Source organism: Oncorhynchus tshawytscha, linkage group LG09, assembly GCF_018296145.1.
Source record: "Oncorhynchus tshawytscha isolate Ot180627B linkage group LG09, Otsh_v2.0, whole genome shotgun sequence".
Lineage (NCBI taxonomy): Eukaryota > Metazoa > Chordata > Actinopteri > Salmoniformes > Salmonidae > Oncorhynchus > Oncorhynchus tshawytscha.
The window spans coordinates 77,818,133-77,869,302 of record NC_056437.1 but is presented as its reverse complement, the minus strand read 5'-3'; the positions used below and the strand labels follow the sequence as shown (position 1 = coordinate 77,869,302).

General features: G+C 42.6%; 4 protein-coding genes across 7 annotated transcripts; 3 read left to right on the top strand and 1 right to left on the bottom strand.

Moving 5' to 3' along the window:
* The first annotated feature begins 4,286 nt into the window (after window positions 1–4,286).
* On the top strand, window positions 4,287–7,325 carry aoc2 (amine oxidase copper containing 2). The gene is made up of 4 exons (XM_024433364.2): window positions 4,287–5,944; window positions 6,151–6,436; window positions 6,547–6,679; window positions 6,803–7,325. Exons 1-4 carry the CDS (start codon window positions 4,387–4,389, stop codon window positions 7,085–7,087), a joined length of 2,262 nt encoding a protein of 753 aa, XP_024289132.2. The 5' UTR covers window positions 4,287–4,386; the 3' UTR covers window positions 7,088–7,325.
* A 4,830-nt stretch (window positions 7,326–12,155) lies between these two features.
* On the top strand, window positions 12,156–15,340 carry LOC112259458 (glucose-6-phosphatase catalytic subunit 1-like). Its single transcript, XM_042327499.1, is given in 5 exon segments — window positions 12,156–12,523; window positions 12,739–12,848; window positions 13,695–13,800; window positions 13,926–14,041; window positions 14,802–15,340. Coding segments are annotated over 5 exon segments (735 nt in total). The 5' UTR covers window positions 12,156–12,305; the 3' UTR covers window positions 14,987–15,340.
* A 5,674-nt stretch (window positions 15,341–21,014) lies between these two features.
* Window positions 21,015–33,081, top strand: LOC112258788 (histone acetyltransferase KAT7). 4 transcript variants are annotated; one of them, XM_024433369.2, is made up of 14 exons: window positions 21,016–21,364; window positions 25,033–25,180; window positions 25,973–26,134; window positions 27,055–27,294; window positions 27,473–27,555; window positions 27,710–27,796; window positions 27,989–28,087; window positions 28,370–28,459; window positions 28,963–29,148; window positions 29,290–29,379; window positions 29,486–29,626; window positions 29,714–29,807; window positions 29,928–30,181; window positions 30,760–33,081. In XM_024433369.2, the coding sequence occupies exons 1-14, from the start codon at window positions 21,350–21,352 to the stop codon at window positions 30,856–30,858; spliced, it is 1,788 nt and encodes a 595-aa protein (XP_024289137.1). In that variant the 5' UTR covers window positions 21,016–21,349; the 3' UTR covers window positions 30,859–33,081. The 4 variants fall into 4 exon arrangements, with proteins under 4 accessions (XP_024289138.1, XP_024289139.1, XP_024289137.1 ...); XM_024433368.2 differs by having other exon boundaries at window positions 21,017–21,364; window positions 28,370–28,480; XM_024433370.2 differs by lacking the exon at window positions 25,973–26,134 and having other exon boundaries at window positions 21,015–21,364; window positions 28,370–28,480.
* A 13,242-nt stretch (window positions 33,082–46,323) lies between these two features.
* LOC112258790 (shiftless antiviral inhibitor of ribosomal frameshifting protein homolog) lies at window positions 46,324–50,690 on the bottom strand. The gene is made up of 9 exons (XM_024433374.2): window positions 50,293–50,690; window positions 49,680–49,815; window positions 48,978–49,027; window positions 48,754–48,813; window positions 48,380–48,421; window positions 48,080–48,235; window positions 47,755–47,858; window positions 47,503–47,663; window positions 46,324–47,263 (listed from the first exon to the last, which is right to left on the bottom strand). Exons 1-9 carry the CDS (start codon window positions 50,317–50,319, stop codon window positions 47,046–47,048), a joined length of 954 nt encoding a protein of 317 aa, XP_024289142.2. The 5' UTR covers window positions 50,320–50,690; the 3' UTR covers window positions 46,324–47,045.
* Window positions 50,691–51,170: the final 480 nt, after the last annotated feature.

The window sequence follows — 51,170 nt, the reverse complement described above, 5'->3', positions numbered from 1 at the left end:
CGGCTCAGCGCTCCTGGTCTCCAGTATACCTCCTTGGACCCGGATATCTGCGTACTATGTCACCAGTGAGTCTGCACAGCCCTGTGCGTCCTGTGCCAGCGTCCTGCATTTGCAGGGCGAAAATAAACATCCAGCCAGGACAGGTTGTGTCAGCTCTCCACTCCAGGCCTCCAGTGCGCCTCCACAGTCCAGTACGTCCTGTTCCTGCTCCCCGCACTCGCCCTGAGGTGCGTGTCCCCAGCCCAGTACCACCAGTGCCGGCACCACACACCAGGCCTATAGTGCGCCTCGGTAGTCCAGTACGCCCTGCACCTCATGGCGAGTGCGGGGAGGAGGAACGTGTCCCTAGCCCGGTACCACCAGTGCCGGCACCACGCACCAGGCCTACAGTGCACCTCGCCAGTCCAGAGCGTCCGGCGACAGTACCCAGTCCAGAGCGTCCGGCGACAGTTCCCAGTCCAGAGCGTCCGGCGACAGTTCCCAGTCCAGAGCGTCCGGCGACAGTTCCCAGTCCAGAGCGTCCGGCGACAGTTCCCAGTCCGGAACCTCCAACGACGGGCCACAGTCCGGAACCTCCCGCGACGGGCCATAGTCCGGAACATCCCGCGATGGTCCCCAGCCCTCAGTGTAAAGAAGGGGGGCGGCGTCCAGAACCTAAGCCGCCACCAAGGTTAGATGACCACCCAGACCCTCCCATATATGTTTAGGTTTGCGGCCGGGAGTCCGCACCTTTGGGGCGGGGGGTACTGTCACGCCCTGACCTTAGTATTCTTTGTTTTCTTTATTATTTTGGTTAGGTCAGGAGGTGACGAGGGTAATATATGTGTTTTTGTCCTGTCTAGGGTTTTTGTATGTTTATGGGGTTGTGTCTAGTCTAGGTGTTTTTATGTCTATGGTTGCCTAGATTGGTTCTCAATCAGAGGCAGCTGTTTATCGTTGTCTCTGATTGGGGACCATATTTAGGTAGCCATATTCCTTGGGTATTTGTCTGGTTAGTTGCATGTCAGCACTCGTTATATATAGCTTCACGTTCGATTTGTATAGTTTGTTTAAGTGTAATTCATTTTCATTAAAGAAGAATGTATTCATATCACGCTGCGCCTTGGTCTCCTCATTACAACGAACGTGACACCGATATACTCAAAGTGATCTACAATTCTTAGTTTTCTTGTATAAACAGACATTGAATTTGCTACAACTTATCGGAGTTCCTCCTGAGATGCAAATGGTTGTGTTTCCCTGGAATACAACATCTGAAAGTTGTCACAAGGGAGAGAGGACTCATAGGAGAAGGAAAATGAGTGGGCCACACAGCTCGTGCACTGGCCAGGAATAAATTAGTGAATTATAGAAACATATCTCAGTAAATCTAAGTCGAATGGCAGGAAGGTCAAAGGCTAGAAAATATATAGGTCAGGGATGGGCAACTTTTGATGGGGGTGGGAGCCAGAAAACAATTCTGAAATCGTCACGAGGGGCCGCAGAGGCTCGCAGTTCTCCATACCCACATCGATACCCACATCGATACCCACACATGCAGCCTAGCGTTTTGGGTGCCCTAAGCAAAACATCTTTTTAAAATGTTTATAATTATGAATTGTGTTGTTGTATTGGATCAATAGAATATGGGGAATAAAATGTATCCAAATATACCAGTTAATCCTGAAATTAAACCTAGATTCCTTAGTTGAAGCATAAAAAAGAAAGCCATCCATATCGTGGTCACCAACGCCCCACTACCGGACCAGCTAAACATCTTTTTCTCATGATTCGAGCACAATGACCCTAAGCTGCCAAGGAGAGCCCTGATGACAACGTGGGCTACACACCCAGTATCCACTGAGGACATATGTAACTCATTCAAATGGTTTAACCCTCACAAGGCTGCCGGCTCAGACGGCATTGCTAGCCCTGCCCTCAGAGCATGTGCAGACTAGCTGGCTGTTGTCTTCTCTGACATTTTCTCTCCCTAGGTCAGGCCGCTATACCCACCTACTTCAAGATATCCACTATCATCCCTGTGCCCAAGAAAGGGAAAGTAACTGAACTGAATGACTACCAACCAGTAGCACTCACTTCTGTTATCATGAAGTACTTAAAGAGGCTAGTCAAAGACCATATCACCTCCTCCCTACCTGACACACTCGACTCTCTCCAATTCGCCTACTGACCTGACAGTTCCACAGATGACGCAATCGCTATTGCACTGCACACTACCCATAGCCACCTGGACAAAAGGAATGCATATGTGAGGATGCTGTTAATCGACTACAGCTCGGCCTTCAATACCAAATATTACAAAGCTCACGGCCCTGGGTCTGAACTCCTCCCTTTGCAACTGGGTCCTTGGTCTCCTGACGGGACACCCCCAGGTGGTGAAGGTAGGCAACATTACCTCGTCGACACTGATTCTCAACACAGGGGCCCCACCAAGGGTTCGTCCTCAGTCCCCTTCTATATTCCCTGTATACACACGACTGCGTGGCCTCACACAGTTCCAACTCCATCATCAAGTTTGCTGACAACACACCAGTAGTAGGCCTGATTACCAACAACGACAAGAGAGTTTACAGCTAGGAGGAAGGCACTTTGACTGCGTGGTGCCAGGTAAACAACCTCTCCCTCAACGTTAGCCAAACAAAGGAGCTGATTGTGGACTTCAGGAGGAACAAGGCTGGACATGCCCCCATTCTCATCAACAGGGCCGTGGAGACAGTCAATAACTTAAAATTCCTTGGTGTACACATCTCAGAGAAGCTGAAATGGTCTAACCACACGGACAGATGAGGAAGGCACGATAGTGACCTTTCAACCTCAGGATGCTGAAGAAATTTGGCCTGTCCAGAAGGGCCCTCACAGTGTTCTACAGGTACATCATCGAGAGCATACTGTCGAGCTGCATCACAGCCTGTTACGGCAACTTCACCGCCACGGACCGCAAGGCGCTTCAGAGGGTGATCCGTGCAGTTGAATTCACTATTGGGTGCACACTGCCTGCCCTACAGGACACCTACCACACCAGGTGTCGCAGGAAGGCCAAGATGATCATCAGGAACCCTGTTCTCCCTGCTTCAATCACTCAGATGCAAACAGTTGTAAGGGATTTCTGCCCTATGTTCATACAAGAGACCACAGGAAACTTCTTTGATCGGAGGTTAGTTTGTTTAATAAGGATTGCAACCCAGAGTAAACATTTACAGTATTTTGCAAGTAACACACTCAGTTCTGGAGATGGTGTTTGCCCTTCTAATCCCCTACTATGGTTCACCCCGCCCAGGGTGATGTCCCTTAACTTTAATATCATATAAACTCATAATTATCAGTTGCTAATACAAAACTGTCTCTGCTAGCCATGTTTTGAGGGTATGCATTGTTCGTTTACATTTAGGCCTACATTGTTTACGAACATTGGTGTCAAACAAGCTTATATTTTGGCTTCTGATGGGGTAGGTCTACAGTTGAACTAGCTCATGAGACATTTATAACGTAGCCTATTACTCATGAATCAATGGGTAAGAGGCCATATCATTATTTTAATGCCTATATCCAAAATTGGATGTAGCAACTAAGAGTTATAGCTGTGTTTGTTGGTTAGAATAAGAGAGCTCCTTTTACGGCTTGCCTCAGAAAGAAAAAGTGAGGAGCGCTATACACTATAAACCTACTTCAAACTGAGTAATTTCAGAAAGGCTGCCAAGACTTGTGGCTTTCCACTTACATCAAATATTGGGAAGAGAATGTTGGCTGCGTTCCGAAACGGAAAACTATTCCCACCAGGGTCCAGGAAACACGGCGGGCCACAACAGACAAACCAGATTAAGGTGTTTTTCGACAGTGCAGTGAGACCCAGGCTAGTGAAAAACATCAAAACCATCAATTGTTTTGTCTGCGCGTAATGCCTTGTTTATAGAGGCTTCCCAACTAAAATAACCATTATAGTCTATTTCAACTTCAAGACGACGATGCTCTTGCACACCACATTTTGTGTAAAAATAGTTACACATTTAATTTTCTATCTAGGCCTACATGTACAAATAAAATATCTGTAAAAAATATATCAACATAACCAAGTCCATTGAAGAAGTATTTATTTGACAGGAACGCAATAGCCTTTCCACAGGGAGCATACAATATGTGCGTAAAATACACTTTACACAGGAGGAATGTTGGCCTTTATCCAAAAAGTATTGGATTAATTCCCGACAATTGCACAACTTTATTCAAAGTATACGAGAACTTTGAATTTCTTGAGGGTGCTGCACCGGGGAGGGACGGACGGGTGTGGCTCATCCCAAATTCACTTGCGCGCCTAATCTTATGTTATGCTCCTCGCAATCGCCTCCTCTATCCAGAACACCCCAGGATGTTTAGATTGTGGTTTGGAAAATGACTTCATTAGTTAAATGGATATTGATACTCTTTGGCCTGATCTCAGTAATAGCGAATATTGTCATCGTATGTCTTTACTCGGGTAGGCTGCCCAAATGCTCCTCGAAGCCGCATCATGTTTTCAAGGGAAGACACAATGAACGCAGCGCGATGTTTGCTGACCTGTCCGCCGAGGAATATCTCCAAGTCCGCGACTATATGAGTAATCAGAAAGACTTGAATATTTCTGTCAATGCGTTTACAAAGCCTTCAGGGAATTTTCTCTTCTTAATTGATCTTTTGCTGCCAATGAAAGCGGATGCACTTGGCTACCTAGATAACAATAAGCCCAAGCCGGTGAGAGAGGCGACTGCGGTGGTTTTCTATGGCACCCTTGGGTACATTAAAGAATATGTGGTGGGACCTCTCCCCAACCCGATTTACCACCGCGATGTCACGGTTAAGAGGTATAAAGAAGAGTTGCCCATCAATGCGCGTACGGTCACCATTGGTGAATATGCACTTATTTTCAAGTTTATTAATGAAGAGGTATTTACAAAACTTGGCAAAATTGTGAAAGAAAGTTTTGATGTCAGTAAAGAGAAAACCCTGAATGGTTTCGAAGGCATGCCTCGGGGTGTCAAATCGGGAGAGAGACAGACATGGATATCTTTCTTTCGTGATTTGAGTGGGATGTACATCCACCCTGTAGGTTTGGAAGTTTTAATCAACCACGAAAGCACCAACGCGTCTCTTTGGAGTGTGAAGAGATTACTTTATAACGGACAGTACTTTGACAGTGTGGAGGATCTTATAAAACAATATGATGCCGGGACAGTGACTAAAATTGTGTATAAACCTGTCCAGAACTATGCATCACTCAAACCTAGAAGTAAACCCACCGGTTTAAGCCCTCAGCAGTTCTACGCGCAGGGTAAACGCTTCAGTGTCAAGAATAATCATGTCATGTATCTCGAATGGAGTTTTGCGTTTGGTCTGAGTTCCCTCACCGGTATGAGAGTTTTTGACATTCGTTTCAAGGGGGAGAGGATAGTTTATGAGCTTAGTGTTCAAGAGGCAATGTCAGTTTATGGTTCCATCACACCCGGCATGATTCTGACTAAGTTTTTGGACTCTAGTATCGGAATAGGTCGCTTTGCGCACGAGCTCGTTCGAGGCGTGGATTGTCCGTACGCGGCAACCTACATCGACACTTTCCGATACATTGACGTCAGTGCACCTCATAGATTCAGGAATTCAATTTGCATTTTTGAGCACAATACAGGCCGTCCCCTCAGAAGACACTTCTCGGACTTTTTCAGCAATAGTTATGGAGGCATGGTAAACAGTGCCTTAGTTTTTAGGACCATTACGGCCATAGGTAACTATGACTACTTGTGGGACTTCATTTTTTACCAGAGCGGCTCTGTTGAGGCCAAAGTGCATGCCACTGGATACATATCGTCATCTTTCAATGTTGACGGCAATCTCAAATACGGACACCAGGTGGCAGAAAATACTATTGGGAACATCCACACTCATTTCATCAACTTCAAAGTTGACCTGGACGTGTTGGGTAAGTGTGAACAATACATTTGACCTAGTATGAACCGATGAAAGGTCAAGCACAGTTATAAATGTCTTGTGGCCACTGAAGACCTGGTTTTAACCCCAGTTGGTTACATTGGTGCTGGATGTGTCTGTGAGTTATCTTTAATTTCAATGATAGGATTATAACATGATCCAATAATTAGAATTTTGAATTGGGATTTTGTACCACAGGGGTTGAGAATGTATTCCAGACCAAGGACATGAAGTTTATGAATGTTTCTTTACCCTGGATGCCGGAGCACTATGCCATGGTTCCTCAGCTGGTGGAGGCCCAGCTAAAGACTGAGAAGGAGGCTGCTCTCCGCTACGACACCAAGACGCCACGCTACCTTCACATCGCCAGCAACCGCACCAACCGCTGGGGCCACCAACGCTCCTACCGCCTCCAGGTGGTCAGCTTCACCGGTGACAGCCTTCCAGAGACGGAGCCAGAGGAGAAGTCCATGTCTTGGGCTAGGTGAGTCTCCCTCCCCTCTCCTCCTAAGGAAGGGCCTACTTCCTAAAACACAGGTTACAGGTAGACCAAAGGCAAAGCAGTTTGACCAACTTTTAAAAATTTTATTACAGGTATAAAGTGGCCATCACTAAGCACAAAGACTCCGAGCAGACCAGCAGTAGCCTGTACAGTCAGAACAACATGTGGACACCAGCAGTGGACTTCAGCAAGTACATTGAGGATGACGAGAACATTGAGAACCAGGTGTGTTTTTGATCTTATGGCCATTGTCCTTACATATATTTTGCCACTCTTGAGATTTGCACATTTTCAGGTCATTGATAAATGAAGGTTTGGTAGTCACCAAATTAATGCTTTTTTGTCTAGGACCTGGTTGCCTGGGTAACCACCGGCTTCCTCCACATTCCCCATGCTGAGGACATCCCCAACACAGTTACCGTTGGAAATGGAGGTGGAGTGATCCTGAGACCACATAACTACTTTGATGAGGACCCGTCTATTCACTCTCCAGACGGGGTGTACATCAGCCCAGGGTCAGAGGGAAACTGTGAAAATAACAAGATGGCCTGCTTGACTGAAGACTCATGCACCCCAATCATTGAACCCTTCACCTACAATGGGTTTGAAGGGACCATGAAGTTTGAAGAGTGAAGAAAATAAAGACCTCAGTCCCAATCCTGAGTGTGCTCTGCGCTAAACACTAAAAGACTTATGAAAATGTGAATCTTGCCCAAGACAACATTTGAAATAATTAAGAAACAATATTGGATTTCTAATTTGGCATGGACTCTACAAGTTGTCAAAAGAGTTTCACAGGGATGCTGGCCCAAATTGACTCCAATGCTTCCAGTTGTGTCAAGTTGGCTGGATGTCTTTTGGGTGGTGGACCATTCTTGATACACACAGGAAACTGTTGAGAGTGGAAAAACCCAGCAGCGTTGCCATTCTTGACACACTCAAACCTGTGTGCCTGGCACCTACTATCATACCCTGTTCAAAGGCACTTAAATATTTTGTCTTGCCAATTCACCCTCTAAATGGTACACTCACTGTATATATTCAACTCAATACAGTATAGGTTTATATCTGCTCATTTGCATACTTTATCACTGCACTGAGGCTTTTTAATTCACTTTCGTCTGACCACTCTCTGTATGAGGAGGAAGCTGTAACTCTCCGTTGATTGTTTATGTTTTTACCTTACACATAAGAAATAATCTGTCTAGTTGTCTCTCCAAATAAAAATATTTGTTTAAAATGGGCTGGACCTCAGCTGTTTCCTGTTTTTTACAGTCTTTCTACTCCCCATGGTGTCTGCAGAGACCAGATCAAAGTGGGTGAATGAACTCCCCACCCCTCCTCACTTCATGGGAACGGAAGTTCTTGTTGTAATACCTTTTTTAAAAAAAACTTTATTTAACTAGGCAGGTCAGTTAAAAACAAATTTTTATTTACAATGACGGCCTACACCGGCCAAACCCGGACGACGCTGGGCCAACTGCGCCGCCCTATGGGACAATCACGGCCGGTTGTGATACAGCCTGAATAAGAATTAACTTCCATTTTTTTTTCACAGCACAATAGGGTCTGTTGCACAAGATTTTGGTATTTTTAAGGCCACTGCGAGTTAGTAATTTTCCCTCTTGGACAACCCACAGATTTTGTAACATATCTTGGCGCAGCCTCCAAATCCTTACAAAAGGTGACCTGAAAATGACCTCTCCCTGGCCATCGTAAATATTTGAAGGAATGTCCATGCAGCTAACAGGCCTCTTACGCACAACTTTGTCCACATTTTGGAAAAAATGGATTTCTGCTCTGCTGCTAAGTGCCTCTTAAAGCTGTGTAGGCTACTCATCATACATATATATATATATACACACACACATATGTCTGCTCCCACTTGTGTTGCAAAACGTCTATTTAATTTGACCTTCCACTTTCAATGAATTCCACTCAGACTGTGTAGACATTCAGTTACAGACCAGATGGTAAAGTGTTAGAACTGTGAGGGGAATGGATACATTGAATCAACACTGGAGTTAGTGGTGTCAGAGAAAACGTTCCTATGGAGATTACAACATCTAGGTCCACATGATTTCAGTCAGACACTAAGGAAACTTTGGTTTGTCCTCCATTCTAATTAATGCCTGCAGGCTAGCTTGGTTAAAACAAGAAAGATTAGCACAAAAAAAAAAACACTCAGGAGAAAGCAAAGAACTTAATTTGTCAAATTCCCCCCCCCCCTGCATCTGTGTTGATGTCAGGGACATTTGCCACTGGATTCAAACTCTTAGCTGCCTAGTGCTCGTCACCCCAATGTCCTCGCCCTGTGCTCTTCCTTCTCCACTAACCATATAACGGTCATGAGTCATGACCAGTAGACTGCTCCAGTTACTGGTAAGAACCCCCACACACTGACCTCAGAGGTAGACCAAAGACTGGTTGTCAGTCTCTTCAGAGGCACCTTCATTCTGAGAGTCACTTGGAGTTTAAAAGTCTACGCCAAGATTACTAGACTTAGCAGTAAGAAGACTTGAATAGAGGAATAGACACAGGATAGCCTATAGCCTACATAGAAAGATAACATATTTCTATAAAACATTAGATCAAATGCTGGCCAGATAAAATCACACATCTTTAGCAATTTACCTGAGTTCACTTGAGTTTGATTTTAATTTCATAATAAAAGACCCATGCACAACTATTAGGTAACTTCAACCATGGGAAATGTTTTTGTTTATGGCAACAAGAAAATCTAGCATAAAATACTTAATGTCAGGGTCTCTTGGTTCAGTGCATACTATGAGGAGTCTGAACTTTTTTTTTTAACCTTTATTTAACCAGGCAAGTCAGTTAAGAACAAATTCTTATTTTCAATGACGGCCTAGGAACAGTGGGTTAACTGCCTGTTCAGGGGCAGAACGACAGAACGACAGATTTGTACCTTGTCAGCTCGGGGATTCGAACTTGCAACCTTTCGGTTACTAGTCCAACACTCTAACCACTAGGCTACCCTGCCGCCCCAACTGAACTGAACTGACTTGGGAAAGTATGTTGGAAGTTTCTAGAATGAACCTTACTGTCATAACAAGACTGTTTATCATTTGGATTCTCTTGGCAGACTGCCTGGCGAGACATCGATAGCAACATGGGTGTCACACGCTATGGCTTCATCTGCCTATTCTCAAGGGCAATAGACGGAAAGTTGCCTATAAGTTGAGGTTCATGATAGTATAGTGCAACACTTCCTTTGAGCCTGTAGTCCTTAATTAGTCTAGTTTCTCTTTCAACAACAACTTCTAGAACAGATGTATAAATGCTGAACAGACCAGATGACTTTATAAACAAGACCTCAACTTTATGGCTAAATTGTATTGTATAAACACAGTGATGCTATTTTAATACGCTAATCTAGCTGATGCAACACATCAGATCATTGTTTATTCAATATTTCAATGTGCTTGTACCCATCCCTATTAAAATAAACCATCAATTTAATGAAATCTAGGCCTATGCATGGTGTGAGAACCCAGTATTTGACTACCCTTTGGAACTTCCTCAAAGGTAAGCCTCTCCAACTGATGAAAGAGGATGCTGACAGAGTCCAGAAACTCAGGGAGGAATCCTACCATGTGATCTGCAAGGATAACTTTCACAAAAATCTCCCATTGACATGAATGCATTATTTCCGCAAAAGTCTGAGCCTTGTGATTCCCTGGTGCTAAAAGTCTCCAGTAGACCATTATCCTCCTTTTATAACATGGTGAACAACAGCAACACCAGACAATGTAATGAACGCATGGTGTCCTGCACAGGTTTCCTCTCTAATGCATCATGCATCCTCACACTTGTGATGAATGTGTTGGGGATGTCTGTAATCATTAACTAATAGACCTGGTTAGGTCATAACTCACAGTCCCAAACAGCCACAGCTCAGAAGCCTGATCTCCATATACATGTTGTATAGCAGAGATCAACCACAGTTAATGGCCTCCTTGAGTTTCAATCTCACACCAGTAGCAGTCCCTTAGCTGGCTAGAAAATATCAATAGCTTTGTAATGGATTTACAAAGGTTACATGAATAAATCTCACTAAAATATATCCTATTCTACCATCAGGGAAGAGTTCAACAAAACACACTTAGATCATGCATCTCTCACCTGGTTTCCCCCCTCCCCACCCCACACACGCGTTCACTTGTCTCCCCCTCCCTGAACGTGTTTCTCAAGGGAAAGCCATCCGCTCCATTAGTGCAGTTGGAGGGGTGGGGGGACGGACATGAAATGGGAATTGTAGGATGTGTGTGTACGTGTGGTGGGCTGCACAGTGGGACCATGCTAGTGTTATTTTTAGCTCCCTGGGGAAGATTATGGTTTGTGGAGCAAACAATAGCAGCAGCAGGCAAGGAACAGGCCTAATGTCTGTCAGCCGGCCTTGGCCAGATAACATATCACCTTGGAAACTTGTGCTGGTTGGAGGGTAGTGGCTGGGAACTCTCAGCTAGAAGTAAACACAGACCCTCTCCTCCTCCCCTCCTCTTCCCTCCTTCACTCCCCTCCATGCCTCACTAAACGAGGCTACACTCTTTTCCATCACTAGCTCGACGTGCCTGTACAGTGTGGGTTTTTCCATGTTGTCCTCTTTTTCCCCCTCCTTTGGCTTTCAGCAACTCATGCTAAGTAGTATGTCCTGACAAAGATATCTTTCTTAACATGGTTAACCATACACACACTTAGAAAAAAAGAGCTATCTAGAACCTAAAAGGGTTCTTCGGCTGTCCCCATAGGATAACACTTTGAAGAACAATTCTTGGTTCCAGGTAGAAAACTTTTGGGTTCCAAGTTGGACCCTTTCCACAGAGGGTTCTACATGGAACCAAAAAGGGTTCTCCTATTGGGATAACCAAAGAACCCGTTTGGAACCCTTAGAGAGTACATGTAGTTTAAAGCAGTCATTGAATGAAATAAGAATGATGGACCAATGAGACATTGAGGGATATTGACCTCTTGAAAGGAGAAATCTGTCAGCGATTCATATTGAACCCATACGCTTGTTATTGTTCAACTCCACTAGCCCCATAAGAGGGCAATCAGGCGGCGGGGGAAAAACAACACTTCACATTTACTTCATCTGGCATCTACTCACTCTGAGCTCTCAACAGGGCAGGGAGCGATAACTGGATGCATGACATGTGACGGTGGTGATGAGTATGTGTGCATGCATATGTCTCTCAGTGGAGGCTGGTGGGAGGAGCAATAGCAGGACGGGCTCATTGTAATGGCTGGAATGGAATTAATGGAACGGCGTCAAGCATGTGGTTTCCATATGTTTGATGCGTTTGATACCGTTCCATTGATTCCGTTCCAGCCATTACAATGAGCCCATCCTCCTATAGCTCCTCCCACCAGCCGCCACTGGTGTGTGTGTACGTGCGTGCATGTGTGTGTGTGTGGGGGGGTCTTCCAGCAATACCACACCACCGGTAGTCCCCATGGTGATGCACTGACCAGCTGGCTGCAGTGCAGTCGGTCATGATGTAATGTTTGTCCAGTTCTTTTCCCTCCCCACTCTCTCCAGTTCAAAGATCAGGCGTGGTGGAGTGACCAGGTGTTCACACAGGGTATAAAAGGGATAGCAGCGGTGACAGGGGTGCACTGGACAGACAAGCAGCACACACTACAAGGGCTGCACAGAGACCTCTTGACTTTATACACACAGAACTATGGTACTGCCAGCGGGCATCTCAGCAGACACCTCTGCTCTTCTGACGTAGGATATCAGACACAGCAGCAGCTATAGACTAGTTATCGAAGACTGTTCTTAACGTTAGTGTGACTGTCAGGTACAGTGAACTAGAGAGCAGCCATGGACACCGTCCACGCCTATGGAGTTAGCGCCACACGATACCTCCAGACTCACTACAGGGACACTCAGAGCTGGTTCCTATTTGTTTCCATGGTAGCTGACCTGCGGAACACCCTCTTTGTTTTCTTCCCTGTGTGTTTCCACCTGCGGGAATCAGTGGGGGTCAAGCTGGTCTGGGTGGCTGTGGTGGGAGACTGGCTCAACCTTATCTTCAAATGGTAGGTGACTACCAATACTAATCACAGTGCTCAGATGCTAAGATAAAGAATAACAATATAATATATATTTCCAGGATGAAAATACTGCAGGTTCCAAATGTTTTAACTATGCTATGAGAACGATCTAACAGATGATCCCTCCAGTGCGTATGTTGCCAGACAGAGAAGGATTCAATATGTGATACATGATATATTACTCTCTCATGTCTACACAGAATCCTGTTTGGCGAGCGTCCCTATTGGTGGGTTCAAGAGACTCCTTACTATGGCAACTCATCAGCGCCACAAATTGGGCAGTTCCCTATGACCTGTGAGACTAGTCCAGGTGAGTCTGTTTGTCTGTTGCTGGTGGCAGAACCACTTTCCTTTCTGGAGAATCCATGCAGTATTTTCAACTCAAATGAATTAAATTCCATAATTTTTTATATTTTTTATTTAACCTTCATTTAACTAGGCAAGTCAGTTAAGAACAAATTCTTATTTACAATGATGGCCTACCAAAAGGCAAAAGACCACCTGTGGGGACGGGGATTAGAAATAAACATAAATTAAATACAAATATAGGACAAAACACACATCATGACAAGAGAGAAAACACAACACTACATACAGAGAGAACTAAGACAACAACATAGCATGAAAGCAACACATGGTAGCAACACAACATGGTAGCAGCACAAAACTGGGTACAAACATTATTGGGCACAGACAACAGCACAAAGGGCAAGAAGGTAGAGACAACAATACATCACACAAAGCAGCCACAACTGTCAGTAAGAGTGTCCATGATTGAGTCTTTGAATTAAGAGATTGAGATAAAACTGTCCAGTTTTAGTGTTTGTTGCAGCTCGTTCCAGTCGCTAGCTGCAGCGAACTGAAAAGACAAGCGACCCAAGGATATGTGTGCTTTAGGGATACTTTAACAGAATGTGACTGGCAGACTGGGTGTTGTATGTGGAGGATGAGGGCTGCAGTAGATATCTCAGATAGGGAGGACTGAGGCCTAAGAGGGTTTAATAAATAAGCATAAACCAGTGGGTTTTGTGACGGATATACAGAGATGACCAGTTTACAGAAGAGTATAGAGTACAGTTCAATTCAGTTCGATTCCATTTAGTTGGCATTTTTTTCCCAAGCAAAACTGTACTTGACAGCAGTTCTCCTCTCACAGGAAGTCCGTCGGGTCATGCCATGAGTGCTGCAGGGGTTTACTACGCTATGATCTCATCACTCCTCGCCATCCTCCTCAAGGAACACGGGGGTCACATCAAGAACTGGTAAGAGGACCAATTCTATGTTGTTTATCAGAGTTTATCTGCTAGACACAATTATCTAGATTGAATGATCCAACTCTGCAAAGTAGTTGACTGTGTGTCCTTCCCTGCGTGTGTGTGTGTGTCAGGTGTGTCCACGGGACCCTGTGGGCTGTCTTCTGGTGTGTGCAAGTGTGTGTCTGTCTCTCCAGGGTTTTCATCACTGCCCACTTCCCTCACCAGGTTGTCGCTGGGGTCGTCACAGGTCAGTGGAGAGCCCCAACTCTTATACTGAATTCTAAATCAAACCCTACACCCTACCCTGTCTACCTTTCTTTCAGTTCTGGATAAGCAATATGGTAATAGCCCTGCTTTGAACACTGATTGGCTTGGTGTAACTTCTGCCATAAATGTAGTTTATGCCATAGATGTTGTTTATGCATACACACATAATAACATACGCACTATACACACACACACACAGACATAGATTTTGTGTTGTAGATATGTGCTAGTAGAGTAGTGGCCTGGGAGCACACTGAGGGCACACACTCAATGCATTGTGAAATCTGTTGTGAAATGTATTGTGATGTTTTTAAAATTGTACAACTGCCTTCATTTTACTGGACCCCAGGAAGAGTATCTACAAATACAAACCTTTCAGATATACACTGAGTGTACAAAACATTAGGAACACCTGCTCTTTACATGACTTAGACTGACCAGGTGAATCCAGGTGAAAGCTATGATCCCTTACTGATGTCACTTGTTAAATGCACTTCAATCAGTGTAGATGAAGAGGAGGAGACAGGTTAAAGAAGGATTTTTAAGCCTTGATACAAATGAGACATGGATTGTGTGTGTGCCATTCAGAGGGTAAATGGGCAAGACAAAATATTTAGGTGTCTTTGAACAAGGTATGGTAGTAGGTGCCTGGCGCCTTTGTTAGGTGTTTTCCCATTTGAGAACATGCAAGTGAAAGCTGGGAAAGAACTTCTCTTTGACAAGCCTGTCTGTTTTCCTAGGCATCCTAGTGGCGGAGACCTTTGACCGGGTCCACTGGATCTACAGGGCTAGCCTGAGGCGCTACGTCTACACCACCCTCTCCCTGCTCTCCTTCGCTGTGGGCCTTTACCTGGTCCTCAGGGGCCTGGGGGTGGACCTGCTCTGGACCCTGGACAAGGCCCAGCGCTGGTGCCTGCAGCCCTAATGGGTCCACATAGACACTACACCCTTCGCCAGCCTCCTGCGCAACACCGGCACTCTGTTAGGCCTGGGCTTGGGCTTGCACTCGCCCCTCTACGGCGAGGCCCGGAGAGTAGGCGGTGGTGCCACATATAGGCTGGCATGCGTGGGCGCCACACTGCTGCTGCTCCACCTACTGGACTCATTCAGGCCACCAGCCCACACCAGGGCTCTGTTCTACCTGCTGTCCTTCTGTAAGAGTGCCACTGTGGGCATAGTGCCCTACTGCGTGGCCGAGGCAGCGGGACGGAACGGAAAGAAACACCAGGGCTCTGTTCTACCTGCTGTCCTTCTGTAAGAGTGCCACTGTGGGCATAGTGCCCTGGAAAGAAACACCAGGGATCTGTTCTACCTGCTGTCCTTCTGTAAGAGTGCCACTGTGGGCATAGTGCCCTACTGCGTGGCCGAGGCAGCGGGACGGAACGGAAAGAAACACCAGGGCTCTGTTCCACCTGCTGTCCTTCTGTAAGAGTGCCACTGTGGGCATAGTGCTCTACTGCGTGGCCGGGGCAGCGGGACGGAACGGAAAGAAACACCAGGGCTCTGTTCTACCTGCTGTCCTTCTGTAAGAGTGCCACTGTGGGCATAGTGCCCTACTGCGTGGCCGAGGCAGCGGGACGGAACGGAAAGAAACACCAGGGCCCTGTTCTACCTGCTGTCCTTCTGTAAGAGTGCCACTGTGGGCATAGTGCCCTACTGCGTGGCCGAGGCAGCGGGACAGAACGGAAAGAAACACCAGTTTTGAACTAATTCAAACTTATTGTAATTCTGTGAGAAATGCCCTGAAGGGACAGACAGAGGCGGACTGTCATAGGAGAGGCAGGAATGTTCACCCCAGTTGAAAGGACTTGAAGGTCGGTCAGTAGACCCTTGTTGCTCCATGAGGTGGATGTTTAATATGACTTTCCCCCCCCTCTTTTGTCACATGCACAGATGTAGTTGCAGTGTACAGTGAAATTCTTAAGCTCCGAGCTCCAGCAGTGCAGGTATGAATGAAACAATACAAAAATAAAAATTATTATTATTATTATTCAGTATACATGTCTACAACGTGACAATGATCAATATAAATGTTCATTGGGTGTGGGCAGGGTAATTGTCCGTTGGGGGGGGGAGAGATAAAATGTCCATAGAGGGATCAGCTGTCGTTTTTCAATGGAGAAGTGCTGGTAACCTTACACAGTGCAGTGGTCATGGACAGGGCTTGCCCTGAGAAATTAGACAGCAATATAAAGCCGTTATTAGCTCACTACTTGGTTCTCTTTTTAGATAATATGAGACAATTATTTTAAAATGAAATATATATTTTTTTTTATTGTGTACAATCCAGATGAATCATGTTCTATGAAACAACCCCTTTTCCTGTAAATGCCCTGTGATTTATAATACCCAATGGCACATTTTATCAAATAGCATAATTAATCATCACTTACTGTAGATAGACCACAGTTCATGTATTTGTTATCGCTCTCAGCCAGAAAAGCCTGTGGAGGATTCAGACTTTAGATTGTAAAATCAAGAAGCAGTCCCAATCGGTTTCTTGTCTTCATGAAATATTGTTATAGAGAGAGGTGGGTGAGCATATAATTACATATATACTGAACAGAAACGCAACATGTAAAGTGTTGGTCCCATGTTTCATGAGCTGAAACAAAAGATCCCAGAAATGTTCCATACAGACAAAAAGCAGATTTCGCTAAAATTTGACATACAAATTGGTTTACATCCCTGTTATTGAGCATTTCTCCTTTGCCAAGATAATCCATCCACCTGACAAGTGTGGCATATCAAGAAGCTGATTAAACAGCATGATCATTACACAGGTGTCACACAACACAATACCACAGTTGTCTCAAGTTTTGAGGGAGCGTGCAATTGAATGACTGCAGGAATGTCCACCAGAGCTGTTGCCAGAGAATTGAATGTTAATTTCTCTATCATAAGCTGCCTCCAACCTTGTTTTAGAGAATTTGGCAGTGTGTCGAACCGGCCTCACAACAGCAGACCTCATGTACTGCTGTCTGCCGCGTAACCGACTTCAGTGGGCAAATGCTCACCTTTGATGGCCACTAGCAAGCTGGAGAGGTGTGCTCTTCACGCATTAATCCCAGTTTCAACTGTACCGGGCAGATGGCATCGTGTGGGCGAGTGGTTTGCTGATGTCAATTTTGTGAACAGAGTGCCCCATGGTGGTGGTGGAGTTATGGTTTGGGCAGTTGTAAGCTACGGACAAGGAAAACAATTGCATTTTATCAATGGCAATTTGAATGCACATCCCGTGACGGGATCCTGAGGCACATTGTCGTGCCATTCATCCGCCGCCATCACCTCATGTTTCAGCGTGATAATGCACTGCCCCATGTCGCAAGGATCTGTACACAATTCCTAGAAGCTGATCATTTCCCAGTTCTTCCATGGCCCGCATACTCACCAGGCATGACACCCATTGAGCATGTTTGGGATGCTCTGGATCGACGTGTAAGACAGTCTGTTCCAGTTCCCGCCAACATCCAGGAACTTCGCACAGCCATTGAAGAAGAGGCCACAATCAATAGCCTGATCAACTCTATGCGAAGGAAATGTGTAGCACTGCATGAGGCAAATGGTAGTCACACCAGATACTGACTGGCTTTCTGATACATGTCCCTACTTTTAAAAAAAAGGTATCTGTGACCAACAGATGCATATCTGTATTCCCAGTCATGTGAAAGCCATAGATTAGGGCCTAATGAATTTAAATTGACTGATTTCCTTACATGAACTGTAACAGTAAAATCTTTGAAATTGTTGCATGTTGCATTTATATTTTTGTTCAGTATAGAACTGTATAGAACTCGGTGGGAGTGAGACTTAGTAGTAAAGACAGAATGTGTGGGGGAGGGGAGGTCCCCTTGATATACAGTGCCTTGCGAAAGTATTCGGCCCCCTTGAACTTTGAGAACTTTTGCCACATTTCAGGCTTCAAACATAAAGATATAAAACTGTATTTTATTGTGAAGAATCAACAACAAGTGGGACACAATCATGAAGTGGAACGACATTTATTGGATATTTCAAACTTTTTTAACAAATCAAAAACGGAAAAATTGGGCGTGCAAAATTATTCAGCCCCTTTACTTTCAGTGCAGCAAACTCTCTCCAGAAGTTCAGTGAGGATCTCTGAATGATCCAATGTTGACCTAATTTACTAATGATGATAAATACAATCCACCTGTGTGTAATCAAGTCTCCGTATAAATGCACCTGCACTGTGATAGTCTCAGAGGTCCGTTAAAAGCGCAGAGAGCATCATGAAGAACAAGGAACACACCAGGCAGGTCCGAGATACTGTTGTGAAGAAGTTTAAAGCCGGATTTGGATACAAAAAGATTTCCCAAGCTTTAAACATCCCAAGGAGCACTGTGCAAGCGATAATATTGAAATGGAAGGAGTATCAGACCACTGCAAATCTACCAAGACCTGGCCGTCCCTCTAAACTTTCAGCTCATACAAGGAGAAGACTGATCAGAGATGCAGCCAAGAGGCCCATGATCACTCTGGATGAACTGCAGAGATCTACAGCTGAGGTGGGAGACTCTGTCCATAGGACAACAATCAGTTGTATATTGCACAAATCTGGCCTTTATGGAAGAGTGGCAAGAAGAAAGCCATTTCTTAAAGATATCCATAAAAAGTGTCGTTTAAAGTTTGCCACAAGCCACCTGGGAGACACACCAAACATGTGGAAGAAGGTGCTCTGGTAAGATGAAACCAAAATTGAACTTTTTGGCAACAATGCAAAACGTTATGTTTGGCGTAAAAGCAACACAGCTCATCACCCTGAACACACCATCCCCACTGTCAAACATGGTGGTGGCAGCATCATGGTTTGGGCCTGCTTTTCTTCAGCAGGGACAGGGAAGATGGTTAAAATTGATGGGAAGATGGATGGAGCCAAATACAGGACCATTCTGGAAGAAAACCTGATGGAGTCTGCAAAAGACCTGAGACTGGGACGGAGATTTGTCTTCCAACAAGACAATGATCCAAAACATAAAGCAAAATCTACAATGGAATGGTTCAAAAATAAACATATCCAGGTGTTAGAATGGCCAAGTCAAAGTCCAGACCTGAATCCAATCGAGAATCTGTGGAAAGAACTGAAAACTGCTGTTCACAAATGCTCTCCATCCAACCTCACTGAGCTCGAGCTGTTTTGCAAGGAGGAATGGGAAAAAATGTCAGTCTCTCGATGTGCAAAACTGATAGAGACATACCCCAAGCGACTTACAGCTGTAATCGCAGCAAAAGGTGGCGCTACAAAGTATTAACTTAAGGGGGCTGAATAATTTTGCACGCCCAATTTTTCAGTTTTTGATTTGTTAAAAAAGTTTGAAATATCCAATAAATGTTGTTCCACTTCATGATTGTGTCCCACTTGTTGTTGATTCTTCACAAAAAAATACAGTTTTATATCTTTATGTTTGAAGCCTGAAATGTGGCAAAAGGTGGCAAAGTTCAAGGGGGCCGAATACTTTCGCAAGGCACTGTACACTCAATGAGCGCTCTACGATGAATGAACGGTCTATTTACATTCTCATCAAACGACTTGCTATGCATCTTGTGTACTGTATCTTACCTCAGGAAAAAAATACACAGTCTATTTTTATGTAAACTATATGAGTCAGTGTATCAATGTATTTCCCTGTACAGGATCCTGGGACTGAACACCTCCCTCTGCAACTAGATCCTGGACTTCCTGACGGGCCGCCGCCAGGTGGTGAGGGTAGGTAGCAACACATCTGCCATGCTGATCCTCAACACTGGAGCTCCCTGTTCACCCACGACTGCATGGCCAGGCATGACTCCAACACCATCATTAAGTTTGCAGACGACACAACAGTGGTAGGCCTGATCACCGACAACGACGAGACAGCCTATAGGAGGAGGTCAGAGACCTGGCCGGGTGGTGCCAGAATAACAACCTATCCCTCAACGTGATCAAGACTAAGGAGATGATTGTGGACTACAGGAAAAGGAGGACGAAGCACTCCCCCATTCTCATTGACAGGGCTGTAGTGGAGCTGGTTGAGAGCTTCAAGTTCCTTGGTGTCCACATCAACAACCAACTAGAATGGTCCAAACACACCAAGACAGTCATGAAGAGGAAACGACAAAGCCTATTCCCCCTCAGGAAACTAAAAGGATTTGCATCACTGCCTGGTACGGCAATTGCTCGGCCTCTGACCGCAAGGCAATACAGAAGGTAGTGCGTACGGCCCAGTACATTCCTTGTGCTAAACTGCTTGCCATCCAGGACCTCTACACCAGGCGGTGTCAGAGGAAGGCCCTAAAAATTGTCAAAGACCCCTGCCACCCAAGTCATGTTCTCTCTACTACCACATTGCAAGCAGTACAGGAGTGCCAAGTCTAGGACAAAAAGACTTCTCAACAGTTTTTACCCCCAAGCCATAAAACCCCCGAACAGGTAATCAAATGGCGACCCGGACTATTTGCATTGTTTGCCCCCCGCACCCATCTTTTTACGCTGCTACTCTCTGTTTATCATATATGCATAGTCACTTAAACGATATATTCATGTACATACTACCTCAATTTAGCTGACCAACCAGTGCTCCCGCACATTGGCTAACCGGGCTATCTACATTGTGTCCCACCCACCACCGCCAACCCCTCTTTTTTGCTACTGCTACTCTCTGTTCATCATATATGCATAGTCACTTTAACCATATCTACATGTACATACTACCTCAATCAGCCTGACTAACCAGTGTCTGTATGTAGCCTCGCTACTTTTATAGCCTCGCTACTGTATATAGCCTGTCTTTTTACTGTTGTTTTATTTATTTTCCTACCTATTATTCACTATGGGTTAGAGCCTGTAAGTAAGCATTTCACTGTAAGGTCTACACCTGTTGTATTTGGCACACGTGACAAATAAACTTTGATTTACACTCTCTGGGGCCCTTGGGATGTCCCTACCTCTAAACCCTAATCTTACATTTCAACTTCAATGTGGGGGGTAGGGAATCCCTACCAGTGTGGGGGGTAGGGATTCCGAATAGCAAGGAGCCTTTACGCAAGGGACCATCGTGTACAAGTTACAACACTGCCATCTAGTGGCCAATTGAATAACAATTGAACCGTTTCAAAACATTCCGAAACGTGTCGACTTGCTTGAACATACCACGGAAGTGTGAGACAAACGTTGAGCGGTATGTCCAGTCAACCAGTTTATTTAGTGAGCATTTTAATTTTAAAACGCTGTATTCATTTTTACTGCTAAGGGATAGCTAACGTCTTAAAACAGACGCCGTTAAAGTGAAATATGCCTCGGAGAAAGGTAAGAACTTGGTTGATTTAGATACTTAACGTTGGTGGTAAAATACAGGTGACTGACTCATGCTAGCTAACGTTATATGTAATGTTAATTTGTTTAGCTAATTAGCTATCATGTCACTATAACGTGACGAATAGGAGCTAATTGAACCCTAGTTTGCGTTCAAGCATAGCACAATAAGTTGTGTAACATTTAGAATAGCACAAATGCCATGGTAAGCTGATGCGATACTGGTCTAGCTAATGCTTGCTAGCTATCTGTGAGTGTTCATTCATGGCTATAGTGATGGGGCGCAATTGAACATTTCTTCACAGTCGTTTTAGCTAGCTAACGTAGTTATCTAGCTTACAGATGAACTAGCAGTGATGGAACCAAAAGCTTGGTGGAACAGGCCCGCAGGGTGTACGGAAAAGGTGTTATATAGCTTCAAACCTCTCTGGCTGTAGCTAGTTGAATCCTGCTGGTGGTGAGGCAAATACTTGTCTTCCTCAAAACAACGATTTCATTGGATTGATTCAGGAATAACAGTGTCAATTGGTTTAATATTCTCATGTCCCGCCTTTCCTCACTTGCAATTGGTTTAAAGACACATAGTGCCCTCAAGATTGTTGAGACATTTTCATCTCGAAATTATTTTCGCAACGCTAGTTGTTAACGTAACAGTATGGTAATGTTATTGATATACATATGTATGGTCCGTTTCATGTTCATGTTTGTTTTGGAACATTTTCCGAGCGGATTTCAATTCTGGCCGTTTGTAAATGTTTTGACATGGTGCATTGTGGGAAAAGTACTACGGAAGTGTTGCTTTTACACATGCTCCTCCTCCATATTAATAAAGGTGTAAACCATTGACCCCTGTAAACAATATTTTCGGGTGATTCTTGTATTTTATGTGCTTGTGCTGTTGGATTATGATTTTTTTTACTAGCTAGTACTCCAGTCCAGTTTGCTTCAAAACATACAGTGCCTTCAGAAAGTATTCATACCCCTTGACTTATTCCACATGTTGTTGTGTGACAGCCTGAATTCAAAATTGATTAATGTTTTTTCTCACCCGTCTACACACAATACCCCATAATGAAAACATGTAGTTTAGCAAATTTATTAAAAATGAAATCTGAAGTATTCACACCTGTGTCAATACATGTTAGAATCACATTTTTAAATTACAGCTGTGTCTTTCTGGGTAAGTCTCGAAGAACTTTGCACACCTGGATTGTACAATATTTGCACATTATTCTTTTTTAAATTCTTCAAGCTCTGTCAAGTTGTTTGTCGATCACTGCTAGACAGCCATTTTCAAGCCAATTTCAAGTCAAAACTGTAGCTAGGCCACTCAGGAACATTCAATGCCATCTTGATAAGCAACTCTTGTGTATGTTTGTCCTTGTGTTTTATGTTATTGTCCTGCTGAAAGGTGAATTTGTTACCCAGTGTTTAGGTTTTCCTCTAGGATTTTGCCTGTGCTCAGCTCTATTCCATTTCTTTTATCCTAAAAAACTTGCGTGTCCTTGCTGATGACAAGCATACCCATAACATGAGGCAGCCACCACCATGTTTGAAAATATGAAGAGTGGTACTCAGTGATGTGTTGGGATTTGCCCCAAACATAACACTTTCTATTCAGGACATAATATACCTTTCTTTGCCACATGTTTTTGCAGTTGTAGGGGGCTTTTACACAATTGGTTTGGTGCATTTTCTCCCCGACCTCAGGTGCGTTTACCCCTTAGTTCGGCTCGTTTGGACTGGTGTGATTACTATCTGCACTTGGGAGCACACTGAACAACGCACCATGATTTTTTCAAAAGGGTGTACTCTGTCCGATTCAATTCATACCGTGGTGCAAAAAAAAAAAGGAAGGAAAAAGGAAAATAACCTGTGTCGCATTATTTGTTGTTTGACTGCGAGCATTTGATGAAATGCACGCAGCATCATAACTTGAGATCTCTGAAACATTCTGTGAGTAGCAGAGAATTTATGAGTGCATCCAATGCAGATTAGGGGAGACCGGAGCTATATTGGGGATATACAGTGTATTCGGAAAGTATTCAGACCCCTTCCCCTTTTCCACATTCTGTTACGTTACAGCCTTATTCTAAAATGTATTAAAAAAATGTTTTTAAACATCTCATATCTACACACAATACCCCATAATGGCAATGCAAAAACAGTTTTTTAGAAATTCTTGAAAATGTATTTTTTTAAAACACCTTATTTACGTAAGTATTCAGACCCTTTGCTATGAGACTCGAAATTGAGCTCAGGTGCATCCTGTTTCCATTGATCATCCTTAAGATGTTTCGACAACTTGATTGGACTTGACTGGTACCACAGTTAACAGTGCATGTCAGAGGAAAACCAAGCCATGAGGTTGAATGAATTGTCTGAGGAGCTCCAAGACAGGATTGTGTCGAAGCACAGATCTGGGGAAGGGTACCAAAACATTTCTGCAGCATTGAAGGTCCCCAAGAACACAGTGGCCTCAGTCTTTTTTTAAATGGAAGTTCAGAACCACCAAGACTCTTCGTAGAGTTGGTCGCCCGGCCAAACTGAGCAATCGGAGCCTTGGTCAGGGAGGTGACCAAGAACCCAATGGTCACTCTGACAGAGCTCCAGAGTTCCTCTGTGGAGATGGGAGAACCTTCCAGAAGGACAACCATCTCTGCAGCACTCCCCCAAGCTGGGGGAGTGGCCAGACGGAAGCCACTCCTTAGTGAAAGGCACATGCCCTCTTGGAGTTTTCCAAAAAGCACCTAAAGGACTCTGACCATGAGAAACAAGATTCTATGGTCTGATGAAACCAAGTCTGGAGTAAACTTGGCATCATCCTTAAGGTGAAGCATGGTGGAGGCAGCATCATGCTGTGGGGTTGTTTTTCAGCGTCCGGGACTGGCAGACTAGTCAGGATCGAGGAAAAGATGAACGGAGCAAAGTACAGAGAGATCCTTGATGAAAACCTGCTCCAGAGCCCTCAGGACCTCAGACTGGCGTGAAGGTTCACCTACCAACAGGACAACGACCCTAAGCACACAGCCAAGACGACGCATGAGGAAAAGTCTCTGAATGTCCTTGAGTGGCCCGGACTTGAACCCAATCCAACATCTCTGGACAGACCTGAAAATAGCTGTGCAGTGATGCTCCCCATCCAACCTGACAGAGCTTTAGAGGGTCTGCAGAGAAGAATGGGTAATCACTGCCAAAGGTGCTTCAACAAAGTACTGAGTAAACAGTCTGAGTATGTATGTAAATGTGATATATTTGATAAATTTGCTGAAAAAAAACAAAAACGTTTTGCTTTGCCATTATGGGGTATTGTGTGTAGATTGAGGAGGAAAAAAACATTTAATCTATTTTAGAATATGGCTGTAACGTAACAAAATGTGGATAAAGTCAAGGGGTCTGAATACTTTCCGAATGCAATGTAGGCTACTGAATATAGCCTATTCACGTCGCAGTTAGAGCGGCTATTGCGCTGTTTCCACCCGCATGTTGGAAGATAGGAAGATTGGGGCACACAAGTGATGCTTCATGATAATCATAAATGGATTCAACGATAGCTGTTTTGTTTATACAAGCTAACAGAAACCAAACCAAATAATCATGATATTTATGTTACTGATTGATGTGCATAACTGACGATGATCTTTCCTTTTGTTCTATGAAAGAGGAACGCTGGGAGCAGCTCCGAGGGCACTGAGGATTCAGACTTCTCTGCTGACCATGAGCACACAGACAGAATCGAGACCTATGGGAGAACACGGAGGAACACGCGCCTCACCCGGGCATCGCTGCGACTCAGCCAAAGTTCTCAAGGTAAATATGCTGTTTTCAAATCAAATTTTCTTTGTCACATGCGCTGAATACAACAATGCAGTTTTGATATGGAACTGTCATGAGATGGCCAAGATATTTATATGGTTATTTTTCTGCATCAAGAATCTGCTGAATAACTATGAATCCTATATGAATCCCTTGGATTCCATCTCTATGAGTTTTCAGTCTCGGTCATTGAACCAAATGTTATGACAATAGTCTAAGTCAGAAGATTCAAAATGAGGATACTGACTGTAATGCTGGGGTTCTCTTTTGTCTGTCTGTAGATATACCCATAGATGTGCTCATGAGTTGTTATCTCTTGCTGTACAATAGCCATTGTATATCAGCATTCAAGCTCATAAACTGTGAATAGGTTTAGACAGCAGTCATCCCCCCCTGATCCCTATTCGGTCTGGCGGTCATGGTTTGAGTAGAGGATGATATAGTTCCCACTCCCTTTTGTTATAGAATGCCTCCAGTTTTTTTTTTTTTTTCAATGTGGTTTTTGAAAAGCTTGGCACGTCCCTTGGTCCTCAATGTGACAACTGAACTGATATTGTTATTAAGTTGTTATATACAACAAGTCGCTTACTGTTTGGGCCTATGTTTTTGTTTTTTGTTGCCTGTATATGAATCCTTTATGGTCAGGTATGTTGTGGAAATGAAACCGTTTGTTAAAAAGGGATTTCTCCATTGACGAGACAGAAGACTTGTAGCTCCTAGCCTGCTACATTACTTCTGAGGGCCAGAGACCCCTGAAGACGCCTGTTTAAAAAAATGTATTTTTAGATTCCAGCCCTGTCCAGATCAGCCCAACAGAGGTGGTGACCTTCTCTGCCCGGCGTGTGACCCGTAGCCGTAGTCTGCAGCAAGGGCCGCCGGTCACCCCCAAGAAATACCCTCTGCGCCAGAGTCGCTCTTCGGGGTCGGACACGGAGCAGCATGTGGAGGGTAGGAGGACGAGGCAGCATGGTCACTTTCTCTCACAGTTCCCACCCCCTGCTCAATTGTCCACACCTGAGAGCTGGCCACCCACTGCGTTATTTATGATATATTTTCATTGTATCATTTTAAGTTTTCGAAGAGGCAGTGATGCTCAACCAGCGCATTTCTACTCTTTAAGTTTGTTTTGGACTTGTGTCCTCAAACATGGATGATTTGAGCTTGTGTTGTCCTCCACATGTTATTCCACTCATTTGTTATGTTTCTGCTCGTTACTCAAGACAGTTCTGCTGAAAATTGCAGCCTATGCTTGTAGCTACCATCCCTATTCATTCCTTTGGGTTTCCGTTCCTGGTGTGGTGGTGTCATTGTATGTGATCATGTATTGGGTGATTGGTGTCACGATGAGTCATCATCCCCTCTTGTTCTATTTCATACCCCTCACTTTTTGCCTTTGGAAAAACATGCCTTGGGAAAACCTGAAGGGGGCGTGCAAGAATTTTGTGAAAAACAAATGCATCATCAAAATTGACAAAAGAATATATAGCATAGTGTGTGTATAACAGCATCACAACAAAATGGAATCTTGTGTCCTAAACATGGTACTGTGAGAGAGTGGTGAGATAGTTAGAATGTCCTCATTTATAATTCTAGATTCATGCCAGGCACTTGAAATATGAACTAAGCCCCATCGTGTGGGCTCCCGAGTGGCTCAGCGGTCTAAGGCACTGCGTCTCAGTGCTAGAGGCGTCATTACAGACCCTGATTCGATTCCAGGCTGTATCACAACCGGCCGTGATTGGGGTAGGCCGTTATTGTAAATAAGAATTTGTTCTTAACTGACTTGCATAGTTAAATAAAGGTAAAATAAAAAATTGTGAGTATAACAATTCCTTTACATGTGTTCTTCTCCTCGTTGGCTTTTCCAGACCTGAAGCGAGCAGCAGACCAGGACGAGTCTCCGCCCCGCACCCCAACAGGGAACGCCCTCTCATCGGAGTCGGACATTGACGTGTCCAGCCCTAACGCCTCTCCTGACGAGTCCCTGGCCAAGGAGCTGTCACTCAAAGACTCTGGCAGCGACCTCTCCCACAGGCCCAAGCGCCGTCGCTTCCACGAGAGCTACAACTTCAACATGAAGTGCCCCACACCAGGCTGCAACTCCCTGGGTAAATGATCTCATTCTTAACTGTCAGCTCCAACGTCAATGAGGGCAGGACATTTATTTACATAGTTGACTTTTTGTGCAATTTGGACCTCAGAATGCAACACCTTCAAAACACACACGGTTAATTGTTATGTTCTGCATTTGTTTCACTTGACGTTCTCTGTTTTATTTTTTTTCAGGCCATTTGACAGGGAAACATGAGAGGCACTTCTCAATATCTGGCTGCCCTCTCTTCCACAACCTCTCTGTAGATGAATGCAAGGTAAATCTACAAGACCTTGGAAGTTGGCCTTAGTGTTGAGGTGTGGGATTCTTGGGCCGTGTCTGAAATCTGTCTGCCTACTACTTAATAAAACAATATACTGTAGGCATAACTTTAGTAGGGATAGCTTACCAAACGGGATTTCTCTTCACAGACGAGGGCCTCCTCTCGTGACAAACAGGTGGAGGAGAGGACGTTGTCCCACCGGCAGGATGAGAACAGACACGATACCCGTCACCAGGTACTATGATCCTGATCCTGGGCCTTTCATTTGGTCGACCATCTCATTTTATCACTACGCTACTGTTTTTGATTTGGATTTGTCCTTCCTTGCAGTAAATGTTTCAAGAAAGGCAATAGGGCGCAAATTAGTTAAGGATTTGGATTTAAAGGCAGTATCATGGCAGTTTCATAACATTGCATAATGGATTAGGCCCCAACGGAGAGACAGATGAGGTACAAGGAGAAGGTGACGGAAATGAGGAAGAAGAGGAACTCGGGTCTGCTAAAAGAGCAGAAAGACCAGTACATGGTGAGTGTGATGATCTGACCTCTAATCCAAACTCTAGGAAAGAAAAAACGACCCTTTTCCATTAGTGCCAGAAGAAAAAGCTGTAGCCTACACGTTGTAATACACTCTTATCCCATACGAAAGGTAAACAAATATAATACTTGCAACATTAAAAAGTGTCTTGCAAGCAGTTTGACAACTGTTCGGACAACAGATATGTTGAAGGTAAATAATGTGTCCGGTTGAAGAGATGTGCTGATTGTTCTGAGGTTAAAGGCTTCTTCTCCCTCTCTGATGTCCCAGGATCACCGGCAGTCCCACGGCAACAACCGAGAGCCCCTCCTGGAGAACATCACAAGTGATTACGACCTGGAGCTCTTTCGAAAAGCCCAGGCACGTGCTTCGGAGGATCTTGTAAGAGAGAGAACTCATCGCCCTTCCTCCCATTTTCCTCTTTCTTTTCCTGAGCCTGTACTAGTGACTGTCTGGACTGGGCCCAGTCGACGCCCAGCTCTCACCGTTTATGGTGGGCAGTGCCAGACAGGGAGCATTCTGGGTAATCTGGCTACTCACACTGTCTGGTGTTGTCAGTTACAAGACCGGGTAGTTTATGGAGAAGTTCTTCTTCACTCTCTTTGAGCTAGATTTACTCTAGCCGATATCTTTAAGAGGCTCCCCTTTCAGTCTTCCAAATCAAAGCTCTCTCTTATCCTTTCCACACATATTTATAACCTTTTTTTCCAAATCAAAGCGTATTCTCCGTGGTCGCTTCCACGGAGAGTAATGAGTTCTCCTCCCGTGGCATTTTGCCTGCCCCTCTCCCTCGCTGTGTTGGTCAAACCTCTCTCTTCCTCCTCTCTTTTCTGTCCCCTTTCCCTGTCCTCCGCCTGGTGCAGGAGAAGCTGCAGGGCCAGGTGGCGGAGGGCAGCAACATGATCAAGACCATTGTGTTTGGCCGCTACGAGCTGGACACCTGGTACCACTCGCCCTACCCCGAGGAGTACGCCCGCCTGGGACGCCTCTACATGTGTGAGTTCTGCCTCAAGTACATGAAGAGTCTGACCATCCTGCGCCGGCACATGGTGAGAACGTTGGTGCATGTCAATTAGTTTCTCCGGTGTTTTCTGATTGTTCTTTATGGATGGATTCAGACGTTTCAGAGTGGATCTCAGTTCTCAGTAGGTTTTTGTATGATGATCGGTGCTGTCTGTCCCCCTGTACAGGCCAAGTGTGTCTGGAAACACCCACCAGGGGATGAGATCTATCGAAAGGGAAACATCTCTGTCTTTGAGGTGGATGGTAAAAAGAACAAGGTGAGAGATTGCTGGGGTCCCAGGAATGTTATGTTATCCTGCCTTGTGAATGTTATGACTACCCTGCTCTGACCATAGCCCTGCTAAATGACCCTATCGTCCACAGATCTACTGCCAAAACCTGTGCCTTCTGGCTAAGCTCTTCCTGGACCACAAGACCCTATACTACGACGTGGAGCCCTTCCTCTTCTACGTCATGACAGAGGCTGACAACACCGGCTGTCATCTTGTTGGCTACTTCTCAAAGGTAACCAGTCAGTCGTAGTCATAATGCTACGTTTTATTTATGAACTGCTTTTCTCAAACTCAAAACGTCTATGCCCTCCCATTTTAGGAGAAGAACTCGTTCCTGAACTACAATGTCTCCTGTATCCTCACCATGCCACAGTACATGAGGCAGGGCTACGGAAAGATGCTGATTGACTTCAGTGAGTACAGCCACTACCCTGTGGTCTCTCTACCTGATCTCTCTGTAACCCGTGTCTGGTCCTGGTTTCTCTCTAACCCTGGTCTCTGTGTAACCCTGTGTGTGGTCTGCCCTCTCCCAGGTTACTTACTGTCTAAAGTGGAGGAGAAGGTGGGCTCTCCAGAGCGGCCCCTCTCAGACCTGGGTCTAATCAGCTACAGGTCCTACTGGAAGGAGGTGCTGCTGCGCTACCTCAACCAGTTCCAGGGGAAGGAGATCTCCATCAAGGAGATCAGCCAGGAGACAGCCGTCAACCCAGTGGACATAGTCAGCACCCTGCAGTCCCTCCAGATGCTCAAGTACTGGAAAGGGAAGCACCTGGTCTTGAAGAGACAGGTATGTCACCTACCATTTCTTCATATATTTATTCTTTATATATTATTTATTCAGCCAAGAACAAATTCTGATTTAGTGTGACGGCCAGGACATTTCTCCAACTAACTGTGGAATTAGTTGGGGTTTGGGTTAGTTCAGTCTCGATATTGTTGTGGACACCCACTTATCATTGAGCCTAGCAGTGCTAACGTGCTACTAACCTCACAGAGCCATCCTTCCAAATCTCGTCACGTTGACTTTACTATTGGAAGTCTGGAGAACTTTGGTATTGGATTTTGAGTATTAGTGACATTTCCCCTCAGGAGAGGCTTTTTTTTTGCTTTATTTTTTTAATTTGCTTTGTTTCTCTTTCTACCGTGTCAGACAGTTTGTCTATGTTGTGTATTAATTTAAAAAAAAATCTGAAACATGCTAAATATTTAATGGGTTTGAAAGTGGCAACATGTCTAGTTTCCATCTATACCACTGTTGTCTGTCCTTTCTTTTAAATTTCATTTTGAGGAGAACTTCCACAGGATTTGGAACAGAACGTGACAAACCTTGGCTTCTGAGGCTAACATGCTAACTATCTCCTCCAGGACCTAATCGACGACTGGAAAGCCAAGGAGACCAAGCGTGGCAGCAGCAAGACTATTGAACCCACCGCCTTAAAGTGGACCCCACCTAAAGGAACATAGGACACCCCTCTCCCTACACCTTACCACGCCAACTCTCCAACACAATAACATGGGTTCAAAGCTCACTATCAGAATAGTTTACTTCAAACAACTTTTTGATCAGTATTATTGAGAGTCCTAACCAGGCTTAAGTAGTAGATCATAATATCAAGAAGAATACTAATGGTGGGTTGCTTGAAACCAGACCCTAGCTTTCCTCACACGACTTCTCAGTAGAACCGTGTTAACCTAGTGAGCCAGTCAGTATGTATGGAAATATAGCTGTCTTTCTGGGGAGGGGTCGAGGTAACACAACAATGTATCCATGTGTCTTGATTGTCTTTAGTGTTTCTGTTTGGTTTTGGCTTTTATTTTAATTTTTTTAATTTTTTAATTTTTTACTTCTGTTTGGTTTTACCACTGTTTTAAGCTGTTTTGGCTAATGTCCTTTTTTAAGCTATTTTAAATTTGGCTTCCTGAAAGATTGCCAATTCCCTTTCTTCCCCTTCTCTCCACAGTGTGCACTCTTTCAAGTATTTAAAAGCATCGGACTGGTGAAAACGTTGGCTGGAGGAAGTTCCTTACCCCAATCCATTCCTTTTAAATCCATGAGGGAGAGTGCACAAGTAAACATTTTGGGAGAGAAGAAAAAAGAACAGAACTGGAATTTTCAGTCAGGCTTTGTCTGAGGCCGAAGTACGAATTTGATGTCAAGTTCAAGTCATGCTGTCAATATATTTAAATGATAGAGAGAAGATTTTATGGTACAGGTTTGGCAAGACCAAGTATATTTGAAGAACGTTTTTAAAATGTGCAGGACTGGTTTCCTAGCCGTACTGAGAACTAGATTTGAACGTGTCATTAGAAGAGATTTTCTCAAACATGTTGCAGAGGAACAATGCATGTAGTACCCAACAATAGAGACTATTTGTTTTGCATTGTGGTCAACCCATTTTATGTGTATAAGGATAAAATAATGGATTTTTTTTACCAACATTTTGAATTACTGACTGCTAGACTGATTGTGCATATACATTGGATGAAACCAGAAATTACCTCCATCTGCTGTGTGTGTGTATATAAAGATTTTGCGTTTCCACAGCAACGTATGGCCCTCATCTCAAGAATTTATAGCCACAATAGGGCAATAAATATATAAAGTGCACATCTTTATAGTTGCAGAAGAAATGGCCTTTACTGACCATATGTCAAAAGTGAACTCTTTATTAACACCGTAAAGGATTCACAAACTTCCCTGTCATTCTGAAATCGTGTTAATCCTTGTGTAGAGTTTTTATTCAGTTGTGTTTCTGGGTTGTTTTTGTTTTTCTTGTGTATTTAAAAAAAGAAGCTATTTGATCTGTGCATTTGTATGTCATGGGGGAGTAACAAAACAAGCTCAATCTGAGAGGAGGTATTTCTTCAAGGCTGCCAAATAGACTGTGTATTTCACTGGATCCAGGTTTGAATTAAGAAAGTAATTCTCCAATAATATGGCATTTATGATTATTTTCAGAATATAAGCACTCGTGTTGAAGTTTTGGATTTCCAATTTAAATTGCATGTTAAAATAGTTTTGGGCCAGTCAGGAGAGTGGCTTGGAGTGGCTTCATTCATTCCTTCTGCTTTTGAATGTTAAGTGAAAGGCCTTGAAATATACCTGCCCATCAGATTGTTCACTTCCTTATTTTGACTCTCTAAAACTAGATTGTACACTGTCCACTATTTTGTGGTATGATTTTGATTTAGTTGCAAAGTTCATGGTTCTTCAAAGAGTCTGTATAATATCAGCATCTTTGGCATGAATAGATGCTGACTTGACCTAACATCACACAGAGGTATTATTGCAGGTCAACTTGCAGCTCATTTCACTGTATATTTTATTGTAACCTGAGAACACTGCTACAACAGGCCAACTGTTAATTTCCCCAAAACAATTCTCCTTTACCTCTGCCTCCCAACATGTTGCTGTGGTCTGTGTTGTCTTGATGCTTCCTCCTGTGCCTGTCATGGCAGCTATAGAAAGCAACTCCAGAACAGCTCGGTTTACCTGAAACCAGTGTGCGTGGTCATAATGTTCACCTTCATACAAGCAGTTGTTCTTCAATAAGCTATCAAAAGAGCAGTAGACCACTGTAGCTACACAGCAGTACCTCTGTACAGCATTAATATGTAGATAAGTTGTGTGCACCTGCTTTTGTACTTGCTTCCTCTCCAATAAATCTGAACTCCAAAATGTCTTGATCCTGTGTGCAAGGTGTTCTTTCTGGGGCAGCATGTGTAGGGGTTCACTGACAAATGATCAGCATTTCATATGAAGCACAGAAAAGCAAATAGTTTTTTCCACTATGAATGAATCTTGAAGTTCAGTAATGCTCTCAGTGATGACACGTGAATTATCTTAAGTTAGACAAATATACCTGTTTGTATGCATAACAAGCCATCTAATATTATGCGACAACAACAGAATAGTTGATTGAACATGACAAGCAGCTTGTATTACAAAGGAGAGTACAGAATGATACGGCATACAATGTCAATTAGTTGCAGCAAATCCCTGACACAGTTTTTAAACACACGGGTCAAATAATTTTTGACCCTCATTACACATTCCTTACTTATGTTACATCAATTAAGCTTTGTTGCATGTATTGGATTGCTTTGACCTAGATTAATAATTTGAGCAACATTGATTATTACAGTAACTTTGAACAATCAAGTTCATATCTTCATCTCTAGTAATACTGGGGCTTGTTCCATTCCTCCTGTGACTCTGGAAAACAACAAATATGGAATAAATACATTAGATTGAAATTGTTCTGAAGAATGATAGCTAACATATTTATCATCTGGTAAGGTGCTTGACTCTACCTCGACTTGAGGACCTTCGACCCATGAGTCCAATAAACATGTCTGCTTTATTCCCTGATGAAACACAAACACACACATATTTATTTGAGAAGTACATAATATAGGCTATAGCCCAAAGCAGGCCAATTAATCATTTAATTTAAAATGCTTTCAAATTTGAAACACCTACTTAGAATCGGTTGAGGGACTCCTAAATCTGGAAATTAAATGTGTTTAATTCATTCAAATTTCTATCATTTCTATAAATTATAGCCTACAAGCTCATTTTACTATGACCCCCAAAAAAAAAAGAACAACAACAAACAAACCGACCAGATCAAAAGATATGAAAGTTGAATTGACCTGAGCTTTTCCCCACGAGTTGTTGAAACTGCTGCAATTCGGACCTCTTGGTGAGGTCAGCCACGCCGAAGGCCAAGCCACTCTCCAACGGATCCCTCTGTAACAATAATTGTAACAGTGAATAAGTAACAGAAGCCTTCTATCAACCATTGCCTTATCAGATGTCCTAAACGTGAAACCTAAAAATAATAGCTTGAACGCAGCAGGACGCTACAACATTCGCTAGTTCCAACTAGCTATGCACTTCAGAAGAGGGACATGCGTTTTACCTGCCAGTTTTCAATCGACCAAATATCTCCATCGTCGCTGGTTGGGGTTCCCAGGGCACAGTAAACCTGCGCAAAAACTGCAACTATCAAAACCACAAACTTTAAAACGTCCATGTCGGTAAATTTGGGGAAATAGATGATAGGCTGCAGGTGTTTCTTCTGTATGAAACAAACAGATATCTATTAAGCAAAGCCGAAGTTGTAACAGGCGTTATAGTGTGGTCTCTCTCGTGTGCCTGTCAATCGGTAACGCTGTGGTCAGTTTATATTCCAATGTTCTGCTCCGCCCCTCTCTCCATATAGCATCATATGTGCATTTTTATGAGAGTAAATATTGTTTTTGACATAGCTTTGTGCGCAACTGGTGAGCAAACTCACGAGTGTCTAAAGCCTTGTCTAAAGCCACCTGACCTTTTTCTCATGATGCATGTGTTGTTTTTTTCAACCCATTTGTTTTACATTGTGTGTTCGAATTGTTTACCTCTGGATAAATGATTATCCAATAAGGGCAGAACACCCAGAGGTGAGTACTATTGAGTTAGGACAATAAGCAATGACTTATTGAAGACATATATATTGCAGTTGCAGTTGACTTGGTGAAAAAGGCTAATGGAATCAATGTTGGACAAATCAAACCCTCTCTAATGAATATATGTATTGATCTTAACAGTTCTTATTCTGTGATTTCACTCTTTCTATCTCTGTGTCAGACAGGGGCGTCATGCAACCCAAAAACCTGAGGGGGCACAAAGTATGTGAGGATGGCTGGTGGGTGGGTCAGAGAGGGGCTATAAAAATAAAATCACAGAAGCTAATTTCCAAAATAAACCCAGAACACAATTATGTAATTAATTAGGAATGTATAACATTTCTTTCTTCATTATCACCAATAATTCAGGTATTTGCCAATTTGGAGAATTTAGCATTTTTCAAACATATGAAACATCTTTTTTTTCTGCAATCCAGAGCCATGAGCATTATGCTTAATTCTATGTAAAAACAACATGGTTATTTTTCTGCAATCCAGAGCCATAAGCATTATGCTTAATTCTATGTAAAAACAACATGGTTATTTTTCTGCAATCCAGAGCCATAAGCATTATGCTTAATTCTATGTAAAAACAACATGGTTATTTTTCTGCATATCTAATCTTACCTCTTGAGCTATCTGTATACTACCGACTGTTGTTTTTTAAATTTAAGACACTAAATATGCTACTCTGCATTTCTACTAAAATCTGAGTCAAATATTGAAAGGAATGAGTCTTGTTCAGTACATTTAGTAATTGCTTGCTTTTCTAGTCCACCAACCTTGCCAGCAGGCATGCCAGCTAAGATAGTTAGACAAGCTACTCTAACTTGATAGCCTGAAATGTCTTGGTAGCTAGTTATGAGGTAGGGAGATTGGAAACATATCTGGGCTAGCTAGAGCCAACTTCATAAAATTGCTACACAATTAAAGGAGAGCCGCACACTGTAGGAGCTCAGATACAATAATGTAATAACCTAATAACCAACGTTTTGACAGACAAGCTGTCTTCATCAGGGTATAATGACAAACTGCGGGGTGACTAGTTTATAGTGTCAAAGGACACACACGGGTGTCTGTAATCATGGCCAGGTGTGGCCTGATATCATTGGTTCATTCTCAGATATAAAAAATAACATACAAAAATCATGAATGGATAGCATACGATCATAGATACAATTTGGCTTCATAGGCCTACAAACATTTACAATGAATAGCTAAATCACAATAATCACAAGAATGGCTTCAGATCAAAGTCTACGTCAAGACCGAAGGGGGCAAGGGTCTATATATGAAAGATCCAGACAGCCTCTCATTTGAACAATAAATTGTCGAGGTCACCCCCTCTCCTAGGGAGGGTAACATGTTCGATGCCGATATAAAGTAGGGATGCAGTCGAGTGGTTTGATTCCAAAAACTAAATTAGGTCACCCTGTTGCAGGATATGTAAAACTTGTAGTGTATTTGAGGTTTTAAAAAGTTTCTGAAGTCTGTCATTTCCACTTTGAAATAACAGATTTGATTTTCCCTTACAAAAAAAATGTGCATTAAATATAATCCACATAATAATTCCCATTTCCTATTGCTGCGGGATTATTTTCCTGCTGTAGTAAACTGCCTCAAATTAACATCTTACATCTGTAGGGGTCTAGTAGTATTACAGAGAAACAATAACAACAAATTAAACAAAAAAATGTAATGTTATTTTTTTCCCAGGACACATCTGAGTTGGCACGTGCCCCTGTGCCCCTTATGGGCATGACACCTCTGGTGGCAGATCTGCATGTAGCATGTAGGTCTACAGCTTCCATGTGTTTTATGGCATGCATCACATAGCAGGCATAGGCTAAGGTCTATGTTAATACACACATACAGTTGAAGTTGGAAGTTTACATACACTTAGGTTGGAGTCATTAAAACTCGTTTTTCAACCACTCCACATAACAAACTATAGTTTTGGCAAGTCGGCAAGTCTACTTCGTGCATGACACAAGTAATTTTTCCAACAATTGTTTACAGACAGATTATTTCACCTATAATTCACTGTATCACAATTCCAGTGGGTCAGAAGTTTACATACACTAAGTTGACTGTGCCTTTAATCAGCTTGGAAAATTCCAGAAAATTATGGCTTTAGAAGCTTCTGATAGGCTAATTGACATCATTTGAGTCAATTGGAGGTGTATCTGTGGATGTATTTCAAGGCCTACCTTCAAACTCAGTGCGTCTTTGCTTGACATCATGGGAAAATCAAAAGAAATCAAGAACTAAGAAACAACATTGTAGACCTCCACAAGTCTGGTTCATCCTTGGGAGTAATTTCCAAATGCCTGAAGGTACCACTTTCATCTGTACAAACAATCATACGCAAGTATAAACACCATGGGACCACGCAGCTGTCATACCGCTCAAAAAGGAGACGCATTCTGTCTCCTAGAGATGAACAAACTTTGGTGCAAAAAGTGCAAATCAATCCTAGAACAACAGCAAAGGAAGATGCTGGAGTAAACAGGTACAAAAGTATCTATATTCACAGTAAAATGAGTCCTATATCGACATAACCTGAAAGGCCGCTCAGCAAGGAAGAAGCCACTGCTCCAAAACTGCCATAAAAAAGCCAGACTACGGTTTGCAAATGCACATGGGGACAAAGATCGTACTTTTTGGAGAAATGTCCTCTAGTCTGATGAAACAAAAATAGAACTGTTTGGCAATAATGACCATTGTTATGTTTGGAGGAAAAAGGGGGAGGCTTGCAAGCTGAAGAACACCATCCCAACCAGGAAGCACAGGGTTGGCAGCATCATGTTGTGGGGGTGCTTTGCTGCAGGAGGGACTGGTGCTCTTCAAAATTATGTGAATATATTGAAGCAACATCTCAAGACATCAGTCAGGAAGTTAAAGCTTGGTTGCAAATGGGTCTGCCAAATGGACAATGACCCCAAGCAAAGTTGTGGAAAAATGGCTTAAGGACAACAAAGTCAAGGTATTGGAGTGGCCATCACAAAGACCTGACATCAATCCTATAGAAAATTTGTGAGCTGAACTGAAAAAGCGTGTGTGAGCAAGGAGGCCTACAAACCTAACCTCAGTGACACCAGCTCTGTCAGGAGGAATGGGCCAAAATTCACCCAACTTATTGTGGGAAGCTAGTGGAAGGCTACCGGAAATGTTTGACCCAAGTTAAACAATTTAAAGGCAATGCTACCAAATACTAATTGAGTGTATGTAAACTTCTGACCCACTGAGAATGTGATGAAATAAATAAAAGCTGAAGTCATTCTCTCTACTGTTATTTCACATTCTTAAAATAAAGTGGTGATCCTAACGGACCTAAGACAGGGAATTTTTACTAGGAGTAAATGTCAGGAATTGTGAAAACTGAGTTTAAATGCGTTTAGCTCAGGTGTATGTAAACTTCCGACTTCAACTGTAAAATACAGGCTGGATATACACCACAAGAAAGAACAAAATAACGTGTTGGTTATATCATCCCTCTAATGATAGATGGACCAATTCCAGGCTGAAGTACAGGTGCTATTGGATGTGTGTGACAAGAGTGGTTCAATCAGCACGTAGGCATGTGTTTTGCATTCAATATCCCAGCTAGACACAAAGGTTCCTAATATCCTCATTGTCTTTTTGGACATTGGGGTCAACTCTAGGGATGAATCTGTAAAATGAGATTGCTGCTCTATCCAGTTCAATCCTACCCAGGCCACAGAGGTAGTTTCAGTGAAATGGCTCACTGAGTATGCAGTCAATCTCAGGCATGTTGCTGCCTCTCTCATGTTTAGAGGTGTGAATATGTGCCAAGAAGATCAGGCTGGCTGGGAGGTTAAGTTAACTTAGCGTCTTTGACAGGATTCACTTTTTTAATTTGATTGCTAAAAAAAAAAAAAAAAAAAAGTGTATGAAATAAAATTAATGTATCATTGAAGTAGAACGATTGATACAGGTGAGAGGTTATATAGAGCCTGCCAAAATGACATGATAGAAGCTCAAATGTCTGTAATCAAGCTGCATTGAAAATCAAACCCATTTGAAAATCATTCTCCATTGAAGTCATAAGGGTCAGTATCAATGGCAGCATCAATGGCAGTGTAGCCTAGTGGTTAGAGCCTTGGACTGGTAACCAAAAGTGTTGCAAGTTCAAACCCCTGAGCTGACAAGTACACATTTGTTGTTCTGCCCCTGAACAAGGCAGTTAACCCACTGTTCTAGGCTGTCATTGAAAATAAGAATTTGTTCTTAACTGACTTGCCTAGTTAAATAAAGATAAAATTGTGGACGTCATCAGGAGATAATTACATATTTCTGGAAGAACAAAAACTGAAATAAATGTTTCGTCTAGACATCTTTTTTTGTTTGTTTTACAGTCCTGTTTCAGCCATATAACTGAAACAACATTATGGTAACATAGCTGTGTTGTGTTAATCATGTCTAGCACAGCTCAAGAGATCAGCCAAATTAGATGGAGACATAGCAGCCATGTGATGAGTAGTTTTCTCCCAGCTATCTGACCTTTCAGAATCATAAAACACACAGCATTCTGCGCATCAATGCGCCCACATATGTTTTGTGATGTTGTCAGGCAACCCATCCACAGAGAGCAATAAATAGCAATAAAGAATGTCAGTCTTCAAGTTTTCAACATCTGATGTCAACTTGAAAGCTTCTTTATTAGTTATTGCAATTAATTCGGAAATTAGCCTACTAATTTGGATTGTTTACGCAACCCTACCCAACATATGCGACATCTTATAACTCTGAGGGTATTCATGAGTAAAAAAGTGTTCCTAGAATTGGACCTCATTGAAAAGTCATCCCACCTGGGCGATACATGTCAGTCATTTATATTACAGGTAACGAGGAATGCATAGGTTAGATTGACTTCAAGCCAATTAGGATGAGAATTTATGTCAGTACCTTCTCAACACTTCTGCCTTCAGTCTGGAATGTCACACTGCCAACTAAAACACTACTGAGGGAGAGCATGATTAGTCCTTATTGTTATCTCTCATTCCACAAATCAAATCAAGCTTTATTTATACAGCACATTTCAGACATGGAATGCGATGCAATGTGCTTTACAGGGAAAAAAATATTACAAACCTATGAAAATAAAAGCTGAAATATTTACTACACAACAAACATAAGATAAACATACTAAAGAATGACAAACTGAACAACTAAAAAGCAAAGCTAAAACATGTGTTTTAACAACTCTTTTAAATATGTCCACAGTTCCGGCCCCCCTCGGGTTCTATTGGAGGCTATTGCGGAGTCTGGGGGCATAATAACTAAAGGCTGCATAATAACTTTGGGATAGTAAAAAGGACAGTGCCAGGGGACCTGAGGGACCTACTGGGTACATAACATGTCTGACATGTATTGGGGTGCACAATAGAATAATTCAAATGAATTCTAAAACTCACAGGCAGCCAGTGGAGAGACCTTAAAACCGGTGTAATGTGTGCTCTCTGTCTGGTCTTAGTCAGTACCCGTGCTGCAGCATTCTGTATGTTTTTGCAGTTGACCAATGGCTTTCTTAGGTACACCAGACATGAGAGCATTACAGTAGTCAAGCCTGCTTGTAATAAAAGCATGGATGATTCTCTTTGTATCAGCCTGAGAGAGAAACATTGGCAATGTTCCTGTCACATTCTGACCTTAGTTCCTTTGTCTTGTCTTTGTTTAAGTTGGTCAGGGCGTGAGTTGGGGTGGGCTGTCTATGTTTGTTTTTCTATGTTGGTTTTTGAGTTTGGCCTGGTATGGTTCTCAATCAGAGGCAGGTTTCGTTAGTTGTCTCTGATTGAGAATCATACTTAGGTAGCCTTTTTCCACCTGTTTTTCGTGGGTGTTTATTTTCTGTTTTGTGTGTATTCACTAGACAGGACTGTTTCGGTTGTTCGTTCTTCCTAGTTATTATTTTGTTTAGTGTTCAGTGTTGATTATATTAAAAATCATTAACACTTAGCACGCTGCACCTTGGTCCTCACCTTCTTCCACCGACAACAGCCGTTCCTCAGGTGTTAAAAAGCTATTTTGGTCACATTCCTAACTTGTGATTTGATATTTTGTACAGAATCTAAAATTAAACCTGGGATTTTTACCTTTTGTTTTATCTTTATGGCCCGTGAATTAGAATGTGCAGCTAGATTATCTCTCTGTGCTTTGGCTCCAACAATAAATACCCCAGTCTTGTCTTGATTTAGCTGGAGGAAGTTGTGAGCCATCCAAGAATTTAAATCACTAATACAGTCTAATAATTTATCTGTGGAGCTAAATTCCTCTGGTGACACAGAAATACAAAGTTGTGTATTGTCTGCGTAGCAGTGAAAATCAATGCTTTGCTTTCTGATAACGCTGCCAAGGTGTAACATATATATATAAACTGAGCAGTAAAGGACCCAATATCTAACCTTGTGGGACGCCACATGTAATATGTATTTGATGGGTGACAAAAAAATATTGACTGGTTAAATCAGTCCGAAACCAATTTATAACTGGACCAATGGCTTTCACATAACTCTCTGGACAATGTCAATAATAAAGTTATCCAGTTCACCATCAACTATCAAGGTATTCATTTTATGTTAACAAATGTAAGACATCAATCTCATTTAATTGCAGACAAAGACATTCCACTTGATTGGTAATCATCTTTGTGCTTTTAGCACAACTCTCCCAGATGCCAACATTTCGTCAAGGCACACATCTACAGAAAGGAACCTTTAGTTGAGGTAAGACATTTCTCGCTGACACTTTGCGGTGATTGAAAGTAGTCAGACATCTCTGGCCATGTTTAGGCGTGGAGTGATGTGGGAAGGGTCAGAGGATGCAGAGAGATGAGATGAGTTAGACTAGACCAGACCAAGGCTGATTGAGGATGTGATCTAAGGAGTGTCCTCAGATGATCTGAGTGTCCTGATGAGAAACACTGTCACCACTCTCAAAACGGACAGGGAATAAATTAGACTGCTTCTGTCCATATGAATTCTAGACAAAAAGGAATGACAATACCATCATGTCACTGGTCATAACCGTCTCTAGAGTAATGTGGCTACAAATATTTTGTAATTCCTTGTCTAGCAAGGTTAATACTGGTTTTATCTGGAGGCGAAAGAAACGCACACATGTTTAGGTGCTGGCTGGCAGAGTAGAACACTTGAAAAAGAAAAGGAGAGCCACACACTCTACGAGCTCAGACGCACTCATTTTATAACCTAATAACCAATGTTTTCGACAGACAAGCGGTCTTCATCAGGGTATAGTCGTGGTGCTATATCTTATTTATGCACATACAGTACCAGTCAAAAAAGTTTGGACACACCTACTCATTCAAGGGTTTATCTTTATTTTTAATGTGTGTGTGGAATTGTTTTCTGTAAATGTATGTGTACTCCAGGCTGGTTTGCGCCGGGTTATTGTACCCCGTGTGTGTTTAGTTTTCATAGTACCGTGTTCTGTTCGCCTCAATAAAGGCCTCCGTTTGCTACCCATTTCTGCTCTCCTGTGCCTGACTTCCCTGCAGCCAGTTACACACTCCTTTACAGAATCACACACCCAGACATGGGGGGAAACAGAGGGTTATATGCAAGACGAGTAATGAGGGAATGCAAACCAGGTGTGCGGGAAAACAAGACAAAACAAATGGAAAATTAAAGGTGGATCGGCGATGGCTAGAAGACCGGTGACGTCGACCGCCGAACGAACAAGGAGGGACCAACCTCGGCGGAAGTCGTGGCAATATCATTCATATGACTGGGCATTTCCCTCAATGATGGATTGACTCAATCATTTGCCTGAGAGACCAGCATGGGTCTTTGAGGCATGTTTCCTCTAAAGTCCTCGACTGATTGGAAAGCAGTTAAACTAAAATCAAACATCAGTCAGTTAGTTGGTGTGTTGCCTTATGGTACACACTCACTCTCCACTGCAACATGTGTGTGTGTGTCACAGATGGGCTAGATCTCACTACCTGCCAGACTGAGCTGTGAGGTACACCCACACCCTGTTAAGAAATTGACTTTTAAAGAGTGAGTCACTGAGAGGCATCTGCCTTCATCTCCTCTCCACACCACTAGCTACTGTGTGGTAAACTACAGACGCACTGTGGGCTTTATAATCAAGTCAACCCCTTTTCACTAAACTATAACTGTCACATCAGAAGATAAGCAGTGTTAAATCACACATGGGATGGCAAGCCTCTGTATTGAGTCAATTAATGAGTTGTGTATTCAATACTCAGCAGGATCTTGCCATTTAGTCCGACCTTCTGTTTATTATATGAAGATATCAGGGTAACACATAATGTGATGCCATTTAAATTAAAGTAATAACGATATAACTACGTTATTCTATTGATCATTTATAAATCATCAATAAACTTTTACTCCTTCCTCAGGGAAAGATAACCTTGTAAAGAGATTCATCCCCGAGGCATTTCCAAGCTCATAACTGCTTTCCATATGCTTCAATTTGGCAAACAAATATTCTTTTCCAGGGGCAAAGAGTGTGTACAGCAGGTCTGAAATGATTGACACCCTCGATAAAGATGAGGAATAATGACTGTATAAAATAAATTATTCAAATACTGGGCTATATTGTACGCTCAAAAACAAGTGGGAAATTATATAATTTTACAGCAATACAATTGCTAAAGAAAAATAGATTTTTCTTAACAAGTAATACCATTTTTCTCAAAAAGGTAGGAGTCCAAATTATTGACACCCTTAAAGATTTGTAAAAATAAAGTAGTCAAAAGTTTAGTATTTGGTCCCATATTCCTAACAATGCATTTGCAGTTAGTTTTGGTTGTGATTCAGATGATTTTGTGCCCAATAGAAATGAATGGTAATTAATGTATTGTGTCAGAAAATCCTGAATGACTACTGGTTTTATTGGTTTATTAGAATCCCTATTAGCTTTTGCTGAAGCAGCAGCTACTCTTCCTGGGGTCCACACATACAACACGACAAGTAACAAAACGCTGATAGACAAGAACCGTCATACAAATATAAAATACAATGATATATAAACAATACAACTAAATAATGTATTTTTAAAAATGTATTTTACCTTTATTTAACTGGGCAAGTCAGTTAAGAACAAATACTTATTTACAATGACGGCTTACACCGGCCAATCCCGAACAACGCTGGGCCAATTGTGCACCTCCAAATGGGATTGCGGCCGGTTGTTATACAGCATGGAATCTAACCAGGGTGTCTGTAGTGACGCCTCTACCACTGAGATGCAGTGCCTTAAACTTTGTTAAGAGTGTGTCAGTGTGTGTCATTTCACAGTTCCTATTGTGCCATGAGATGTTGTTTTATAAAACATTTTTAGGTCATTTTGATGTTTGCTTGAGTAATTGGAGATAGAAGGGTGGTTCCATGTATAATACTGTGACGAGTCCCCTGTCTTGTGGGGTATGTATGTGTGTCTGAGATGTATGTTATTTGATTATGCAGACAATCTGGAATTCTCATCAAAGTAATATTTCTTATAAAAACTACAAGATAAGTATTTAATCTCTCTTTAACCCTCAACAAGGAAAGATTGGCATTGTTGATGTTATGCAGTTACTGTGCATTCGGAAGGTATTCAGACCCCTTCACCTTTTCCACATTTTGTTAAGTTATAGCCTTATTCTAAAAATGTTTATTATTTTTAAAAAATAAATCATTATTAATCATTAATCTGCACACAATACCCCATAATGACAAAGCAAAAACAGTTTTTTGGAAATTGTTGCAAGTTTGTTAAAAATGAAAAACAGAAATACCTTATTTACATAAGTATTCAGACCCTTTGCTATGAGACACAAAATTGAGCTCAAGTGCATCCTGTTTCCATTGATCATCCTTGAGATGTTTCGACAACTTGATTGGAGTCCACCTGTGGTAAATTCAATTGATTGGACATGATTTGGTACCACAGTTAACAGTGCATGTCAGAGCAGAACCAAGCCATGAGGTCAAAGGAATTGTCAGAGGAGCTCCAAGACAGAATTGTGTCGAGGCACAGATCTGGGGAAGGGTACCAAAACATTTCTGCAGCATTGAAGATCCCCAAGAACACAGTGGCCTCCATCCTTTTTAAATGGAAGAAGTTTAGAACCACCAAGACTCTTCCCAGAGCTGGCCACCCAGCCAAACTGAGCGATTGGGGGAAAAGGGCCTTGGTCAGGAAGGTGACCAAGAACCCGATGGTCACTCTGACAGAGCTCCAGAGTTCCTCTGTGGAGATCGGGGAAGCTTCCAGAAGGTCAACCATCTCTGCAGGACTTCACCAATCAGGCTTTTATGCTAGACCTCACTACCCTCTGGAGAGCCTTCCGGTTATGGGCGGAGCAGCTGCCGTACCAGGCAGTGATACAGCCCGACAGGATGCTCTCGATTGTGCATCTGTAAAAGTTTGTGACTGTTTTTGGTGACAAGCCGAATTTCTTCAGCCTACTGAGGTTGAAGAGGCGCTGCTGATAATTGACCATCCAATGATAATTGACCATCCAATGTTATACCTAGGAGCTTAGTCCCTCTGTAACTTTCTCACTCATCATTATTTACGATTCATTAAAGATTATACGCAATCAAAGTAGCATCCACATTAATGTAGAAGTGTTTAGAAACATTATATTCTTATTTACAATAAAAGTGATTCCAAAAAGACACAATACATGATTTACCATTCATTTCTATTGGGCACAAAATTATCTGAAACACAACTTAAACTAACTGCAAATGCATCCAAAAAGTTTGTAGTCACAATCTTGATGTAGTCATTGTGTGCTAGGGACATGGGACCAAATACAAAACTGTTGACTATTTTATTTATAAGAATATTAAGGGGTGTCAATCATTTTGACCACTACCTTTTTGAGAGAAAAATAATATTATCTGTTAAACAACATCTCTCCGTCTGAGGAATTGTATTAGTATAAAATAACAATTTTCCAAAAATGTTTCCGCTTACAATATAGCTCAGTGTTTGAATTCTTTATTTTATGAAGTCAATATTGCTTATCTTTATCAATAACTTTGAACCCCACTGTAAATGTTTTTCTCAGGTTATTCTGAAACAAACAGAATAAATTGTGCTTTATTGGTGTACAGGTATCTTCTAAATTATTTACAGTGATATTTTAAAATCCATGGGGGCATGTCTGTGATTTTCCCTCCTAAAAATTGTGAAAGAATCCAGCCACCCATATCAGACTGCTCTCTCTGCTACCGCACGGCGAGCGGCACCAGAGCGCCAAGTCTAGATCCAAAAGGCTCCTTTAATAGCTTCTATCCCCAAGCCATAAGAATCCTGAACACTTAATCAAATGGCCACCCTTTTTTTTACCCTGCTTCTACTTGCTGTTTATTATCTATGCATAGTCACTTTACCCCTATCTACATGTACATATCACCTCAATTAACCTGTACCCCGCACATTGACTCAGTATTGGGAACCCTTATATATATAGCCTCGTTATTGTTATTTTATTGTGTTACAGTTTTGAATATTTTCTTATATTCGTACTTTTTAAAAACTCTGCATTGCTGGTTAAGGGCTTGTAAGTAACATTTCACGGTAAGTCTTCAACATTTCACCTGTTGTATTTAGTGCATGTGACAAATACAATTGGATTTGAACCCGAGTCGTATTGAACATGAATAATAGTAAGATTTCATAATGCATTATTTGGGTTTTTGGGGGGGGGAACCAAAATGCATTATTTGTGTTTTATAATATATTCTTGTTCAAGTTGATATGACAAATCTATTTGAACACACACATTAATAGAAAGCTATCTCCTGAATAGGTAACCAAAAGTAAAGTCAGAATTATGGGCAGAAGCCAGTGTGGTCAATCTCCCCTTATCATTCAGACATTAACAAAGCAGCAGCAACACGTGGAAACACTTCAAGAAGAATAAACAAAGACAAAAGCAAAACATGAAACTAGCTATATCATCTCACTTATATCATCTGACTGTTGTGAATATTGAGCGGTATTTTCATGGTTTTTAAAAATGAAAGGAAAGTACAACCAATACTATGTCGGTAGGCCTATGAGATGCCATCCTTACACTGAATGTGAACCTAAGAAAAGTGATCATATCCTGATCGTTGGAAGCACAATTGGGGAAGCATGGAAGCTGCTCACGACTGTTGGTCACTGGTAACATCAGTGCTGCTCTAGCTGCTGCTGCTACCACTACTGTTGTCCTCTTCACTCTCCTCTCTGATGTCATCCATGATGAGGTCGTACAGGTTCTCCAGGCTTCCTTGGCTCAGGCAGGTGTTGACGGTGGAGCCGGAGCTGATGTGGACGGAGCTGGGATTGACTACGCGAGGCTTCCTGTTCCTCTGGCGACTGCGGGGGTGGACACACTCTGTCCCAGGAACATGGGGCTCTGGAATGGAAGTACAAGGCCAGTTAGTTGGCTGGAACCAGCAGCCAGACAGACATGTAAAAGGCCAGTTAGTTGGCTGGAACCAGCAGCCAGACAGACATGTAAAAGGCCGCCATCTTGTGGTACTTGTTTGTAGTAACACACTCTACAAACCACAGTACATTGCACTGTACAGCGCAATGTGTGTGTGTGTGTGTGTGTGTGTGTGTGTGTGTGTGTGTGTGTGTGTGTAGTTTAACCTTGTCTGTTGTAACAGTCCTCAGCGAGGCAGCTGTGTGGGATAGGTTTTCTGGGTCCTACTACTCCTACCCCTCCCTTGCGTGGAGGAAGAATCTCTGTTGGGATCACCAGAGTTCGGCAGGAGTAGCAGGGGGAGCCCAAATCCATCCTCCCAAAGCCCCTGATGGACAAATCAAACCAAGTGCATAGAGATTAAATCACATTTATCATTTCTCATAATCACACATGTACAGGACAGCTCCAGCTTTTACCTGAAGGAGCGTGTGCATTTGGTGCAGCAGAACTCTCCAATACCCCACATTTTGTCATAAGGGACAGGGTCATATTTCTTCTTGCACAGGTGACAGCGAGATACCTAGGACAGATGACAGTCAGTGGAGACCCCAGTTATTAGATGAACTGGCCATGTGAAATACACATTCTAAGACAAAGTAACAAGGTAACAGGAACACAGTTACAGACACAGGCATGGAGAAATACGTTTGAACTATTATGAATGGGTTTGGCATGCATATCAAACAGAGATGTGTGAAGACCACGATGGATACCAGGTGGGTATGTATGGAAGAGCATTACCCTCTTCCTCTGAGGTACCCGACGCCACCAGTCATTGTCACAGGTCTGGCAGGCAAACTGGTGCAGGACAGAGGGGGTGAGGTGGCGCTGGGCATTATCAAACATTCTCTTGTTCTTCTCAGTGAGAGGCAGGACCCGCAGACGCTCTCCCAGCTCCTGAAGACTCAACACACACGAGCCACACACATAATGGCAGGGACACACCAATGCGCACACACACACCTTTCAGTTAGCCATCCACTTAACCCATAATCTCTTTCCCCACCAGTAAAGTCGGTAAATAGTCTGTGGATGACTGACCTTGATATCATTATCGTCTTCAGGCTGTCTGCTACCTCGGGGCTGTAGGGAAGACAAATGTAAGTCATAGAATTAGAAATAGTCAAGGCAACCAATTTACCAACCTGATTATCAGATTGGATATAGGACAAATGTAATATGATAGGAGTTTTATTCCCTCTTCCAGCCCTTGAACAGTGTTGTTATAATAGCTCACAAATCTATTCCCAATGTGTTATTACCCATTACCAATATGGTTATGGAATATAGAACTTCAAAATCAACAGAGATTTTTGCATTATACTAAAATGCCTGATATCCAGATGTCTTCTGATGAACATTGATTCTTTAACCCAATGAAAGACGGACTAACTAACACTGTGACTGTGTTGTACCTGTTGTGCAGAAGGGACCTGAGGTTCCCTGTCCTCAGCGGTGAGTCTCTGCACCACATTCTGAAAGAGAGAGAGGTGGGTCAAGGGTCAGGGTACAACTGAACTGTCATGTTTATGACCACAGAGATCACAATTTCAAAGAAATACAGACCCGCCTGGATACACCCCTAACCCAAATACACACACAAAGCGACAGAGAATAGTATGGAATGTATTAATGTAACCTTGACAGCCTGATCCGTCTGTAAGCATTTTCTGTCCTCATCATCCAGCTCTGCACAGCAAGAGTAGAGAAAGAGGAAGAGTCCGAGATTAGATTGTCAACATGGCCAACCCTTTAACGCAAATAAAAATGGGTCTGGTTGTTAAACCACCCGAGACCATGTCTGAAGAGAGGTTAAAGAGGCCATCAGCAGCTGAAAAAATAACAGTCTTCCTCGCCCATGTTTCTGTAAAAAAAATGTATGGACTTTTAAATGTATACACAGAGCTACGGATGCAAGGACTGACCATCCATGATATAAAAATGATAGTTTACACCATGTTTTGAGGCTATATAGTGTTTGTTTTTCATTTACTTTGTTTACAAACAATGGCGTAAAACAAGCTTATATTTAGAGTTCTGATGGGTTACGACAGTTGAACTAATCTCATGAGGAATTTATAAGTTATATTCTTCAAGAATCAATGGGTACATATCATAAATGCATAAGTCCAACAAACGGATGTAGCAACTGCAGATTGCCCCTTTAAGTTTCCAGGACAGATGAATCCTAGTTTTGTTCCTGGACTAAGGGGCACATATAACGGAGAATCCCCACTGTACAGGCTTTTTAGTACAGGACCCGGTGTCTTGGAACCCCCTCCATAGGGTTTCCTATGGTGGTATGACTGGTGTTTGCATCTACTGTCAACCATTTCTTTACCGTTGCCTTTCTTCAGTATAACTGCCCAGGTGACCATTTGATGTTTGTTGGCATAGCGTCTCATCAGTAAGGTTGCCTTTTCCACCGCTATCTTTCCATGGAATGTCTCCCTGAACCGCCTGACACTTTTCTCCAGCTGAGATAACAGACAAATAAGAAAAGGACAATAAGAATCTAAAATAAACAGGCTGGTGTCAATCATGTTGTAAATAAAATAGAAGATCAGGCACATTCAACAGGAAGATCGACAGAACATTGCAACAAATGCAAATGCAGCCTAAGGGCATGGTTTATTCAGAAACAGATCACAACACAACGCACAATGAAACGTACACTGCTCTTGCCCTGTCCTCTCTAACCACATAGGCCTATTTATAAAGTGTAATAACTCTATAGTGTTTGATGACGTTATTTAGGTTTAGGCTAAACGTATGAGAAATGTGAGAAAAAAAACAACATAATTATTATCCAACGTTAAAAGTTTCACATCGACCAAAACACAAATTGGACATTTGATCCGTAGGACTACAATACAAACAAGAAAGGCACATACAAATCGACCATGTAAAACAGTGTTACTGGCCAAATGAAAACTAAGTTTACCGTAGCCTACCTCAAATTCATCTTGCAGACAGCTCATTTTGTTATCGTCTAGGCTTTTTCTACCCTTGCATATGTCGTTCTATAGCAACATATTTCGCAACAATCGATATATTTCCTTGTAGCGCTGCAGTTGCAGTGTGTTGACTAACGTTAACAACTTTCACTTTGATAAGATGGCGCGTTCAAAACCACTGGGATCTTGGAACAATACAATGTCAGATCATTACGTTAGGGTGAAAAGTCGGAGCTCTGGAAAGAGGCCCGAGTTCACGAGTTGAAATTCCGAGTTGAATGACCGTTCAAATTATTATTTTTCCAGTCAGAGACCCTTTTGTTGTGCGAGTTCCCATTTCTTTTTAACACACTGAAGTCGGATTTCGGGATTCCCAGTTCCGAGTTGTTTTGAACGTATCATTAGACTGGTCATACGTACCACGCGTCCACGCACGCCACATACCGTACAAACAAATACACACCAACCAATGAACACACAACCAACCCCCGCTACCTCTTCTTCTTCTTATTTGGTATCATGGCGTTGCACATTTTGTTTGTGCATTTCGCCACCTACTGTGCGGCAGTGTATGTTCAATCACATTATACAAAAATAAAAAGGGGTAATATATATATGTACATATACATTTCACCACCAACCAACCCTACAACTATATACCAATATTTCATTAAAAAACATCAAAAAAATGTCACACCCATCTGCCAGCTTCACTCCTGCTCCTACACCATGTCAACGGCCTGAGAGGGCGGGACACCCCCACTCAACACACCCTGTAACTCTTCTGAATTCAAATCTCATATACCCAAATACTTCTCTGCAGCTGCCACCACACCATCTATTTTCTGTGATTTACGTTCCCTTTCAGCGGTACA

What these genes read in the sequence shown, in the direction of transcription:
- LOC112258790 (XM_024433374.2), bottom strand. Translation starts at nt 50,319, where the DNA reads ATGAGCTGTCTGCAAGATGAATTTGAG. An exon ending in TATACTGAAGAAAGGCAACG is followed by an intron (nt 49,028 to 49,679) that starts GTAAAGAAATGG and finishes CTTGCTGTGCAG; the next exon opens with AGCTGGATGATGAGGACAGA. An exon ending in AAATGCACACGCTCCTTCAG is followed by an intron (nt 47,664 to 47,754) that starts GTAAAAGCTGGA and finishes TTTGTCCATCAG; the next exon opens with GGGCTTTGGGAGGATGGATT.
- aoc2 (XM_024433364.2), top strand. Translation starts at nt 4,387, where the DNA reads ATGACTTCATTAGTTAAATGGATATTGATACTCTTTGGCCTGATCTCA. An exon ending in AGTTGACCTGGACGTGTTGG is followed by an intron (nt 5,945 to 6,150) that starts GTAAGTGTGAAC and finishes TTTGTACCACAG; the next exon opens with GGGTTGAGAATGTATTCCAG. An exon ending in ACGAGAACATTGAGAACCAG is followed by an intron (nt 6,680 to 6,802) that starts GTGTGTTTTTGA and finishes TTTTTTGTCTAG; the next exon opens with GACCTGGTTGCCTGGGTAAC.
- LOC112258788 (XM_024433368.2), top strand. An exon ending in TCTCTGTAGATGAATGCAAG is followed by an intron (nt 27,556 to 27,709) that starts GTAAATCTACAA and finishes TTCTCTTCACAG; the next exon opens with ACGAGGGCCTCCTCTCGTGA. An exon ending in TGGATGGTAAAAAGAACAAG is followed by an intron (nt 29,380 to 29,485) that starts GTGAGAGATTGC and finishes TATCGTCCACAG; the next exon opens with ATCTACTGCCAAAACCTGTG.